This window comes from Adiantum capillus-veneris, chromosome 3 (genome assembly GCF_014529385.1).
Source record: "Adiantum capillus-veneris isolate H3 chromosome 3, ASM1452938v2, whole genome shotgun sequence".
NCBI lineage: Eukaryota > Viridiplantae > Streptophyta > Polypodiopsida > Polypodiales > Pteridaceae > Adiantum > Adiantum capillus-veneris.
The window spans coordinates 6,522,935-6,595,023 of NC_140933.1; the positions used below are offsets into that span (position 1 = coordinate 6,522,935).

Sequence of the window (72,089 nt, forward strand, 5' to 3'; positions counted from 1 at the left end):
TTTCCAGCAAGGAAATGACCTCATAAAAGTAGCTTCTATGGACATGTATAGAATCATTGAGTCTTTCAAGGATGAGGAGTTCTTCAATGTGCAAAAAGATCTAGAAGTGCGAGTGGAAACAAAGTATAAAACTATAGCAAAGAAGGTGAAACCAGCGGCATTGCCTTTGCCTACAGATTGCAAGGAAATGATGGATCGGGCTTCTTTGCAACCTAGTCTCCAAGATCCAAAAAGAATTGGACACAAGTTTACGGAAGAGTCATTGAAGATGTTGAAAGTTGGAGGCAATGACTCCTTGATAGAGATTGAAAGAAAATTCTTTGAACAGACACTCTCCAAACATGGAAAAGCTTTTGCATTTGAGCCGCATGAGATAGGGTGTGTGGATCCATCTATAGTCGAACCAATGGTAATATTCACTGTATCTCATGTGCCTTGGAATCTACGACCAATTACAGTGCCAAAAGCACTCTTGCCAAATCTTAAGATTTACTCAATGAAAAGATAAAGATGGGGATTTTGGAACCTTCATGTGCCCCCTACTCAAGTAGATGATTCACAGTACCAAAGAAAAATGGAGCTCTACGTTTCATTTAAGACATGCAGCCTGTCAACAAAGTCACAATCAGGAATATGGGTACAGGGCCAATTGTAGATGAGTTTGCAGAAGCATTTGCAGGAAGGGCAATATATTCTATGGGGGATTTGTACTCAGGGTATGATCAGTTCCAACTAGCAATGGAAAGCAGGGACTTGACTACCAAGAGAACACCCTTGGGTTTGGTAAGGATATGCACCTTACCGTCAGCAGCAAGGAGCAACCAACTCGGTTGCACACATGATGAACGGTATGAACAAAGTCCTTCGTGACTTCATACCTCAAATTACAATGCCTTTTCCCAGGGCCACGATGTTACCATATACATGTGGTAGTGATGTGTGTGAACACACTAGGACCGCCGAGGCATTTTTTCCCTCTTTAGGAGGTTTTTTCCCCTATGCATTGTATATACGCACATCACTCTAGGGCTATCTATCTTTTTCATTGCACACTAGGTAAAACACTCTCTATTGTGTGCCTTGAGCTTCCTTCGTCTTCTCCAAGATGTGTGTGTTTCTGTGCAACCCTAATTCAAACAATTGATATCAGAGCAGGTCACGTCCTCCCGGGCTTAGTCGCCAGCTGCTCAAGCACACGCCTGCTCACTTTCTCCGATTACAGTGAGCTTTGGCAAGCGTTCACAGGTCGAAAAATATTTTGGGATAGCTCGAATACCTTGGTCTGCTCAGAATTTTGATTTGGGCTCATTTCGGACTCCGTTTCCACTACAGGCAGTACTGCACAGGCTATTTCGTCATTTTGTGTAGAATTTTTGTCAGTGTCGTTTTCTGCATAACGGGTGCCTTATAGTCTTCTACGGTTTGTGCTATATAGCACAGGTTGTTCTCGCTCCGTTTCTCCTATTTTCGGGCAGTTTTCACATCAGGTGTAGCATTTACCATGGCTGACAACAACAACACAGATGTGTTCAAGATGTTTGCTGTTGAGGACAGGTTGGATGGGGACAACTACCCTATGTGGGCTTATATGATGCAACATGTTCTTGTGTCAAAGGGTGTCTGGAACATTGTGCAGGGCATTGATGTACGTCCTGGTTCTGAGGATGTAAGCGATGTTGAGGATGTTGCAGGTCTTGTTGCAAGGATTGCAGCTGGTAGAGTTGTTTTGCCTATGGCAGAACAAGCTCGTTGGGATGTTGAAGATGCGCAGGCTCATGCATTGATTGCGTTGTCTGTGAAGCGCACCATTGTTCCTCACATCCGTTCAGCAAAATCTACAAAACAGGCTTGGGATATTCTAGCAGGTCTTTATGCAAGCCGCAATGAGTCTAAAATTTCTTTGTTGTGTAAAGAGATGGAGTCGAAGATTATGCATGAGGAAGATGATATGGAGACTTTCCTTGCTAGTGTCAAGGATATCAATGAGCAACTTATTTCTGCAGGTGAAGTTATTTCAGACAGTTCCCTTGTGCAGACTGTTCTTGATGCCTTACCAGATTCTTACCAGACTTTTGCTAGTACTTGGAGACTTATGAACCAAGGAAATCCATAAGTTGTCAAGTTTGATGCATTATGCCCATTGCTGTTGCAAGAGTCACTTTCCATAAAAAACATGACTAGACAGCGTGCAGTTGAACAGGTTTTTATTGCTTCTCAAAGAAAGGGTGGTAACAGCAATGCAGCCACTTCTTATGGTTCTGCTGCGAGTGGCAAACATTATGTTCCAAATGCTTCTGCTGGCAGCAATTTATCTGGAAATTTTGGTGATAAAGGCAAAAAGAAGGTGCGTTGCCATTATTGTAAAGCAAATGATCACTTGGTCAAGTCGTGTCCTAAGTTGAAGGCCGAAGAGGCTAAGAAGAAAGAGGGTGGTTCCACTGCAAATGCTAGTTCCACTACAAATGCAGCCATTGTTGAGTCTTCTGTGGAAGGAGACTGTGTTGCTGATGTTGATGCAGAATGGACTTTTAGCGCAGAGTGCACTTACAATCTTGCTGTCCATGATGCATGCTTGTCAGTTGCTGCAGATTCACATGTGTGGTATTTCGACAGTGGTGCTACAAAGCACATTACCTCACATCGTGAATTGTTTCCCTCTCTCAAGTCTGTCCCTCATGGGAATTCAGTCACTTGTGCCAACAATGCCTCTTATCCAGTTCAGCGAGTTGGAAAGATTGTGCTCACTGCTGCTAATGGGTACAGTTCATGATCTCAGTTTTGGTGATGAAATTGTTGCATCTAGGCTTTTGTGCCGTGAGCTGTATAAGCTCACTTTGTATGACAAGTGTGGACAAAATTTTGCAAATGCTGTTGCAGATTCAAGGGCTATTTCAGATGCAAAAGTTTGGCATGCACGTTTTGGTCATCTGAATTTTTCTAGTTTGCTGCGTTTGCAGAAATCTGATATGGTTGCTTCTTTGCCGCCTCTTGAAGCACCTGTCAAACATGTTTGTGAAGGCTGTATTTTGGGTAAGATGCAGCGTTCTAAATTTCCAAAGGATGGTTCAGTTCGGGCCACATGCAGGTTGCAGCTTGTGCATGGTGATGTTTGTGGGCCCATGCAAACTCCGTCCTTGGGCAATTACCTGTAATTCGTGACTTTCATTGATGATTACTCCAGGCATGCATGGGTATTACGCTTAAAGTGAAGTCCGAAGTTTTTATGTGCTTCAAACAATTTCTAGCTATGGCTGAAAATGTCTCTAAATGTACTATGGGCACCCTCCGTTCCAGACCGGGGGGGGAATATATGTCTCATGAATTTAATGCATTTCTTGGTAGTCGTGGGATAAAACACCAATGTACAGTGCCTTATACACCTCAGCAAAATGGTGGTGCTGAGAGGAAAAACAGGTCACTGACAGAAATGGCACGATGTATGGTCAAAAGTCAAGCTTTGCCGCATTCTTTTTGGCTTGAGGCCATCATGTGTGCCACTTATGTACTTAACAGGTGTCCTACAAAAGCTTTGCAATCTATTACTCCATATGAAGCATGGCATTATAGAAAGCCTTCTATTGAGCACATGCATGTTTTTGGCTGTTTGGCATATGCTTTGGTGCCACAAGTGCAGCGCAGAAAATTGGATGATAAGGCTGTCAAATGTATTTTTGTTGATTATAGTGCTAAAAGCAAAGGTTACAGGTTGTATCATCCGCAAACAAAACGTATTTTGGTTTCTCGGGATGTACTATTTGTGGAAGATTCTATTCAGCCCTTGTTGTCATGTACTAGAGACAATAATGTAAGCTCATATGACATTTATGAGACTTTGTTGCCTCTTTTCAGTGGTGGAAATACGAATGTAAGTTCCAATGAGGCAAATGTACAGCCTATGGGGGTTTCTGAAAATGTTTTACATCAGCCTATTACTAATGCAGATGTACATGACGTACTTGATGAGGAAAGGGCTGAAAATGAGCAAGCTAGAGGTATGCCAAAATGGCTGGTGCACACTTTGCGTGAAAGTAAATTGGATGCACCTTTGTCTAGTTGTACTCGTTCAGAGGCTCTCCCCATGCATCTTATGCATCAGATTGTTATGCTTTGGCTGTGTCTAGTTTACATGATGTTGAAGAGCCTCTATCTTTTGATGAAGCACAGAATTCAGAATATAGGATGGCTGCCATGCAATCAGAATATGATGCACTTATAGAAAATGACACATGGACTTTATGTGATTTGCCTCCTGACAAAAAGGCCATTGGTACAAAGTGGGTTTACAAGTTGAAACGCAAGCCGGATGGTGAGATCGATCGCCATAAGGCTCGACTTGTTGCAAAGGGTTATGCACAACAAAAAGGCATAGATTATGAAGAGACTTTTGCTCCCACTTGTCGTATGACTACTGTGCGTTTTCTATGTGCATTGGTAGCTCATTTCGGTTCGGATGTACATCAATCAGACATTGTTACTGCTTTCTTGAATGGTGACATATTTGAGGAAGTTTATGTAACGCAGCCTCGCGGTTTTGTCATAAAAGGACAAGAGGACAAAGTGTGCAAATGTAAGAAGGCTTTGTATGGGTTGAAGCAATCTCCTCGTGCTTGGTATGAGAAAGCTGACACTCATTTGGTTAAACGAGGCTTTCATAACAGTCCAACAGAAAGCACATTGTATGTAAAGCGTGAGGATGATGTATTTCTCATTGTGGTTCTTTATGTCGATGATTTGCTGATCACTGGACAATGAGAGACATATTGCTGAATTTAAGGCTGATTTGAATGCTACTTTCAAGATGAAATATTTGGGACTGTTGCATCATTACTTGGGTATACAATTTAAGCAATGTGATGGTGGTATTGCCTTGTGTCAGAAAAGGTACATAGAGATATTGCTATGTAAGTTTGGACTTGAGGATTGCAAACCTATTGCCACTCCCATGGAAACAGGTTTGAAGTTGAGTCTACATGATGTTGGCGATCCTGCTGATGTCACTCTTTACCAAACTGTTGTTGGCTGCCTCATTTATGTATGAAACATGAGGCCAAATATTCAGTTTGCTGTCTCACAGGTCAACAGATTTATGCATAGCCCAGGGTCTAAGCATTGGTAGGCTGTCAAGAGGATTTTCCACTACCTTAGTGGCACTTTACATCTTGGCTTGTTTTATCCCAAGGGGGGATCATTGTCGCCAGACTTACATGCTTTTTCGGACTCAGATTGGGCTGGTTGTTTTGACACACGAGTGTCCACAAGTGGTTTTTGTTTCATGCTTGGCAGTTCATGTATATCATGGTTGAGCTAGAAGCAACCTACTGTGACTACTTCGAGTTGTGAGGCTGAGTACAGGGCAGTCTTCGCAGCTACGGTTGAGTGTGTATGGCTCAGACGCCTTATGGCTGATTTGGGTGTTGGATAGGACACTGCCAACACTATCTACACTGACAGTCAGAGCGCATTGGCAGTTGCGAGGAATCCAGTTTTTCATGCTCGCACAAAGCACATTGAGGTGCATTACCACTATGTCAGGGAGAGGCTCTCAGCAGGAGAGATCAGCTTGGCTTATGTGCCAACACAGGACAACCTTGCAGATCTTTTCACAAAGGCATTGTCTCGTGAGAAGCTTGAAGCTTTCCGCAAAGCTTTGGGCTTACTCCCCTTTGTCGACTGATCCTGTCCTCAGGGCATGGCACTTCCCTTTACTCATGCGCCAGCTCTCGTTCACCGCATCACTCCAGGGGGGATTTGTTACCATATACATGTGGTAGTGATGTGTGTGAACACACTAGGACCGCCGGGGCATTTTTTCCCTCTTTAGGAGGTTTTTTCCCCCGTGCATTGTATATCCACCCATCACTCTAGGGCTATCTATCTTTTTCATTGCACACTAAGTAAAACACTCTCTATTGTGTGCCTTGAGCTTCCTTCGTCTTCTCCAAGCTGTGTGTGTTTCTCTGCAACCATAATTCCAACACACGACTCCCCGGATAGGTATGTATATGATAGCAACCGCAATAGCCGCTTTAACATATATCACGATATGTACATTATTGCTTTTCTTTTCATGCATCAAGAAGTGTCAAAAGTGAGGTGAATGTTTTTATTTCACACTATGTACATGCCAGGTTACGACACCATGTTGAGACAAATCCATAAGCACGTGTCTATATTGTAACCTTGTTCCCGTTTATTCTCCCACATTAAATGATTAGTTTAATATGAGGAAATCATTTGGGTTGGTTAGATATTAGATTTTATGACAACTCATGCATCAGTTGTTGCCTCTACCTAGTGACCTAGTGATTCCACATTGCTTGCACACCAAGGACTCATGCATCAACAACGTGTGGAACTTCCATTGGCTAAGAGTATATGGGTAGTTATATTTGCATCCTACCAATAGTGCTCGCTCTCATGAAGAGCCTGGTGAGCAACTGCATGTTGTACCTATAACATTGTGGGGAGTTGGTTGCCTCAGGCTAGTGATTCCATGTTGTTGGCACCAGGGACTTTAAATTGTACCATTTTAATGTATTGTTGACCCTCACGAAGAGCTTGGTCAGGAGCTGCATGCTGCACTTGTCTCGTTGTGGGGAGTTGGTTATCTCAGTGCTGCGATTCCATGCTGCAGGCGCTAAGAACTTCAAATTGTACCATTTTACTAATGATGCCCAATGCATCGGCCAAATACAAAGCAGGTTGCAGGGCAAATTCTACACATGGTGGGCAGGTTTACACCCTCAAGTTAGACAATGTCAAATAAAAATCATCACAAAACAGAAAACATGAAGCAAAAAGATCTTTATGTCCTAGTTTGGGAAGCACTCAAAAGAAAACCCATCCCCTTTCTATCACGGTTGCACAAGGCTTTTCTCATTGTATCTATTTCCATTATTGATTCCTACAAGTTGCACTCTTTAGCACTGCAATCAACAAGGCAGTGAAAATTGTCATGGTAGTTCTTATTTGCTCATCGAAAAAGAAATCTACAAACACTTCAATAGGCATAAATAGAGTGAGCCTAACAATCTTTGTAGCAATCGAATACTTGAGGGACTTCTGTATATCTTGAAACAACCTATTCTTGAAGCTTAGTTTTTATTTGTCAATCGATTTAATTTAACTTTTACGAATGTAGGAGGTTCAAGGCGAGAGAGATATCGAGCTTGTTGTGAGAGAGGAAGAGGAGGATAGGAGGATAAACAAGGAGCAGGCACGCACTACCGTGTCTTCACATGTTGGGGAACAGGAGGATCATTCAAACGAGTCCAACACTGATACATAGCCGTATCGGCATTTAGATAGATGATCATGTTTGTGTATTAACATTGTTTATATACATACATTAATGATCTATATATTCAGTCTGCTTCAGTTAGTTTAGAGAGAGAGAGAGAGAGAGAGAGAGAGAGAGAGAGAGAGAGCCTTGGTAATTAAGCCCAAGAGCCCGACAAATAGGTGCTAAAACAATTTGGAATAGCATCGCTTAAGCGACGTATTTAACAGTACGTCGCTTAAACGGCCCCAAAAAACGGTTAGTATTTATGTTACTTATGCAATGACGGGCGTCGCTCATATCGTGTCACTCATACAACACTTTTGCGTCACTATGAGCATCGCTTATACGACAGACCGACGTTTCTATAGTGACGAGTTGTTGTTTTTGTCAATTATGCGACGCAAAAAAGCATCCCTATTGAAAAAGCATCCTACTAGTGTGCAAAGAGTCTCTCTCTCTCTAGTCTATGAAAGTTGAAAAGGCCATTTGAATGATTGCAATCTTCAGCAAGTCCAATTGAGCTTGAACCCGCTGAGCCAGAAGTATGTTGCAATTTCCCAGTGTGTGGCGGTATCTCAGTCGATTGTTCCACCTCCAAAGCATTGTCTGGTATGTCCTTTATTGTCATAGTACTTTTATCGAATTGTTTACCTCCAAATTGCATCTCTCTTCATCGTAAGTCCTAACAGAAAGTTTTTGTTTGTATCCAGAGGAGCCTCGTGAGGAATTATGTGTGGGTGATGTTGCAAATCTAGCTCAAGAGCGAAAAGGCCTTCTTTACATTCTCAGGATTGCACCTCTCCTTATCGTTAGACCTCACAAAAAGTTTTCGCCTGTATCCACAAGAACCTCACGAGAAAATTTGCATGTGTGATGTTGCAAATCTAGCACAAGAGCGAAAAGGTGCTCCCTCCCATTTTTGCTGCCACAATATCGGCCCCTCTACGTGATTCTCAAAATCATGGCACTCAGATTCCTCCATGCTGAATATGACTAATTAAATTAATTAGATTATGAAAATTTACTAGATTATTAGATTATTAAATAGTAACACTAAGCTGCCTGACCATCCGCCAACTCTCGGGAATCCGAAGAAGCAAACCACCATCAATGGAAATTCTCTCTCTCTCTCTCTCTCTCTCTCTACCCTGCACCTTGGTTTCAAAGCGGCTAAATTATTTTCTATTAGTGAGTCTTGGCCATCCAAGTGGTGGGATAATCGCCACTGCAAGTGAAGCCCCAGACATCCAAACTTCTAACACAAACTCACCGAAGAATTTAGCTGCTCAATTGACGTCCTCACTTCAGCGATGCACTGAGAGATTTGTTGCTCCGTATAAGGCCTCAGCTCCCATGCACCTCAAATAAGAAGCCCCCCCCCGACCCTCTCTATCTATCCCTCGCATAACCTTGTACCTCGTCGTGGCGTCGTTTCAATTCGGCCGATCATTTGAGACCTGCACACAGAGGCATAATATATGTTGCAAGGTCTCTCGCTCTCCCTCTCTCTGTCTCTCTCTACCCGTTTTTTCAGCATCACAATTTGATGCCTGATGTTGGTAGAGAGAGAGAGAGAGAGAGAGAGAGAGAGAGAGAGAGAGAGAGAGAGAGAGAGAGAGAGAGAGAGAGAGAGAGAGAGAGAGAGAGAGAGAGAGAGAGAGAGAGAGAGAGAGAGAGAGAGAGAGAGAGAGAGATCATGGGATTGACGAGACGCTAGCTGTGGCCGAGTGTTCTACTTCTTGGCAAAGAAATGATGTGATATATGAGGGTATTCTTTTGATGCCCAGCATGGTCATCACACTGGTGCCGAGTGCAAGGATAGGGCTTCTCCTGAGAAGGTTGTTGTGTACACACTGAACATGCTGAAGAGGAGAGTACCACCTGGAGTGCATGGAATCACGTTCCTTTTTGGTGGCCAATCCGAAGTGGAAGCTACCTTGAACCTTAATGCGATGAACCAATCCCCCAACCCTTGGCATGCGCCCTTCTCATACGCAAAGGCGCTACAAAACACCATGCTTAAGACATGGGGCAACAATCCTAAGAATGTAAAGAAGGCACAGACTTCCCTCCTTGTCAGAGCAAGGGCCAACTGATCTTTGGCTCATCTTGGTAAATACTTAGCAAAGGGAGAGAGTGAAGAGGCCAAGTAGGGCAGATTCGTGCTGGGTGTACATACGAAGAAGATAGTTTCTAGCAGTGCCAGCTGCATATGTTGGCCTGGCCTCTCTGCCTGGCTCCAAACACTGTCCGCTATTGCTGCTAATCCCTATTACAACACCTCCACCACTGCCTGCAGCACCGGCCTCATACAATCGGGATTCTACCCTTGGATCTATATAGTGCCCACTATTGCTCCTACTCCATGTAGCACCTCCACGATTGCCTGCGTAATGCCAACCTCATACGCCTCGACCTCGCTCTTCATGGCTCTACATACTGCCTGCTATTGCTGCACTCCATGCTGCAACACCTCCACAATATTTTGCACTGCGACTCCATGCACCTCCACCACCGCCGACAGTGGCACTCCACGCACCTCCACCACTATCAACAGCGGCATTGACTGCCATACCTCTCAATTTTTCCAACTGCCCCTTAAAGGAAGAAGAAAAATATGATTTTTAACGTCGTGGGAAACTGAGAGAGAGAGAGAGAGAGAGAGAGAGAGAGAGAGAGAGAGAGAGAGAGAGAGAGAGAGAGAGAGAGAGAGAGAGAGAGAGAGAGAGAGAGAGAGAGAGAGAGAGGGTTATCCTCCAGCAATGGCAAGATGCCTATTCGGCTACCTCTGACCATACCTCCACTCCGTGCCTCTTCGGCTACGTGCAAGCCAGCCTGTTCATCTACCTCTCGACTCCGGCCATCCCTACTGATTCGGCACATCGCCTTTGTTGCGCAACACCAAGTGATAGGCCTGAATTTGGCCCTCCATAATATGGTAATGTAGATAGATTAGGAAAAGTTACTTAGTACAAAAATAGATTACAACCAAAGGATCAAATTCTAATGTTGGCAAGCTTATCCAGCCTGGTGTGGATCAGCTCTTAGTTACTGAGTGCATGCATGCATGCTCCTGTTTCGCATGTTTGCAATGAGAGGACCAATATAGTGGGGCCACTCGGAAGCTTTTTCTCCGCCCTAGGTCCCAACAAAAGTACAACAAAAACTCTCTCGCTCATGCCGGCGAGTCGCGACCCAAAGAAAAAGGGCTGGCTACCTATAAAACGGTGGCACCCTTGCAAGTAATTGCCAGTCTCACCAATGCTCTCTACTTTTAACTACCAAGCGGCACCAGCCACACCTCGTGTGTTGTTTGCTGCGCCGGTGCAAGTAGGCAGGGACACAATCCATCCTCTAGCTGCCAAGTGCCGCATGTGCACCCGCTCTAGTTTCACCCTTCTCCAAGTTCGAAAACACCAGTGACCACACACTCACACACACACACACGAGTGGTCTCTCTCTCTCTCTCTCTCTGGACACTCTCTCTCACACACACACACACACACACACTCTGCTTCATGTCACACGGTACACACTCTTGTTGGACGTTGTAGGTACACACTGTGGGACTCTCTCTCTCTCTCTCGCTCTCTCGCGTACTAAAAGAAACCCGGCCATAGTACGCACTCCCCCTCCCTCAACGATGCCCTCACGCGGAGGGCCACATTTGGGTGGCACAATAGTACAGTGGAGCGTGGCGATCGTGGTGTTGGCGAGCTTGAGGGGGCGGCCGTGCCATGGTGCTGATGAGAGGCAAGAGGTGACAAGGCTGCCGGGCCAGCCGCAGGTTGCCTTCAAGCATTACGCTGGCTACATCACGGTGAATGAGTCGCATGGCCGAGCGCTCTTCTATTGGTTCTTTCAATCCTCACACCGCAATGCCTCTCAGCGTCCTCTTGTCCTTTGGCTCAATGGAGGTAAGCGCGGCAGTGCGAGCTCTCTGTTTATCCCCCCCCCCTTCTCTCTCTCTCACACACACACACACACACACACGCACACGCACGCTCGCTGTCACTCACATTGAATATATTTGGTCGGGGCATTTAGGAACAGTTTCTTTCTGTGCTTGGGAGAGATTATGCATATGCCATAGATACGATATTCAGTTCTCTCTCTCTCTCTGATCTCTCTGCAACCCTAAGTTGTAGCTTCCTCTCTTCGTCTTCTGACGAGTTCTTTATGCTACTCTCTCTCTCTCTCTCTCTCTCTCTCTAGCTTTTCTGATTATCTTCTCCCTCTCTGTCTCTGCCCCCCGACGCCGCTCTGTGATTGGCCAGATTTTATTTTGTATTCAATAGGGTGGTAGGCTAGCGTTAAATTGATTTGATGGGCGGCTGGCAGCTCCGGCAGCCCCGCAGCTGCACATGGCAAGTTGGCAAAGCACGCTGTCCTCGTGTGTCAGTCGCAATAAAGAACTTATTTGATTGATTTGGAAAATGCATTGTGCAATGGTTGAATGGTGGTGGCGGCCTTAGCGCAGGCCCGGGCTGCTCGTCTGTTGGCAACGGAGCCCTCAGCGAATTGGGTCCCTTCTTCACCAATAACTCCGGAACGGGCCTTGTCCTCAACAAAAATGCTTGGACCAAAGGTTAGGCTACCTTGATATTAACCGGTTATAAAATTATTATTAATTATTAATTAACCTGTAACATAAGAGAGATGACTCCATCTTTGTTTTTAATTTATTACCTCCAGCTGCAAACATCATCTTCCTGGAGTCGCCCTATGGCACCGGCTTTTCTTACACCAAGACTTATTCAGATTATCGTCATTTGGCCGACCAGCCCATTGGTAGGTGTACAGCGTTACGCATGCCTACATATCAGGTTTCAGTATTTTGAACCTTTGAACTAATCGATTATAGCCCTTGCATTCCTCTAAAAACATTTTGCAGCCGAGGATGCGTATGTATTTCTTGTGGGTTGGTTCAAGAAATTCCCAGAGTATGCAAAGAACGAATTCTACTTAGTGGGCGAGAGTTACGCAGGTGATTTTTTTTGTGTCAGCAGTAAGTCCAGTAAACTTTAAATTACCCAGCAAGTAAATTACTCAACCTTGGATTTATTGATAAATTAATCAGGGCATTACATACCCACACTGGCGAAAGTGATCGTTAGAGAGAATAAAAAATCAGCGCATGGCTTTCATATCAACTTCATGGGCTTTGCTGTAAGTGCCGTCTTTTTCCTTTTTTGCTGTTTTGAAATCTGCGTAGGACCCGATCCACTTTTTTGGTATTATCGCGTATACGTAACGGTCCCAATAATATCGCCCGCCAGCTTTTACATGTCTTGGGTTTGGGAAAAAGTCACCTCAACTTCCGGCACAGGTCCCCACGCCTATCATGCACTTCTGGCGGAGTTGGCAAACTTAAAACAATGGGCCTTTCACACACACATCATCCGGCACAAATTTGTATTGTAGGCCGCATTTGCCAAGTGATAGGCTGAACTACAAGAAATGGAGACTTAAGTGTCCATGAGACTGCGCTGACTAGGTAGAAACCTATACACTATAGCCATGGGCCTAAGCATCCATTACTACTTGCATGACTCCCTGAAGACCCGGAACGGGAATGGCGACAGGATCCCTGTGGAACGGGGGAACGGCGTTGGGTCCGAAACGGGAATGGCACGGAATGGGAGGCATTCCAAACATCCAAATAATGTAATTTTTAGCTCTTTGTGATCAAATACAAGTAGTATATTAGTCCTTTGACTTTAATACTCACAGAAATCTCGGCTTGAATACCATTCGACCTTACTATGGCAAATGTGTGTCTTGTACACTTGAGAGCTTGAGAAGGAGAGAGAGAGAAGGAGCGGGAGAGGGAGAGAGCTTGAAAGTTGAGAGAGAGAGAGAGAGAGAGAGAGAGAGAGAGAGAGAGAGAGAGAGGGGGGGGTAGAGCTTGAGCCTTGGCCTTTGAAAGGTTATCTGTGTTGTGAAGGTAAGGGGTGGTAGGAGGGGTATTTTATAAGGGGGAGGCTCACAAGATAGACATCTGAAAATCTTGCCATTCTAGGCTGTTTGGAACCGTTTCGAACCAACCGTTACGGTATCACCTGCTTGTTTAGAACGGTTGGCCGTTTCGAGATGTTCCAGAGATTGCCACATGCATGAAACGCCGCTCCGACGTTTATCCCCCTAAATAGGTGTTACCCGGCAACAATGCCAGTTGTTGGTTTCATGAAACTAGGAGGTGCTCCATCAATGTATATTTTTAAAATTTTTGCTGCCTCCTTGCAGCCAAAGCCCAGTTAAAAATTTTCTGCCTTCTCTAATATACATTTCCCACGTCACTTGTAAAACAAAAAAAACCGAAATGGAGACCTAGTGGTTGCCCAAAGAGTGCCAAGACTTGAAAGCAGATATGCTAACTGGGGTGTGATCCTTGTCATCAAGGAGATGGAAGTGATGGTTGCCCAAAGAGTACCAAGACTTAAAAGCAGATATGCTAACTGGGGTGTGATCCTTGTCATCATACTCTGCTCAAATCTTGGTACTCATGCTCAAAATCTTCATGTTTCCGATGCATCTCTACAAAGTTGTGACTACGAATAACGATATAAGGGCCAAGGTCTCACTACATTGATGTGTTCGAGCCTTCAAACCAAGGCAACTACCCTCTTATAGGGGGACCACAATTGCTATCCCCATTATACAATGTTTGCATTTCCTGTGTAAGCTGAAGGTGCAAGGTTATGCACAATGGCAAGTCCTACAATACTCTGAGTGAGAGAAGCTACTCTAGAGATAACGCTTGAATATACGATTAGATAGAATGGATCAATTACGAAATCTCAATCCTTTTTGTTAACCTTGTATTAGCGACTCCAACAGCCAAGGTTGATGGCTGAATGCAGTGGGCATTTGTTGCACAAAATGTCAGCAAGTGAGCAGAGCTACTTAGGGATGAAAACTGCGGAAGAAAGGATTGTTCTTGTTTGCTAGAAAATGCTTGTGATTGCCAGATGTAAGGGAAAATGGATGCTTTGTAAGCGAAAAAGCTGGCCTAGAGGTTTGTAAATGTTACCTCAAATTTAGAGGTAGCTAACTTCCCTCACAAGTGCACATCTGCACACATAGCTTGAGAGTACTTACTACTATGAGGGTCGTATCTCCCAACCTAGTATACCACTTGACTTGCTTAACCATCGTTGATAGTTTTGCTCATTCCTTGCAAGGCCACAATAACAGTACAAGATGTTGCACGTTTGTTTCATTAAGCATTTACATCCCCTTTATGATTTGCTAGATTTCATTGTTTCAGATAGTGATGTTAAGTTTTTTTGCAAGCACTCTTGAAAATTTTGGCAGTAAGTTAAAGTTTTCATTCACATATCATCCACCAAAATTGGTCAAAATGAGATTTACAATTAGTTAGTCTTTGATGAATTGAAGTCAATATATGCATGATTAACAATCACATTGGAATAGTATCTCCCATTAGTACAAGCAATTTTGCATGACTCCTATTCTAGTGCCATTGGTAGAACTCGTATGAGGGAGCACTTTGTTGACTAGATTGATCAGTCAATTGCCTTATCTCAATGTTGAGAGCCAGTCCTTGGAAAACTGAAGTTTCGGCTAAGCAAGGCTCATGAATCGTATTCAAGCTAACAAGCATTGTCAAGATGTTACTATCAAGGAAGGGGATTGGGTGTATCTTAGAATCATGAAGCAAAGGCTTAAGCAAGTAGGAAAGAAGTGTCCAAAATTGTCTTTTAGGATGTATTGTCCATTGCTAGTCATTAAAAAGATAAATGATGTATCTACGAAATTGTAGCTAGCTAATTTATGGTCAATGCACATCGTTTTCCATGTTTCTTGGTTGAAGTTGTTTCACGGAAATACCCAAAGGAGATTCTTGAAGAGGATGAACCCGAGATTGTAACAAAGTTGAAGTGAGCCATGGGAGATTTCTTTGTATGGCTTTATGCATAATTCTAAGAAACAATCATGGCAACACTTTTTGAAGTTCTAAGGATTGTGGAATTCACGAGACAGTGTGGGTCGATGAAGATTTCTTCTCAGATTTCTCGCATATGAAGCAACTCTTATTAATGATATTATTATCATTAATAAGTGACATTTGTATTAAAAATCGTGGGGTTTCTTTCTCTGGCATCGCTCGACCTACCCTTACAAAGCTATTTAGGTTGCATCAATACGTACGTAATGATCCCCTCGGTACAGTACATCCATACAATATGGAACAGTACGTACGGATGAGGCACGGATTTGCATAATATACAAATTATTTTTTGGGTTTTGGGTCGGTAGTTTGTGTGACTAGAAAAATCTTGACACGAGAAAGTAGGTACCTCATTTAGGTCAAGCATAGCCACAAAATAGCCCACCCGCTATCGCTTCTCCTTAAGAGATTTTGAGATGGAGATGATAAATTCAGAGACATGCCCATACTCTAATGAGTGTTCCCCACACATGGATTTACAAGTTACAATAGTTATATAGTTGTCTAGGTAATAGAGTCATTGCAGACATTATGTAACGGATACATGTCTGAATATGTATGTAAAAATGTAGAATTTATGACGTATTGTTACAATAGTCCTCTCTCTCTCTCTCTATTGCACATCTCTCTCATTTAAAGTAAAAGGAACCTTGTGTATATGTCACGTGACACATCCAACCCTATGTGTCCGTGGACAAGCTACAACATGATCAGGGTTCAGTCAGTCCAGTCAGTCTAGATTTAGAAGTGATCTGGCACTTTTGTGAGTTTGTTCGCAGACCGTGCATGTCCAGACACTTAGTGTATATGCATATCCTCCGGTTGCACACAGCATGATCGTAAGCATTCCCATCAGAATCCTTCAGGGGAATTTTCCAGTGCATTTAACCTATTTTTCCTATTTTTGACATTTTTTACTTATTATTTTTAAGTGACTTTTGTTGGAAAGTAGGTAGGGCGAATTGAGTAAGTTTGTATATAAGCAAACCTACGCTAGCACTAATTGGTAGCAGAGGCAACAGGAGCACCTTGCTCAACAGGCAACTTCTCAGCAAGACCCCCCCCTCGGTAGGAGACTTAGAGTTTTCAGCCATGTACAGTCAGCGTTTTTCTCCATTGCAGATCAGCCCCAGCGTTTTGCATTGCAGACCAACCCGGCGACAGCAAGACACAGCAGAAGCCTAGCGTTTTTACAGAAGCACAGAATTCAGCCCTAGCGTTTTTGATTTGCAGACCAGCCTCAGCGTTTTGCATTTTGCAGATTCGCCGCGACGGAACATCAAGAACCACCAGCGTTTTCAGTTTTCAGCCCTTAGACACCGCAGATCAAGTCCTGAACCTCGCAGTTCTCACCTTCCCGCAACAGTTCCTTGCCGCACGGTCAGTTTCCGCAAGGTTTACAGTTTCAGCCTGGAAAACGCAGATTCCAACATCTGCGTTTTCAGCACGTCGTCGTCGCATTGTCGTCATCGCCGTCGTCATCGACATAGAGTTAGAATTCAGCAAATAGAAGATTTGCAGATTTCAGCCCTTAGCATTTTCAGATTTCAGCCCGTCTCGTCGTTGTCCTCGTCCTCGTCGACATCGTCGGCAAGTCCAAGCATTGTAGAGATTTGTGCAATCATAAGTAGACCTCTCTTGCCATAGAGAGTGGGGCCTTCGGAGGAGGGTTTTACGTCTCTGGTGTCGTATCTCTCTTCTCTCTCTATCTCTCAGTCTCATACACTTGCACGCACAGTGTCCATTCACTTTGTTTGTGATCATAGCATTCTCTCATTAAGAACGAAAGGCTCTCCCTTCCGTAAGAACAAAAGGAACCCTTGAGCACAGTTCGGAGCACTCATCTTTAGCAAAGTGCAAACATTCATTCCGCTACACCTTACATTGGTATCAGAGCTTTGGTAGTGTTCTGTATCACTCAAGGAAAGAACCAGAAGAATCACAACAAATTTTTTTGCTTGTTGAGGTCGCACGAACCCAAGTTCGCTTGGGCGTGTCGATTCCTAATCGTGTTTTTGAAGAGTGACAGGAATCCCAAGAAAGAAGGGCTTGTCCAGCCTCCCCTTGTGTCTCTTTTCACTCATTGAGAGCGGACCGTGCACTTAGCAGCCGGCCAATCGACTTGAGGTAGGAAAAAGCAACCTTGGTGTGAGCGTAAGGCCGCCAAGGGGTGCGCCCGAGAAAGGAGTAGAACTCGGGTGAAGAGAAGATCCTTCTCAAACACGGTTTGCAAGCGAAAGAAAACCTCAAGACCCTCAAGAACCTCAAGACCCACAAGAACCCAAGTTCCTCGTAAACTTAAGAACCCAAGAACCCCAAGAACCAAGATTCCCAAGTTCCTCGTGAACTTCAGAACCCAAGACCACAAGAACCCCAAGAACCAAGAGCCCCAAGAACCCACGACTTCAGAATGGTCATCACTCGAAGCGGAATGGATACTTCGCTTGGAGGTGATGAATATGAGAGAGGCGAAGAAGAATTTTCCCCACCAGGAGGTTTTTCCGACCCTCCCCCTTCCCCATCTACGCCAAGGATTGCACTAACTCCTATGAAGGAGTTGATGCAGTTGTTTATGGACAACAATTTCGAATGCGAAGCAAGAGAAGCGGAAAGAAAGGCCTACGACGAAGAAATGGCAGCCATAGATAGAGCGTAAGTACGCCTTGGAAGCCAAAGAAAGTCAAGCCAAATTGGATGGCGAGAACAAAGAAAGAGAAGCACAATTTGATCGCGAGAACAACGAAAGACAAGCAGAATATGACCGCGAGAACAAAGCAAGTCAAGAGAAGAGCAACAAACACATGAAAGAGTTCTTGCGACTCTTTTCTCAAGTGCAGGCACAGATGCAAGAGATTTGGGAAAGGAAGACTCTCTCCGTCTCTTCTTCTCCAAAGCATGATACACAGGATTTGCATGATGATAAGCATGATGATTTGAATGACAATGATTTGCATGATGATTTGGTTGACAATGACAAGCATAATGATTTGCATGATCAAGATGTGATTTCTCACAAGCATGATGAGTTGCATGAAGATGATGTGATTGTTCACAAGGATGATGAGTTAGTTGATGCTTTTTTTAGCGAAGCTAACCTCGTTGTAGATTCAATCAGTCACGAAGAACCGATCCTGGCTCTCGAGCCTAGGTCCAAAGACCCCACAGGAAGTACTATGTGTTTGTATGATTAGTATGCATGCATTGTTCGAGTGTTTCATTCGTGATCGTTTCCTGTATTTTAGTCAGCTTCTTTATGTGATCCCTTTTCTTAGGCATGACATATTGTACGTTGAGCACGTTTCACTTATGAATGAGCACGGATATGTGCGGATTTCTCATGAAAAGCTAAAAAGTATGCACTCAAGGAAGTCATATTCCATGTCTCTTCCTTGGCATGACACATTCGTAGAAAGAGCACATGAAAGTATGAGCACCAAGCATGGGCATTTCCGTTGTGAATTGCCACAGTTGATTGCTTTAGATCAAAAGAGAAAGATTCGATCTCATTGTTTGCGTGTGTGTGGTGAACGGTTTGGCACTCCGTCTCTTTGTTCATCTACATTGCATGCACAGTCTTTGAGGAAGACAAGATTGTTTCTACTCACTTTACATGGAATGGATATGTTCATGGTTTTGTGTTGGAAATGGTTTCAGGAATTTGAAGCCATGGAGATTCTTGAAGAAGAAAGAAGCATGACTTTTGACGCAGTTGAAGCATTGAAGGAGCCACAGAAGACTTTGTGTCGCTTTCGGCGCGGCCCAAAGAAGCAAGCGTTGCAGACCTTTATGAAGTTCAAGTACCGCACGACCCACACATTAGAGTGGACCGGCGAAGAGTCCCTTCCAGGCCTTCCAGGATTCCGGATGATATTGGCGATCTCCCTCGACGCCATACAGCTCGGTACCAGTACCTCACTTTGAAAAGGAGGGATGTCACGTGACACATCCAACCCTGTGTGTCCGTGGACAAGCTACAACATGATCAGGGTTCAGTCAGTCCAGTCAGTCTAGATTTAGAAGTGATCTGGCACTTTTGTGAGTCTGTTCGCAGACCGTGCATGTCCAAACACTTAGTGTAGATGCATATCCTCCGGTTGCACACAACATGATCATAAGCATTCCCATCAGAATCCTTCAGGGGAATTCTCCAGTGCTTTTAGTCTATTTTTCCTATTTTTGATATTTTTCACTTATTATTTTTAAGTGACTTTTGTTGGAAAGTAGATAGGGCAAATTGAGTAAGTTTGTATATAAGCAAACCTAGGCTAGCATTAATTGGCAGAAGAGGCAGCAAGAGCACCTTGCTCAACAGGCAACTTCTCAGCAAGACTTCCCCGGGCAGGAGACTTAGCGTTTTCAGCCAAGGACAGCCAACGTTTTTCTCCATTGCAGATCAGCCCCAACGTTTTGCATTGTAGAGAAACCTGGCGACAGCAAGACACAACAGAAGCCTAGCGTTTTTGCACAAGCACAGAATTCAGCCCTAGTGTTTTTTATTTGCAGGCCAACCTCAGCGTTTTGCAGATTCACCGCGACGGAACATCAAGAACCACCAGCGTTTTCAGTTTTCATCCCTTAGACACCGCAGATCAAGTCCCGAACCTCGCTGATCTCACCTTCCCTCAGCAATTCCTCACCGCACGGTCAGTTTCCGCAAGGTTTACAGTTTCAGCCCGGAACCCTTAGCATTTTCAGATTTCAGCCCGTCTTGTCGTTGTCCTCATCGTCGTCGACATCATCGGCAAGTCCAAGCATTGTAGAGATTTGTGCAATCATAAGTAGACCACTCTCGCCATAGAGAGTGTGGCCTTCGGAGGAGGGTTTTACGTCTCTGATGTCGTATCTCTCTTCTCTCTCTATCTCTCAGTCTCTTACACTCGCACGCACAATGTCCATTCACTTTGTTTGTGATCATAGCATTCTCTCATTAAGAACGGAAGGCTCTCCCTTCCATAAGAACAAAAGGAACCCTTGAGCACAGTTCGGAGCACTCATCTTAACATTCATTTCGCTACACCTTACAGTATGTACGGAGCACTCATCTTGAGCTATCACCATGAACTCTTCCCCTGAACCTAACATTACCCATCTCATATGCTTCTCTAAAAGCTTATTCTAGGAGAAGAAATATGTCGCAGAGTCGAAGCATCAATGATTGCTAAGAGCTCTTTTTCATAAATGTGTGCAACTCTCTCGGGCTTTAAAACATCCGATTCTCGTAAGCTATGACATGGCTCTCTAGCATTGAGATTGTCACAAATTTGATGACACGGCATACTGGTGTAAGGTGCAGTGGAAGTGATTGATGGTGTATGCTCAAATGAGTGCTCAATGCTTACTCAAGGTTCCTTTTATTGAATGAGAGAGTTCCTTTTACTTCATGAGAGATGTGCAAAGACTAGAGACAGGAATGAGAGTGATACTGTAAATGAAGATTCTGTGCGTGCCTGCGTGTGTGTGTGTGTGTGTGTGTGTGAGAGAGAGAGAGAGAGAGAGAGAGAGAGAGAGAGAGAGAGAGAGAGAGAGAGAGAGAGAGAGAGAGAGAGAGAGAGAGAGAGAGAGAGAGAGAGAGAGCACTAACACCAGATGGGGTCTCAAGACTCAAACCCCTCTCCAAGGGCCCCCCTCTCTATCGCTAGAGAGGTATTTGATTTAGATTGCACAAAGTGTTGTTACAATGGTACTAATGCGAGATGCTTGACGGGTACTTGCGGTAAATGCTTGGTCATGTGAGGCTAAGAATTGAATTCTGCTGTAGTTGAAAACGCTAGGGTTGGTCTTGATCTGCGATGTTGGTACTGTTAGAAGACGTTGGTTCTGATGTGGCTGAAACACTGGTGACATGGGCTGAAAAACACTGATGAAGATGACTGAAAAACGTTGGCTATGCAGGGCTGAACACGCCAGATGGAGGTACTGAGGGTACTTTTTCTTGCCCAAAGAAGTGACCCCCAAGATCACTTATATATGAACTTCATGCTGGGCCTAGCAGTGTCATGATGAGCTCCTCGACCTTGCAAAAATAATGCTTGAATGTCACTTATTAATAAGTTGATGACCCACTAATAAGAGGTGCTTCGTATGCAATTATTACCTAGGCTTGGCACTAATGGGGCTATAAGGGAACACTCACCAATGCCTACACCTAGTAGACACGGATTGTGCTCTTGTGCAATCAGAGGGTATGCAACTACTCTAGGGTGCCTAGACATGCATGTCCTGCGTACAGGCTCACAAGGGTGCTAGAACACTTCCTAGGCTGTCCTAAACCCTAGAAATAGGAGTTAATTTGTCAACATGCAAATAGGGTTAGATGTGCACGTGACAACTGGCTAGTGCATAATTGAGAGGAGCATCCAATGTATGAAAGGCGGCATCTTTTCTTAAGGGTAATGCTCAGACATGTTGGTTGATCTTGCTCTTGCGCAAGAAAGCTCCGTAAACATAGTTCAAAAGATTGTTCACCTCGGCATGGTTAATTGAGGAGTGCAATCAAGATGTCATTACAACTTGGAATCATTTGAGGATGGAAAAGGAAGATACCTTGGTAATTTATTATCAAGGGCTTTGGGATACCTTTTTGCCAATAACTTCTTTTCGAAAGATTCCTTTTCTAGAGTAGAGGAAGCGGTTTTGTTGCGGTTTACTAAAAGAGATCGGACGTTAATGTTTGAAGTAATAGTCCTAGAGCATTCACAGGCTCATGGAACATACCAATGATAGTTTTCGTATTCATTCTCGCTTCTAGACTTATCCCTCGAATAAGTGAGTGTTCATTTGAGTGGGGAAAGAGTCTTCCGATGAGAAAACGAAGGGCAAGAAACAAGAGAAGAAATCCGTTGGTCCGAACTGCACAGTATAGCAGCGTCCAGAATTCTTCAAAGCGGACAAGTGTTATGGATGCGAGGAACATGGCACATTCTTGCCAAGTGTTGTAAGAAAGAACCAAAAAAGCAAGTTGAGGACAAGCCAGAGATGTCGAAATCGACAGGGGAGTGGGCAAAGAAAAGAAAGACCAAGGCAAGACTGGTTCTATATTTTATGGGGGCGACCTTAGAGTAGAAGGATGAGAGTATTGAGCTTTACAAAGCGTGGAGCAAAGTACGAGATTAGGAAGTCTTGATTTTCTTTGATGGAGGAGTCAAGGCCAACTTCGATAGAGACCGAGATTCACGAGTTTGTTTTGGAGAGCAATTTGTGAGAATATAGACACTCATCTTAAATTCTCATCGTCGTTGCATCATAGACAAATGGGAATTCGGAGATAGCAAATTCAGTGGTTTTGGACTTGTTGAAGTCTTTGACAACAAGAATCGGTGACAAGAGTATTTGCTTCTATTGGAGTTTGTGTCACAAGATGGGCACCACGTGCCAATAGAAAAGAACAGATTGAACAGACTTTTAGCAATTCAATAACAACTAAATAGACGACACACGACACGGAGTGGTGGAATTCCACCCAAAAGAGTATTGGCCCCAAATCTTGAAGCCCCTTTCGGTATTTCTTTATATTGCATCAACTCAGTACAAGCCGGTACTCTAGACTCTGCACCTTCTCCAGGAAGCATGTTAGAGAATGAGTCCATGGCCTCATATTCAAAGGACCTAGGTCCCAAAAGCAATTTACAGTGAAAAGCCTTCAAATTCAAAAGCATCTGGTCCAAAAGCAATGCCCAAAAGCTGCCAATGTAAACCACGAAAATCTGTACAACTGCCACGTCAGCAATCAGCGCAAAACGCCAAAATTCGTACAGTTTGCCACGTCAGCAATCCAGCGTGAAATCCGGGCTTTCCATACATTTGCCATGTCATCAGCTGCTACACAATTCCTTCCTTGTGTGTGTGTGGTCTCGCTTTATTTATATTTCCTTTATGTCACTTGGGCCCCATCGAACGGGGTTCCATAGGTTGGTAGGGCTTCTTCTTCTGCTGTTACTTGTTCTTCTTACGGTTTAGGTCCCTCGGCCGTTGTCGGAGCGCGCGGTTCTCGAGGGTTGATCAGGAAAGCACCGGGCTTCTGGCTGTAGACAGGAGCTTAGCAGACGTTCAAATTAAGATAATAGAGTGCAGATAGATGTAATTAATAGTTTAATACACATAATACTGAAGATTCAAGAGAGTTTAGGAGAGTAGACTGCAAATAACAACAATATTTATTGATACAATAAAGAAACAAAGCTTCCAAACTCAAGAGTGGTGGTACAGCAGATACACTGTAAGATTTCTAACTGCTCTTTACAATCCAGTTGCATACGCCCGCTTGGTATGCATTTCGAATTGCAACCCTCGCCTCAGAATTCTTCCCCGAGCTGTCTCACCATCCCGCTTCCTTGTGCTCTGGCTTCTCCAATTGCTCTTAAGCAGAACAACTCCTTACTGCTCCAACAGGTTCCCCCAAAAGCTCTCCCAAGAATGCTTGAAAACCGACCCTTCCCAAAAGAACCAACCAAACCCTTGTTTAGTGCAAAATATCCCTTTTATAGAGGTCTAAGTCTCCCAAAAAGGGAAAAAATGGAGCTCTCACTTGCTCGTGCACTTCACTTGCAGCTTCATTTGGAATTTCCTTGCATTGCCACCACTTGGCACACTTGGTTTTTTTGGTAACTGCATGGTACCTTTCCTTGCCCAATTTGGCCGCTCGGCTCTCCATTTGAATTCACCCCTTTGGCCTGCCTTTGGGTTCTCTCTCTTGCTCTTTTCCGACTCTCTTGCTGTATGTGGCGGGATTGCCCCCTTTGCCTTGCCGCTTGAAGCCTTCGAACTCTCTCTCTATCTCTCTGTCCCCTACCGCAGGACCTCTCCCCATGGGAGCAATAGCGACATCGCTATTGTGGGGGGGTCTTTTTTGCCTTCTCTAAAACTGGGGCCGTGGGAATGAGCCCTTGGCGGGCGCCACGTCACCATTGCAACACCAACCGCCACAGGCTAGCCACGCCAGCGCGCCACCGATGTGGGGCCGCTACAGGCCAAAACCACCGGGCTTTCGCCCCTGAGTGCAGCCAACACAGAGTCAACACATGTCTCGCCATAGCCGGCTCCTCACCCCTCCACACTTCACCATTCCCCTCATCGTTTGGGTTATATATCTCGGCATCCGGCCACCCTCCAATGCATATGGGACTGTTCCCGCCACGTGCACTCTTTGGTGAGTCGCCTCCAATAGCTTGAAACTTCAAAAAAAAAAATTTCCTCAAAAAAAATCCCCAACCTCTTTTTTTTTCCCCACTGCTTGCCCTGCTTTGCCAATTGTTCCCTGGTGATCCGATCACCGACCCGTAAAGCTCCACTATGAGCTACCTTCTGGAACTTCGATGCCCACTATCCTTGTCGCTTTTGAACCCCATCGAGCCCACCAACCAAAGCTAGGAAAAGTGAAAAAAAAAACACCTGGGATTGCTTTGTAGCCAACTGCCACCACTCTCTAAACTGGTAAATCTTGACCACCGAGACTCTGATCGATGCACCGTAACTTTTAGCTAGTCCCAGTCGGTGTCCACTACCCCTGTAAATCTCATCGAGCTCCGAAAACATATGATGGCACGCTTTCTAGAGTGATCAAACCGGCTCAAAACCGGCCCCTGTCAAAACTTCATAGCTGTGTAACTTGGCCTCTGAGACTCCGATTGTTGATCTGAAAGGACCGATAAGCTTCATAATTTAAGCCCTGTGCATCTGTCACTTCAAACCGCCCTTGACCACTTGTGCCCCTTTGCCCTGCCAGTCCCAGATTTGCAACCACTTTTGCTTAAAATTGCAATAACTTTCTCGCCAGGGCTCCGTTTGATGAGCAGTCTGGCCCAATTTACCCAACACTTCAAGCTCTACATTTTTAAGTAGAAAAACATCCCTTCTTCCTTTCTTCACCTGTCAGCCCAATTGGTTCACTTTGCAGCACTTTTGGTCTATAAAAACCACATAATGCATACATTCCAATCATCTCCCGATATTATGGCAGAATCTGGCCCAAATCAGCAGTTTGGCAAAACCTTGAAACTGCAGGCAGATCCTCGTCTTTCACCCCGTGCCCGCAAAGCAGCATGACACCGTGATCTGAAGAAGGTTGGCTCTGTTCTTCAATGACTTGACACATCAGCAGTTTGTGACAGTTTGCTTACAAAAACACTATTCACAAATCTACGAGGAAGGCACCATTGGAGACTGTTGAAAGGTTCCATTGATTTTGAGCACAAAGACAATATTTTTGAAGCAGATTAGTACACAGAATCTGGAGACTCCTTGTGCCAATGTAAAGGAGGCTTTGCGGAAGTCTCAAGCATGGCATAAGAAGGCAGTAGACAAGCATTGACGCGACTCGCAATTGAAGGAGAATGATTGGGTGCTTCTTCGATTTTGAGAAAGGACGTCTCTACAGAAGAGGGAGAATTTCCCAAAGCTTAGTATCCTTTCGACTGAAGTTGCCAGATACTTGGAAGATTCACAATGCTTTTTATATGAGGCTCTTGAGAGAGGATGTTGGACGGGAGCGACTCACACACCCATGAAGTGCATGCAAACACTACCTAGATCAACATAATGTCAATCGAGGACACAGATGACACGATAGGCACACGGAGGAAATCTCTTTAGCTTGTCAGGCTGAGACCATCCTACACATACAACACTCTGGAAGGCCAACTAAACCACAATCAAGAACCTCACTGCTCTCAACTACACCACCTAGCCACATACACACATACGGAAGGTAACTCACCTAATCATGCTAGAATCATACGAAACTTAAGGAACACCATCCCCTCACTAGGATACACCTGTCCCTAAGCTTCTACACTCAAAATCCTCACTCTAAACCCATCTGCGGAAAACGCTAAGGATGACAGAGCTGAATTTTGAAAGTGCCCAAAACTGATATTTATGAGTACCTATGCGTAGCTTATGTCGCCACGATTCTATAGACTACTAGCACGCAGAAAACAGACATCGTTTGATACACTTACGGCCACAAATAGCTCGTAGATGCGTCGGCGTGTGCGCTTCGTCTCGTGTGGAATGCTTGGCGTCGTTGCGTAGCTCTCCTCGAGCCTACATCAATGGTGCAGTCGGATCTCTAATGTGTTGAGCGAGCCGGGCGTAGCGAGAGGATGAAGCTCACGCTCACTCTCTTTCTCTCTCACACACAGTAGACGGCAGTGCTAAGTTTTGATTATGATAAAAGTCTTCTTACAAAATGACCTAGGTACCTTATATACTAAGGCTACCTTAGGTTTAACCAAAAATGGGGTTGAAAGGGTCAAATGGCTTTGTATTTACAATTTGGAAGTGCCATTGCACCCCGGCTTCTGAAACTAGAATAACTACTCATTACAAATGATGTTTATAGCCATAATCCGTAGCATTTCATAACTCGCAAAAGATAAGACTTTGGTACGAAACTTGAGTTATGTTGTGTTGTTGACCCAGCGGTCAACATTCCCCTCTTCCGCGCTCATGTCGTCCCCGACATGACCTGATTGTCGATGGCGATGTGGTCTTTGCTGTCGTTTTGTTGTTGGAAAGAAAGTAGAGACTATAGCCTTTGCAGTAGCTTATCTTGTTCGTCCAATTCGATGTACATAGTCTTCACATGATTCAGGAAAATCATAATTGATGACGAACTTGATGTCTTTCACATCCACGCTCCGAGCTGCAACATCTGTTTCTGTCATGATAGGTCTACTGCCAGATCTAATTCAAAAAGAACCCAATGTCGTTTAACTTGACTCTTATCATCATGGATAGAGAAAGCTCCATCCATCATTTGCTCCAGCAAATCTGTCAATTGGGAGTAGTTGTGATTCTCAGAAACAACTTCTACAATCTGTAGAATTGAGTGATTGGCTTTCTGATCTTGTGAGCCAATGACAACTTTGTAAGGATTTTGTAGAAATTGTATGGCTAAATCCTTAACTTCTTTAGGGCCTAGGCTAAGTTGCACTCCAATGCAAAGTCTGTCTGTCAGGCCGAATCCAGGACTTATTTATTCTAATTTGAGGTTCAAAACCTTGCCGAGCATTCGATGCGCATTATCAAGGACAAGCTTTTCAGATCCTCTGATTACCCTTATGTCTGCTCTTTGTCATTGAGGACTTCTTTGTTCTTGAGTTATGTTGTGTTGTTGACCCAACGGTCAACACTTTGCTGTTGTTTTGGCTTCATCTGTTGCACTGCTTGTATCTTTGTCGAACCACAACAAGAACTATGATCCATTAGAGCGGACGTCTATCATTGTAACCATTCATCTTTTAAGATCCTCTGATTACTTTTATGCCTGCTCTTCTTCATTGGGGACTTCTTTGATCCTGTGCAATCATGTTGTTAGTGTTGTCTGCAGCTTTGTCATTGTAGGCCATTCTTCGACTCACCATTGAGGAGAAGTATGCTATGATCTGAAATTGGTGCTCCAATTCATTTGTCAATTGATTTGAGTAGCATTTCCTTATTGTTGATGTAGAAGGAATATGTAGAAGAGGATGGTGATAGGTGTCTTTAGATTAGGGTCTAAAACCTGGATGACCAAAGGGAAAAAACCCGGTGGGAAAAAAATGCCTTTGGTATACGCTCTTATTGGAGTCGAGCAGTTGAACGTGAAGTACATGTTCATGAAAGGTGAGTGCTTGGGTGAAACACGGAAAGAGTGCCTGATGCAAGTCATATGAGAAATTTGTCAACAAAAGCATGCAATGTGAAAGAAGGAGATGATGGGTGTTTCGAGGAATAAATGTAGCACATGTGACATCAAAAGATGTCTCAATAGCTTCCACCTTTCCAAGAAGGGTTTTCGATGTAGAAGTTTCTCCACTCGTATCTCACTGTGCCCAGTACGTGAGTGTCTTTTGGACCTTCTCCTTCACTTCACCAGACTTAAGTACTTAGACTTCGACTCTTTTGCTCACCTATACCAGCATGAGAGACACAACGTAAATATGCTCAACTCTTCCAGCTTGAGCAGTACCTAGAATAGCTAAGACGCTAAAACCACAAAGAATATTACTTGAAGCTTTGGGACTAACACCTCACTCATTTTGTGGCTTCGCTACTCTACTCTGACTTGTATGACTTGCCGGTTGCATGTTGACACTGCTTTGTGACAAGTTCTTCGGCTGTTGTAGTGGCTGCTGAGACATACTTTGTGAAGTTTCATCGTTTTCCTGTACCTTCTTCTCTTTGTAGTGCTCAGGCCTCTCGTCAGTCTTTGCTTCATGTGGATTATGGATTTTTTATATTTTTTTCTTAATAATAAACAAAGAAAATTTAAAACAACTCAACAAAAGAAAAATCATTCAAATAGAAATCTAAATGCTATGTACACTATACACATGTCCCTAGGGGCTCATATATGGATTTTGTCCCCATACTCCTCTGCAACACTACTATGAGGGCATATACTCTAAATTTCGTCAAAAATTTATCACAATAAAACGCAAAAATTCAATGCATCTCACAAAACTGCCCTCTAATAGTCATAATGTTAGGTCCGCATTCAGAATGCCTCCCCCCTTCCTATTTGGAGTCATCCTTTACGACAGGGTATCGCAAAGGGTATATGTTGTGCTTGGGCAATTAAAAGTTATGTCTATGCAGGCCTTGTAATGTAGCCCTATTATGCATACACAGTCAATGCATGGAAAAGATTTATGTTGTACAAGATGTGGGTATAAGCAATTTGCTTATTGGCATTTGTTGGCGAGGCTTCCTATTCTAAGCAATGTAATGGTCTTTGAAGCTCCTGTATCTTTGCTTGATTGAAGCGACTTGCTCTCTTCTAACTGTACTGTAATCGTAGGAAGAATTGTAAGAATTCAAGTGGCGATGCACTGACAGCAGTTTTGTTGTTCTTCTTTGGGACCCATTTCTTTGCGATTATTGGCTGTTTTGTTGCTGACGCTCGTTTGGGAATCCATACCCCGTGCTTCGTTTGTGTTTGAAGAGACTTCTTTGGGATCCACCTTTTTGTTGTGTGAGTTGACTGTGGTCTTTGCTTCAGCCCATGTACGCTTGGTTGGGGACGGGATTCAGGCTTTGAAAATTGATACTGTGGTTGTTTTGGAATCCAAATGAATTCCTGACTTTTTTGTGCTTGAATCAACTTCTTTGGAGCCCAAACCTGAGTTGCGAAAGCTTGCGACTTTGTGATATTCTTACTCGTTCGTGCACGCTTTCCTTGTTTTTGTTTTGGTGTTGGATCTTGTGATTTGTCATTAGAGATCTTTGTCTTCTTGATCCATATCCGATCTGGCTTTTTGGTATCCAGATTTGTCGAGCTTTTTAGCTTTGACTTGTTGTACCGTTCTTTTGACCTGTCATGGTTGTTGTTGAAGGGGTTGGGTGATAGTGATGGCCTGAGTTGATGCTAGGGGATGTCGTAAGATTCATCACTATCGCTACTATCCTCAGCAATGTTGACTTCTTGTACTTCCCCTTGATTTTTTGGCCGGTAGTGGAAAGTTACTGTCTGTTTGCTCGTGGGTGGTAGTTTCTTGGAGGACTTTTCTAGCCCATTGATTAGAGCATTGTTAGCTCTTTGCTTTGGTTGTATTCCTCCTAGCTGAGTCTTTGCATCCTTATTAGGAGCCCTGTATGAGGATGCTTGTGGTGGCTGTGTCTTCACCGAGGACTTTGGAATCCACTTTTGATGCACTTTATTCGTGTAGCGATGACATTGATTCCCGGGTCGTTGATCTTCTGGAAGCTCGAAGTGTTCTACAGAGTCATAGAACTCGTCGTCTTCTTCATCTTTTGATTCTCCACATTTCTTTGTTTGCTCCTTATTACGAGAGCCTGTTGATGTCTGGATCTCTTCGTTTTCCTGGATTACACTCACTGCAAAATAAGGAACGATATCATAGCCATTTTCATCACAAAACTTTGTTGTGGGAGTATCCTCCACGGCGCACACGTCCAGAGTAGCCAAGATGTGTTCCCATCCAAAAGGCTCTAACTCTTCTTCAAGAAATGGTTCTGGGATATAGTCCATATCCTCTATAATCCGCTCCAGGATACATTCCTCACGTTTCAAGCTACCACATTGTGAAGCTCCACACATCCACAGTTCTTTAGGCTTACCTAACCAAGCTGGAAGTTCTGATCCTGCTACTGTGGCGGAATCAAACTCCTCCACCGGTGTTCTCGTCACATCCCTATAGCTATGGTCCCTCAAGTTTATCTTTGTTATGGTTTCCATATGTCTCAGGTATATATGGTCATAACCCCAATCTTGGACCATTTTCAATTGTCGCATGAATGGTCTTCCCAGAATGATTTCATAGTTGTTCTTCTTGCCAAAGTCGACAACAGCAAAAGTGTGTTCATATTCAATGCCACAAGAAGTAACAAGTACTTTTTCTAGCAGTCCTAGGGGCTTTTCCTTGTGTCCGTCTGCAAGCTGCAGGGTCATTCGTGTGGATATCAAGGCAGGTAAGCTTCTCAGCTAGGGATTTTTGCTCTCGTTCCCTACGTGCTTTCATCCTAGTCTTTCTAGCTTTCCAACTATTTCGTTTGCTCTTGGTTTTCTGACTAGGTGCATTTGTCTTTGGTCCATCATTTGTCTTTGGACTCGTGTCACTTTCCGTGTTCTTTGTCTCTGGATTCGTATCAGCTTTCTTTTGAGCTTGTGCTCTCGTAACCACTTGAACTGGTACGACATTTTCATTTTCTGAGCTACTAGGTAGCTGAACAATCCCTGATACATTTGTCGTGATTTTCCTGATTTTGTTTGGTTTTTTCGAGTAATCGGGGATCAAGTGAGTGATGCCACACTCAAGACAATAGGCATTTACTTCAATGATCTTCGTATGAGGACATTGTTTGACCAAGTGGTTGTCACGACTTTTGTGACAATCTGTCTCTGGTTGAGGAGATCCTTTTAGCATTTCCTCTTGGCTATAAGCAAGCTTTGACTTAGATAAGCCGCTATTTGCAATGAATCGCAATGTCCTTTGGTCCATTTCATACCTTCTTTCTTTCGACTAAAACCCAGGAGGTGGAGGTTGTACCGGCCTCACCACTCCATGTGTTTCTCTCACATTTTGTTGCTTCGAAGGGTAGTACTTACTTTGGTTGCTATACCACATTGTAGCGGGTACTGGTGTTGGTTTATTTGTTGCTTCCATCATTGGCATGTATCTCATGTCTACCTGCATTCTAGCACTTGGCAGCGGAGGTTGTTGTCCTAAGACAAGCTGTGGCCTTAAAACTCCTACTGGTCTTGGCGCATTCCCCGTAATGTATCTAGGTGGAGTAGGTGCTTCTGGAACAGGTTGTACATACCTCTCCCTAGCATTTTCCATGCTATAATAGCACTCTTCCCCCATATGGTTCGTCCATTTTCTCTCAATTTCACACCACTTCGGCTCTCCCGAATCAGACCTTACAAGAGGAATCAACCTCTTGACCAAGTCGTCAATAAGCTTTTCTTGATCAATAGGTGCCGTTGGCTTGGCAATGGATTCACTTATCTGTGAAACACTGTGTTGAGAGGATGTGTCATCTCCTTGACTTTTTAAGTCCGTTTCTTTGTATGCCTCACAATTATCCACTAGATAAAGAGCTTCTTTGATCAAATCGTTTAGCGTCATCCTCCTTATCATATGCAGATCCTTCTGAAGGTCCGCATGTCTCATTCCCTGGATAAAGATCAGCATCAGTCGTGCTTGCGTAGGTAATTCCGCTCTCGGACAGAGCGTAAGATATCTCTTGAGCCGTAATGATGCTTTGCGTACTGATTCATCCTCTTTCTGTTTGAATCTATGGATTTGCGAGACCGTGTTGTGAGCAATGCCTTTTGGCGAGAATTCTTTAATAAACTCCTCAAACAACTCATCTAGGGTCTCAAAATCCCATTTTTCCACCGAGTCGAACCATGTAGCTGCATCATCTTCTAGAGTCAATCCAAATCCCGCAAACTGTGTCGCAAAATTTGAAACTTCCTCTGCTCTAATCACTCTTCTAAAAGCCGTTACGTGATCTCTCGGATCTTTATCTCCGGAGTATTTTTTGTTTACCCATTTCTAGACTTGGGATGCTCTAACTCGTCGATTGTCTACAAGTCTAACCAGAGACTCTCCCAATCCTTCTCTCGTTATCGCTCTTGAAGGGAATCCTAGTGGCTCTCTTCTTGGAATTCCTATAGGAATTCTCGTGTTTGGTGGAGGCATTTGTGGTCCTTCATTGACCAAATATCCACCTCTTTCTAGTACATTCTGTGGATTTGTGCTTTCTACAACTCTGTATTTTTGTCCATACTTGTCGACAACTATAGATCTCCATTGACAGTCAACTCTGTATGTGTAGACATATAAGAGCTTGTAATCCGTTATCTCTTCTAGGTATGGATCTGAGCACCTATAAAGATTGACCTCATTGTCGTCAATGTATCTATATAGTCCTTCACTCTCATGACCAATCATCCAAACTCTCTCAACAAGATGGGTCTTTATCAATTGTAAGTTTGGAAGATCCATTGTGGGAGGATATTCCTTTATCGTCCGGATCTCCAAGCTTGTGCAAGCTGCGTTTGAATCTAGGGTAGACATGGTTTCTGGGCTTAAGAGCTTTTGCTTGGTTCAAGTAGACTTAGTCCACTGTGTTCAAGTACTTTGGTTAGGGAAAAGTCGAAACTATGTCCAAAACCGCATCTGTTTGGTCACAATTCTCGTAAATTGTCGCTTTTAGACACCCCTGACTTCCGGATGAATTTTGAGGCCTCAAACGATGTTTTTTTCAAAATTGAACTAAATGGTTGCCGTAGGCATACATTTAGTTCATGTTTTGCTCTAAGATCTGTAGAGCTGCTCTCAGGCTACGTTTTGATATAAAAACTTTTCCGATCCGATACCGTTTGTGAAAGTTATGGCCAAAACAGTGAAATGCAGTTTAGAGTGGTCAAAATGAGTCCAAATTCAAATTTAAAAGAAGATTTGGGATCTATGTGACACTGTGAACACTTCTGTATGGTCAAAGGTACAGTTGGACCCTAACACTGGCCTAGAGACATCCTACGCATAGGATGTCTATATGCTCAGAATTTAACAAAATTTGGTCCAGAGACTCCCCTTAATTCCAGCAACACAATGGTATGCTCAGAATTTCCTTTGGACCTAAAAATGGCCTTGAGACATCCTACGCGTAGGATGTCTTTTTGCTCAGAATGACTTGTAATTTTCACCCCAGCTTCTCCTTTATGTGCTGATCACAGTGGTGTGCTCATAGGTTGGTTTGGAGTCCTAAATCAAGCTGGAGACATCCTACGCGTAGGATGTCTAACTGCTCAGATTTTGTCCAAACTTGCACTGTAGCTTCCCCTTGATGTGCTAAACTCACAGCTATTTTACTTTTTTGATTCTGACACCTATGGGTTGGTCAAATGATCAAGAATCTGTTCCAAAAGCCTGATGTCTGGCCTGATGAATTCCTAAGTCAAATCAACTCCAAATTGGACCAAAATTGACTAGGAGTCTTGCCTAAGGCTAAACAACACCCTGCTATGTCCACAGTTTCAATTTGGCCTCTAAATCATGCCTTAGACATCCTACGCGTAGGATGTCTAACTGCTTAGAATTGCTTCAAATTTGAACCACAGACTCTCCTTAAGATGCTGATCACAGTGGTATGCTCAGAATTTTGTTTAGAGTCCAAAATCACATAGAAGACATCCTACGCGTAGGATGTCTTTTTGGCCTGTTTGACCCTAGACTTGTCCCACAGCTTCCCCTTGATGTCAGCAACCCAATGCTATGCTTAGATTTGAGTTTGGATGTCAAAAGACCCCAAAACTAGCTATCCTTGCCTTTTTCAGTTAAAAATGCTAAAGGCTGTTCAATCTTCCCTTTCACTGACCTAAATGAGATGAAATTTATCACATGCATTCAAAACATCATGTATAACATGCACATGAAGTCACCCTATGGTTTGGTCTCCAAAATTATGCCTTGGACACAATTTGGGTAGGATGTCTGGCAATTTTCGTCTTTTGGCTTTGATCTGTCAAAATTTGGTCAAATTTCCACTTTCCAGGTGAAAATAGGGTGAAACCTACCTTCTAAACACACTGGTAACCTCAGATTTTCAAAATTTCCACCAGATCACCCTGTAGACATCCTACGCGTAGGATGTCTACTGCTGATTTTTTGAGACTGAAGTGTCCTTGATGCTTCCTTATGCTCTCAGCAAGTGCAAGTATGCTTCACAATTGCAAAAACATGCATAAATCACTCAATTAAGCCTTTGCTGAAATTTTACGTTTTCTGACTCCGCCTTTTGGCTTTTGGTCAACAAAAATAGGAAAAAACACCCAAGTCAATATGAAAATAGGGTAAAACCTACCCTCTGAACCCACTGGTGCAGTCAGAATTTTCAAATTTGGTCTCCAGAACCCCCTTGAGACATCCTACGCGTAGGATGTCTATGTTTACAGAATTGCAGGTTTTCTTCACAGAACCCTTGTAAATGCTGTTTTATATACACAACATCAGTCAGTCATACAAAAATATCCACAAAAGCTTGTTTAATGCATTTTTACCCTCAAAAGCACACTTTTCTGTGATTTCAAATGCAATCAAGCACTTTAGCAAATAATTCAATGCTGAATAGCTCTAGATCAGAATCGGATCACTTACCTAAAGCTACTCCTACAAATCATATGGGGTTTTGCATCTATGAGTAGAAAAACGCTTCACTGCCACACACGGACTAGTAAACGCTTTTATTACCTCACAAATCACTCAACCACCAACAACTACTCTAATCCACAGATCCTAACTAAACCTATCTAGTCGCAGACCCTCGACAAGACACGCTTCCTGGCTATCCACTTGATCGCGGAATATCCTCTTCCGGATCCTCTTAAGAAAAACGCTTTCTTTAGCCGAAACTAAATCAAGCAACCATCACATGAGTGTTAGTAGGAAACCTACTTAGGTCCTTGTGTCCCCGGCAACGGCGCCAATGTTGGACGGGAGCAACTATCTTGTCTCCATCGCCGATTATGTAGCAATAGCTACAGGGAGAAGAGAGTGTGCTGAACCATTGTTGGGCTCTGCTTGTCTGCAAACCAGGCACCAAGGGGGTAGCCAAACCATGTTGTGGGCTAAGGGTGGTAATCGCCCAAATCAGGGGTATGATGGGGGTTCGAAACTGGAATCCCACACTGCCCATGATTTTTGGCTACCCACGATTTCCCTTTTTGTAAAACTGGGTTGGTAAATACGCTAGAGGCCCCAAAATTTGTGTTCGCCAGCTGTTATGTGCTGGGCAGTTGGCTTGATTTAAAAAATCGCCATGTCATCAAGTGGCCCAAGTGGGGAAAAAGGCCGGCTGCCAATGTGAAGTGTGCAATAGGCACATGCGAAAGAATGTCACCAGCGAAAAGGCCCAGCAAAATTAATCAAACCAGCGTACGAATTCCAGAGGGGTGCAAACGGACACATGGAGAGGTGCGAAGCTTGAAGGGGGGTGCGCCCCTTCACCAAGGGGTGCCAATAGAGATGCAGAAAAGGAGGCAGAGCGTGAGGAAGCAACTTGGAGTACCTGTCCACACCTGCGTAAAACCTCCAGCAGCCATGCCTATGCGATTCCCCAATAAGAGGTACGCACCATCTCTGTGTGAGTTTTTGTTTCGGGAGCGGGTGAGGTTTACATGCACTTGTTAGATATTGTCTTGAGACGCCTTTTTTCTTCCTCCATTAAACTCCAAGAAGGGGAGAGGATGAAGAGGGTAACAGCGAGGGTGAAAGGCTCAAAACCCTAAGTCCCGGGAAAAAAATTGCTTTGATATCATTGTAAGGATTCTAGGTGCTAATCCTTAATTAAGTACTTAAACTCATGATTAAGACTTAAGAAACTTGAACTGAACTCAGAAACAAGACTCGGAAGACTCTGTGTTTGATTGATTGAATGATTGACTGCTTGAAACTGAGTACAATAGGCTCCTTATATAGGAGACGAAGAAACACAAATGAAAAGACATGTCTCCTGGTGAAGAGACATGACTTTAGACGTAAAGACACATCCTTTCGGCGAAGAGTCGCACCGTAGAGCGAAGGGGTGTGACCAGTCGTCGAAGGAGTGTGGCTTTTGGCGAAGAGGCACGTCTCTTGAGCGAAGGGTCTTGACCATCCAAGCGCAGGGGTTCTCCTTGGCATGGCACTTCGCGTATCTGCAATTAGGAGTAGATGTATCGCTGTTAACATAGTCACAATCGTGACAGGAAAGAGAAGAGCTCGGGTGAAGAGAAGATCCTTCTCTAACACAGATTGCAAGCTAAAGAAGACCCTCGAGAACTCCAGAACCTCAAGAACCTCAAGACTCAAGAACCCAAGAACCCCAAGACCCACAAGAACCCAAGTTCTTCGTGAACTTAAGAACCCAAGACTTCAATGTATGGTCATTACCCGAAGCGGAATGGATACTTCGCATGGAGGTAATGGGCATGAAAGTATTGAAGAAGAATTTCCCCACCAAGGAGGTTTTTCTGACCCTCCCCCTTTCCCATCTACGCCACGGATTGCACCAAGTCCTATGGAGGCTTTGGTCAAATCGATGATGGACAGGATGTTACACCAGACGTGCAACGTGCTATCGAGGAGCGTGAGCGTGAACAAGCGCGCTTGGAGGTGGAGGACAGAAAAGCAGTAAAAAGGCCAACTTGGAGTGTGTGCGCGAGCAAGTGCTCTTGGCGGCAGAAAAGTAAAAGGACGACTTGGATCGTGAAAACAAAGAAAGAATGGCAGCCTTGGAGCACGAGCGTGAGTAAGCGCGCGCAACGGCCGAAGAAAGGAGGGCAGTTTTTGAGTGTGAGCAAGCGTGCGAAGCGGCCGAAGAAAGACGAGCAGCCTTGGAGATCGAGCGTGAGATACAGAGAGACCTACGCATGTAAGAGTTGGTCTGACAAGTTCTCACCTCGAAGTCCGAGTCGGCCAAAGATGTTGGTGGTTCATCAAGTGGTGCAAGCCGAGATTCAGACTCCAACAACCCCGTCACAGAGAATATCTAGTTCAGTAAGTATGATGGTAAGATGGATGCTACGATTATTCATTCTGCATCAATTTAATGCTTATTTTGCGACAACTAAGAAGACAGGAAATAACAAGGTTTTGACGACAGCTATGTACCTTGCCGGTGTTGCCATTAATTGGTACCACGCATGGCAAGAAGCACAGTTGACCGCGCACTTAGAGGAAGCTGAGGATGGCACGTCCCTTTCTTTCAATTGGGCCGACTTCCAAGACAAGCTCAAGGCGCGGTTTATGCCCCCACAATACCTAGCACGGTTGAAAGACGATTGGCATAGTTTCAAGCAAAATGGTATGCCAGTTATGTTTTTCTCTAATCGTGTTTTGCAGCTCGGCACCCAATTATGCAAATCAGATGATGAGCGCAAAGAGGCTTTCATTTTCGGTTGGACGACAATATCAAGTTTGATGTCGAAGTCCTCGACCCAATCGATCTCAACAAGGCGGTAGCGATTTGCTCTCACACAGGAGATGAAACACAACAAGAGAAAGCCCAAGGAAAACAAGACTTCCACAAGTACCTCTCAGAACTCTTCTAACCAATCTTCCAATAGTCTCTCAAAAAAGAACTCTCCAAATGAACCTAAGGGTAAAGCTAACACATTTGCTAAACCTAAGCTCACTCCAGATGAAAAAGCAGAACAAGAAATTTTAGAGGATACATCACTTCAGAAGAACAAAGCATTTATTCTAAGGAAGGTCGTTGTTTTCATTGTCACATCAAGGGTCACATAAAAAGAACATATCCTAAATCTGATGACTCTAAAGAACCCACAGAACCCACTTCCTCTGTCAATGCAATAAATGAGAATACGAGTGTGACCCAAGTCTCTCATGATCCTCCCATTGATGAGTCTCTCATTAAGTGTTATGGTCATGTGAAGGGTCAGGGTTTTGTCATATTGTTTGACCCAAGCAGTATGCATGATTTGATTAGTGACTCTCTTGTCGAAAGAGCCCGCTTAGAGGTTCGTAAGACATCTCCTTTCGAGGTGTCAGGCTTCTCTCCCGGTATGGACTCTCTCATCACGCAAGAGTGCCTTGATGTTTTGCTTACTGTTCAACAAGTGTCCTTCCGCATAAAATTTGTAGTCTCTCCTCTTTCAGGATGAGATATGCTTTTGGGCATTCGATGGTTTTGTGAGCATAACCCTCTCATTGATTGGGCGGAAAATACGTTCATTTTCCACGCCAAAAGTGACTCTCCGCTTGTCATTCGTGGACAGCAAGTTGTTCATTCTTCATCTCTCATTTCTAATGTGCAGGCGAAGATGGCAAAGAATCCGGAAAAGGAGACTCTCTCAGTCTCTTCTTTTCCAAAGCATGACACACATGATTTGCATGAATGATGGATGATACGCATGATGATTTGCATGATCAAAGTGTGATTTCTCACAAGCATGATGATTTGCTAGAACTAGCAAAAGATGTGATTGTTCACATGGATGATGGTTTAGTTGATGCTTTTTCTAGCGAAGCTAACTTGGTTGCAGATTCGATCAATCACGAAGAACCGATCTTGGCTTTCGAGTCGAGGTCCATAGCATCCCCACAGGAAGATTCGATAGATCACGAAGAACCGATCTTGGCTCTTGAGTCGACTTCCAAAGAACCCCCATAGGAAATATTATGTGTTCGAATGATTAGTCAGCAGGCATTGTTCTAGTGTTCCATTCGTGACGCTTTCTTGTATTTTAGTCACCGTCCTTATGTGTTCCCTTTTCACAGGAATGACATATTGTACGATGAACACGATTCACTCATGAATGAGCATGGATGTATGCGGATTACTCATGAAAAGCTGAAATATTTGCATTCAAGGAATTCACATTCCATGTCTCTTCCTTGGCATGATAGAGTATCAGAAAGAGCACAAGAAGGATTGAGCATCAAGCATCAGCGTTTCCATTGTGTTTTGGCACAGTTGATTGATTTAGATCAGAAAGTCAAGACTCGATCCCGTTGTGTGCATGTGTTTGATGAACGGTTTGACACTCCGTCACTTTGTTCATCTGCATTGCATGCACAGTTTCTCCGAAGGGATAGTATTTTTCCAGTCACTTTAGGAAGTGATCTGGCACCTTTGTGAGTCTGTTCGTAGACCGTGCATGTCCAGACACTTAGAGTAGATGCATATCCTTTGGTTGCGCACAGCATGATCATCAGATTTCCATCAGAACCCATCGGGAGCATTTTTACTGTTCATAGACCTATTTTCCCTATTTTAGACATTTTCCACTTATTATTTTTAAGTGACTTTTGTGGGGAACTAGGTAGGGCAAATTAGCAAAGCAAGTACAGAAAGAAACCTAGCACTAGCATTTTTTGGCAGAAGAGGCAGTAGGAACTTCGGTTCAACAGGCAACTTCTCAACAGGAGTCCCCCTAGCAGACCTAGCGTTTTTGCAACAGCTGCAAGTCTAGCGTTTTTGCACCAAGACCAAGATCAGCCCAGCGGTTTTGCATTGCAGCAGCATGGCGACAACAAGACACAGCAGATCAGCCCTAGCGTTAGCAGATTTCCCCGCAGCAGAACAGTTTTCAGCCCTAGCGTTTTTGCATCAGCATAACGTTTTGCAGATTCACCGCGACGGAATACCAAGAAGCATCAGCGTTTTCAGTTTTCAGCAGTCACACATCGCCGTAGAAGTCCCATACCTTGCAAATCTCACCTTCCGGCAACAGATTCTCGCCGCACGGTCAGATCCAACGTAGTTCGCAGTTTCAGCCCTGAAAACACAGATTTCAGCATCTGCGTTTTCAGCGTGTTGTCGTTGCAACGTCGTCATCTCCGTCGTCACCGACATAGAGTCAATATTCAGTAGATAAAGATTTGCAGATTTCCGCCATTAGCGTTTTCAGATTTCAGCCCGTCTCGTCGTTGTCCTCATCGTAGTTGATATCGTCGGCAAGTCCAAAGCATTGTAGAGATTTTTGCAATCAATAGTAGACCACTATCGCCATAGAGAGTGGGGCCTTCGGAGGAGGGTTTGACAGCATTCTGGTGTCGTATTCTTCTCTCTCTTAACTCTCAGTCTCAACACCTTCATTCACAGTGTTCACCACTTTGTTTGTGTCCATTGCACTCTCTCACTAAAGGAACGGAAGGCTCTCCCTTCCGTAAGTAAAAGGAGCCTTGAGGACAATTTGGAGCACTTATCTTGAGCAAAGTTCAACATTCACTTCCGCTGCACCTTACAATGCACTGTAAAAATGCTCCTGATGGGTTCTGATGGTAATCTGATGATCATGTTGTGTGCAACCAGAGAATACGCATCAACTCTTGAGTGTCTGGACATGCACGGTCTGCGAACAGACTCATAAGAGTGCCAGATCACTTCCTAAGCTAGCCTAACTGAATTGAACTAAACTGAACCCTTGCCATGAAGTAGCTTGTTCATGTACACATAGGGTTAGATGTGCACGTGACATCCCCTCCTTGTCAAAGTGAGGTACTGGTACCGAACTGTATGGCGTCGAGGGAGATCGCCAACAACGTCTAGAATCCTGGGGAGGACTCTTCGTCGGCCCACTCTGATGCGTGGGTCCTGCGATATTTGAACTTTAGAAAGGTCTGCAATGCTTGCTTCTTTGGGCCGTGCCGAAAGCGACACAAAGTCATGTGTGGCTCCTTCAATGCTTCAACTTCGTCGATAGTCATGCGTCTACCTTCTTCAAGAATCTCCGAGAATGAAAATTCTTGAAACCACTTTCAACACAAAAACATGAACATACCCATTCTATGTAAAGGGATTGGAAAAATTCGAATCTTCTTGAAAGACCGTGCATGCGATGTAGATGAACATATAGATGGAGTGCCAAAGCGTTCATCAAACATACCCAAACAATGGGGTCGAATCTTGACTTTCTGATCTAAATCAATCAATTATGGCAAATCACAATGGAAATGCCGATGCGTGATGCTCAATCCGTCTTGTGCTCTTTCGGATATTGTGTCATGCCAAGGAAGAGACATGGAATGTGAATTCCTTGAATGCAAACATTTCATCTTTCCATGAGTAATCTGCATACATCCATGCTCATTCATGAGTTGAATCGTGCTCATCGTGCAATATGGCATGCCTGTGAAAAGGGATCACATAAGCACGGTGACTAAAATTACAGGAAAAGCATCACGAATGAAACACTCGAACAATGCGTGCTGACTAATCAGTCGAACACCTAATACTTCCTGTGGGAGTTCTTTGGACCTCGACTCGAGAGCCAAGATCGGTTCTTCGTGATTGATGGAATCTGCAATGAGGTTAGCTTCACTAGAAAAAGCATCAACTAACCCATCATCCTCGTAAACAATCACATCTTTTTCTTGTAAATCATCATGCTCGTGAATAATCACATTTTGATCATGCAAATCATCATGCTCGTGAATAATCACGTCTTGATCATGCAAATCATCATGCTCGTGAATAATCACATCTTGATCATGCAAATCATCATGCATTATCATGCAAATCATGTTTGTCGTGCTTTGGAGAAGAAAAGACAGAGAGAGTCTCCTCCTCTTGATCCTTTGCAATCTGTGCCTGCACATTAGAAAAGAGTCAGAACAACTCTTGCATGTATTGGGCTCTTTGTTCGGCTGCCAAGCGTGCTTGCTCGTGCACACACTCTCTATGGCTTCCATTCTTTCTTTGTACTCGCGATTCCGTTCTGCTTTTCTTTCTTCTCGTTCACGAGCCAATTCTGCCATTCTTGCTTCGCGTTCTAACTTCCTGTCCATCATCATCTTGTCGAAAGCCTCCATAGGATTTGGTGCAATCCTTGGCGTAGATGGGGAAGGGGGAGGGTCGGAAAAACCTCCTGCTTCGGTTGATGACCATACACTGAAGTCTTGGGTTCTTAAGTTCACGAGGAACTTGGGCTCTTGGGTTCTTGTGGGTCTTAGGTTCTTGAGGTCGTGCGGTGCTTGAGGTTCTTCTTTAGCTTGCAGGTTAGAGAAGGATCTTCTCTTACCCGAACTCTACTCTTTTCTGCGGGCGCACCCCTTGGCGGCCTTGCGCTCATACCAAGGTTGCTTTTTCCCACCTCACGTCGATTGGCCGCCGCTAAGTGCACGGTCCGCTCTCAATGAGTGAAAAGAGAAACAAGGGGAGGCTGGACAAGCCCTTCTTTCTTGTGTTTCCTGTCACTCTTCAAAAACACGATTAGGAATCGACACGCCTAAGTGGACTTGGGTTACATGCGACCGTAACAAGCAAAAAAAATTCTTGTGGTTCTTTCCTTGAGTGATACAGAACACTGCCAAAGCTCTGATAACAATGTAAGGTGCAGCGGAAGTGAATGTTGAACTTTGCTCAAGATGAGTGCTCCAAACTGTGCTCAAGGTTCCTTTTACTTATGGAAGAGAGAGCCTTCTTCCTTTAGTGAGAGAGTGCAATGGACACAAACAAAGTGGTAAACACTGTGAATGAAGGTGCTGAGACTGAGAGATAGAGAGAGAAGAATACGACACCAGAATGTTGTCAAACCCTCCTCCGAAGGCACCACTCTCTGTGTCGAGAGCTGTCTACTATTGATTGCACAATCTCTACAATGCTTTGGACTTGCCAATGATGTCGACGACGATGAGGATGACGACGAGACTGGTTGAAATCTGAAAACGCTAAGGGCTGAAATCTGCAAATCTTTATCTGCTGAATTCTGATTCTATGTCGGTGAGGACGGCGATGATGACGATGCAGTGACGATGCGCTGAAAACGCAGATGCTGAAATCTGCGTTTTCCGGGCTGAAACTGCAAACTTTGGTGGATCTGATCGTGCGGTGAGGATCTGTTGCGGGAAGGTGAGATCTGCGAGGTTCGGGACTTCTATGGCGGTGTCTTGATGCTGAAAACTGAAAACGCTGATGCTAATGATGGTCTTGTCGCGAAGAATTTGCAAAACGCTGTGAGGCTTTGCTGATCCAAAAACGCTAAGGCTGTCTTGGAGTCCTGTTGCAAAAAGGCTAGGCTTCTACTGGTCTTGCTCTCGCTGGGGCTGATCTGCAATGCAAAATGCCGGGGCTTGCTTTTGATGAAAAACGCTAGGCTTATGTTGTTGGCAAAAACGCTAGGTGTGCTGTTGGGGAAGGTCTTGCTGAGAAGGTGCCTGTTTGATCTCTGGTCCCTGCTGCCTCTTCTGCCAAAAAGTGCTAGCGCTAGGGTTTCTTATATGTTTGGCTTGCTAAATTGCCCTACCCAGTTTTTCAACAAAAGTCACTTAAAAATAATAAGTGACAATTGGCTAAAATAGGGAAAATAGGTCTATGCACTGTAAAAATTCTCCTGATGGGTTCTGATGGTAAACTGATGATCGTGCTGTGTGCAACCAGAGGATATGCATCTACTCTAAGTGTCTGGACATGCACTGTCTGCGAACAGACTCACAAAAGTGTCAGATCACTTCCTAAGCTAGGCTAACTGAACTGAATTGAACTGAACTGAACCCTTGCCATGAAGTAGCTTGTCCACGTACACATAGGTTAGATGTGTACGTGACAAAAAAATAAAAATAAAAATAAAAATAAAAATCCCATCAGCTTGTTCATCGCTTTTGCATTGTGGTCTATCCTGGTGCATTTGGAGTGCTTAAATCAAATCCCACTTGAATAGACTCGGGCAATGTCTTTGGGGTATAAGCCTCTACGTTGAACTTACGGAGTGGTCTAACCCAAAGAGAAACGCATCTAGTTACTCCTTAATAGTCTCTCCAATTACACACCTAGGTTTGGCTCTCGGTAGCTCTAAGACATGATAGGTTTGCAATTTTGCATATGAGAATGAAAATCCTCTTTCAATCTAAGGAAGTATTGTGGATGTGAGAAGTGGGCCTTTACATCCTTTTGAAGCTCATCTCACTCATAGATGAGAGCATAGTCTGTTACAAACTTGGGCAACCCAAGTCGTTAATCTGATACGACACGAGAGAATCACTTAAAATACTTCACAACTTTATCACACTTTAAAGAAAATAGAGTCGACACGGCCCGGCGTAGTTCCGTGCCCAGAGGTATTGTGTCACAAGACGGGCACCACGTGCCAATAGAAAAGAACAGACTGAACAACTTTAAGCACTTCAAATAACAATTGAACTGAAATAGAGAGAGACGACACGCGACACGGAGTGGCAGAATTCCACCCTAGAGAGTATTGGCCCCAAACCTTGGCGCCCCTTTCGGTAATTCTTTATATTGTATCAACACAGTACAAGCCCGTACTCCAGACTCTGCACCTTCTCCAGGAAGCATGCCAGAGAATGAGCCCTAGCCTCATATTTAAAGGCCCTTGGCCTGGAAAGCAGTTACAATAAAAAGCCTTTAAAACTCAAAAGCTTTTGGTCCAAAAGCAAAGCCAAAAAGCTACCGCGTAAATCACGGAAATCCGTACAGCCTACCACGTTATCAGTCAGCGCAATTTTCGGAAATCTCTCTTCTACCCTTAGGGTTAGGGTTAGGGTTTCTGCAGTTTTAGGGTTAAGGTTTTCAAAATTAGGGTTTGTAGGTTTTAGGGTTAGAGTTTCCAGAATTAGGGTTTCAACATTTAGGGTTTTTGGCAAAAATTAGGGTTAGGGTTTCTGCTCTCGGGCAACCCGTGACACTTCTTCTGTTACTTGTTCTTTTTAGGGTTTAGGCCCCTCGGCCACATCTGTAAGTTGGCTCCATTCTTTAGGCTTTGACACATCAGCAGTTTGTTACATCTCCCCTGCGTGAAAGAGAGTAATCGTCCTTGATTACAGCATATCTGCAAAACAACTCAAGTTAGCTCAAAAATTTCCGAAGGACATTCCGAGGGACAATCAGTTTGCTCTTTTTATTAAGGAGTTAGCTTCTCCTTTTTGCTCTTTTGATCAAGGAGTTAGCTTCTCCTTTCGGCTGTTTTGATAAGGAGTTAGCTTCTCCTTTCGTCCAGATCGGAACTCTTGATATTCTGGCGTAGTAAAATTAGCCATCACACCGAGATCGTACTGATCTTCCACGGGTGTCTTGATGCACTAAAATTACATACCGAGGCAATCTCATCCAATCAGGAATATTCAGTAATTGACACATCACAATGCAACACAAATGCTCACATATGCATGTTACAAGACACAACAAACAACGCCGTTGAGCACTCCCCCGAGACAAACGGTCTGCGGTATGAAGCTACTCAACGACTACCTCGTCACTCCCCCTGCAAATAACCTAAAAAGGTCGGGGCCATGAGCTCAGAGGACTGTACAACCAAACGCTCCCCAGACTGCAGTCTGCGTCGCTTGGAGGTTCAAGCATACAACCAAACGCTCTCCAGGCATCGGCTTGCGTCGCTCGGAGGTTTCCTAGCATACAACGAAACGCTCCCCAGGCATCGGCCTGCGTCGTTTCGAGGTTTTCAAACATACAACGAAACGCTCCCCAGGCATCGGCTTGCGTCGTTCCGAGGTTCAAACAATACCAAAACAGTATTTCTCACTTCTCCACCCGGGAGTAAAATCACCAATCATTGAAACCAGTATCAAACCAGAGTCAAACAATTCAAATTGGCACCAAAACAGGTCCAAAACAGATACCATCCATTTCAAACAAATTCCAAATAGGATCATCAAACAAGATCAAATAGAACTCAAACTTAAAAAGCAATCTCGACATCAGTCGAGCTTGAAAAGTCGATTGACTTTCCATCTTGAAACCTGCACCAAAAATTAGGGTTAGGTTTCTTCCATGAGGACGTAGCCGAGCACAACATGGTCCATCAGCTCTTGGATAGACAGTGTGTCTTTGGCAATTTAAGTTATAATCTGCTAGGGTTTCGATGGCAAGCATTTCAGGATACCCCACTCTGCCAGAAGTTGCACTCCGAAGGAAGATGTCAGAAACCATATAACTTCGGACAAAATTTTTCTTGAAAGCTTGCCAAGTACTTTGAGTATGCTGCTTGGTAGCTATCTACATGTGCTTGGCACTGCCTGTGAGAAAAACAGTGACTCGAAACAAATTTTGGATCCTTCTTTTGCAAGTGATCTTAATGGCTTATGCCCTGCAAGACATGAGCGGTGAAGACAGGAGTGCGCCTGATGCACGACGAAGTAAGGGTGGGAGTGGCTAACAAGATCCCTCAAATAAAATTCCAATGATTCCTCAAATAAAATTCCAATAGCTCTGTCTGTTCTTTTGTAGGACCGGTATGCTTTCAGAAAAGCACACGCGTGATGCTCTGATTCCATTGTCACAAGGCGGGCACCACGTGCCAATAGATAAGAACAGATTGAACAACTTTAAGCACTTCAAATAACAATTGAATTGAAATAGAGAGACGACACGCGACATGTAGTGGCGGAATTCCACCCCAGAGAGTATTGGCCCCAAGCCTTGGCGCCCCTTTCGGTATTTCTTTATATTGCATCAACACAGTACAAGCCGGTACTCCAGACTTTGCACCTTCTCCGGGAAGCATGCCAGAGAATGAGCCCTAGCCTCATATTTATAGGCCCTTGGCCTGGAAAGCAGTGACAATAAAAAGCCTTTAAAACTCAAAAGCTTTTCAAAGCCAAAAAGCTGCCAGCGTAAATCATGGAAATCCGTACAGCCTGCCACGTTATCAACCAACGAAATTTTCGGAAATCTCCATGCTGCCCTTAGGATTAGGGTTAGGGTTTTTGCAGTTTTAGGGTTAGGGTTTGTAGATTTTAGGAATAGGGTTTTTAGAATTAGGGTTTGCAGATTTTAGGATTAGGGTTTCAGCAGTTAGGGTTTTTGGCAAAAATTAGGGTTATGGTTTTTGCTCTCAGGCAACCACGTCATCACTTTGTGACACTTCTTCTGTTACTTGTTCTTTTTAGGGTTTAGGCCCCTCGGCCACATCTGTAAGTTGGCTCCATTCTTTAGGCTTTGACATGTCAGCAGTTTGTTACATATTGGCCCCAAAATCTGCCCCTCCGGGCCCCCTTTTGGTATTTGTTGTTATATTAATGCTTGAGCAAAGTTACAACTCCCGCGGGCTCTCTCTGCTCAATTAACTGAGGGAAAGAGTGGCGTAGGGTTCATATTTAAAGTCCCTTGGGCTCAAAATCAAAAGCAATTACATAAAAAGCTGCCAACTCAAAAGCTACTGGCCCAAAAAGTAGCCAACGGAAATCCGCAAAGCGTGCCACGTGGCATGTCAATGCAAAATGTGGAGGTCCGTATTGCTATCACACCAGCATGTCAATGCAATCTGTGGAAATCCGTACTGTTGTCCACATAAGCGTTCTCTTTCTCGGGTGGCCATGCCACGTCATCACTTTGTGACATACCCCCCCTCTTAAAAGAGTTGTAATCGAGGGGTCGCCCTCGATTACGCGTCGCCCTCGATTACGCGTACAAAATCAGACACTAAGCCATAAACCGGTTCAATAGACAATGACTCTTAAGTATCAACGCACTATACAACACAAATCTAGCACTTGCACAAAGACGACAATCACTTCACATTCACATCACATTCGAATCATATCACATAAAATCCATCCAGACCTAGGACCGTGATTCATGGCAACGTATTTAGCAATCGCATCTAGATCCACACGAGACGTTACTGATGTCGGATTAACTAATTTTTATTGCGATCATGTCCATAGATTTCTCAAGATTGAAATGCTACAATCATTTCATCAATCATTCCATCTTTCAATCTTGCACTCAACACAACACAATCACATGTATGAGTAATCAAAAATCAGATTCATTTACGGGAATTTCAGTTCATCAAACACACACTAAGTTCATACTGAAGAGTGTTTCAATCATTTAGTCTAGTCATCTTGTCGTTGTGTAGCCATCTCATCCCTGCGGAACTCTTGATGTGCTTAGCACAATATAGAGTCATATCATTCACCATTAGTCATCATCATTGCTTTTGTGAGTCTGTTCGCAGACCATGCATGTCCAGGCACTTAGAGTAGATGCATATCCTTTGGTTGCACACAACATGATCATCAGATTACCATCAGAACCCATCAAGAGTATTTTTACAGTGCACATACCTATTTTCCTTATTTTAGCCATTTTTCACTTATTATTAATAAGTGACTTTGTTGGGAAACTGGTTAGGGCAATTTTGACAAGCAAGTATATAAGAAAACCTAGCACTACCGTTATCTGGCAGAAGAGGTAGCAGGGACCAGGCGTCCGATTGTGCACCTTCTTAGCAAGACCCCTCGGCAGGCAACCTAGCGTTTTCAGCCAACAAGGACCATCGTTTTTCAGCATTGCAGATCAGCCCAGCGTTTGCATTTGCAGATCAGCCTGGCGATAGCAAGACACGGAAGAATCCATAGCGTTTTGCATCAGACATTAGACCAGCCCTAGCGTTTTTGGGACAGCAGAGCACCTAGTGTTTTGCAGATTCCCGGGGACAGAAGTACCCTTTGCATCAGTGTTTTGCATTTTCAGCATTACGACTCCGTACTGCAGCCCCCAAACCTCGCAGATCTCACCTTCCTGCAGCACATCCTCGCCGCACAGTCAGATCAGCCAGCGTTTGCAGATTCAGCCCGCTATTCGCAGATTTCAGCATCTGCGTTTTCAGCGCATCGTCGTCATCGCCGTCATCACTGACATAGAGTCAGAATTCAGCAGATACAAGAGTTGCAGATTTCAGCCCTTAGCGTTTTCAGATTTCAGCCCGTCTCATCGTCGTCCTCACCGTCGTCGACATCGTCAGCAAGTCCATAGCATTGTAGAGATTTGTGCTATCAATAGTAGACCCCTCGCGCCATAGAGAGTGGGGCCTTCGAAGTTCGGAGGAGGGTTTGACAACTTTTCTGGTGTCGTATTCTTCTCTCTCTATCTCTGAGTCTCAACACCTTCATTCACAATGTTCACCACTTTGTTTTTGTTCATTGCACTCTCTCACTAAAGGAATGGAAGGCTCTCCCTTCCATAAGTAAAAGGAACCCTTGAGCACAGTTCGGAGCACTCATTTTGAGCAAACTTCAAGATTCACATCCGTTGCACCTTACACTAACTGAGGGAAAGAGTGGCCTAGGGTTCATATCTAAAGTCCCTTGGCCTCAAAATCAAAAGCAATTACAAGAAAAGCTGCCAACTCAAAAGCTACTGGCCCAAAAAGCAGCTCTCGGAAATCTGTACAACCTACCATGTGGCATGCCAATGCAAAATGCGGAGGTCCATACTGCTGTCACGTCAACATGTCAATGCAATCTGCAGAAATCTGTACTGCTGTCCACGTTAGCATCTTTTGTTCCGGGTGGTCATGCCACGCCATCACTTTGTGACATAGTCAGAAAAAGACCTTTCATCTGCTGCCTTTTGTGCAACAGTCTTCTTCTCCATTGGCTCTTCTTTCCTTATAAGGGCAGGCATCACCCGTATGACATATAAGAGCCGACGAAAAGCTTCTTAATTTCTAGGACTTAGACACACTTTCAAACTTAGCATTGAGCTGATATATAACCTAGGATAATTGACAATTGTCTCCATATTATCATCATACTTACTACACTAGGTCCTCTTTAGAATAGGTGCCAATGAACGTGGAGATCAAGGTTGATGAATGTACGATCACCTCTTTCTTTTAACATGAGACTTATATTCAATCATCGTAGTCTTTTCAATTTCAATGGAAAAATTAATTTAAGGCTATGTTTGAAATAATGAGCTAGGAATTGCCATGCTTTGACAAAAGAAGTTTTGATGATCCTTTAGCTTTGGTTTTTGGTTTATGAAGGTTGGGAATCCATGGACAGATCCATATAGTGACAACTTGGGCACCACGGAGTTCTACTTTAGTCATTCTCTCATCTCTGATGAGACCTTTGATACCATAAAAAACAATTGCGCTTTTCAAAATGACTTACCGGTGGTAGCAGAGGATTCAAATACCACATGTAATAAAGCAGTTCGGGACGCTGATGTGGACATGACGAAAATTGATATCTATAATGTGTACGGGCTTTCATGCAACAAGAAAAACTCTTCCTCACAGGTAAATTTCCATGTTTTTGTCTATGATAAGTGGTTCAAAGAAATTTTCTATGTGAGTATCTTCAAAGGATTATATGTTGGGATTAGCTAAGTATAGACCTTTGAGGTGCCATTTCCTATATTTTGAACTGGATGTGGTGATGAAGAAAGATGTATCCTTCAATTTTGTAAATTTTTCTCTATCTATGTGCTGTTGCCTAAACATACCGTATCCAATAAATTAAATGCTCTCTCTCTTTGCTAGATTGGTGAGAGGAAAGCCCCAAAGTACCCATGCATCCACTTGCCAGGCTGTTTGTACGGCCTAGTGGGTCTTTCTCTAAGGCTTCTTGGGCCGGTGATGAGGAAGATTTGGCGAGAGTGCTTAGTTTGAGGAACCTTTATAAGGGCCTCTCCTCCCCTCTCCTCCAAATAGGGTGAAAGGAGGTATTAAGGGTTAAATCGGTGAAAATTTAGTAAACAAGTGTAGAAGACCAATCTTTTGCTTTCGTGTTCCTACTTATGCTTAATCTAAGTTTAGTACTATCTAATGCTGCTCATCAGCCCTCTAGCCACAGTCGAGTGCTCCTTGAGAGGATTGTAGGATAAGTCTTAGTGCTTGGGTTATAAGCAAGAAAAGTTATTTTAGGACCTTACTCAAAAATTATGAGATAGGTGTAAGTACTGTTTTGGACCTGTGCTACCTTGCACTTTCCTTTCAAGGTGAGAGATGCAAAATGAGATATGATTAATGCCAACTTTTTGTAGTTTTCTTATCTTATTTAATCCTTTTTAGAGTCTTTAGCCTCCAACCATTTCCAAATTAAAGTAGTCACATCTTTAAAAGTAGTTGTACTCTTAATACCCACTTTCTTCTGTAGTATTTTGAAGATTGAGATGCACTTTTTAGTTGCATCCCAGCGTTGGCTTTTCATGTAATTTACAGTCCATTTTCATTGTTTGAGTGGGGCTACAATTTGTCACCTGAAATCCTTAGAGCTACTAATTTCAAAAATACGATGGGGGATTTTGCTCCAAGTCATAGTATGGAAAACCCCCTGTTTGCGGTTTTGAGGTCAAGAGTCGCCTGCTAGATTTATGAGGTCTCTTGGGATTGTTCCTACGATGTTAAATTTTATTCTTTTTCTTCTTCTCTTTGATAAGGTAGATTCACTTTCTTTCTGCACTTGGCAATGTCTTTGCTCCACATGCATGCAAATTATGGTGCTCTTTGAAAGCACAAGAACTCATGGCAAGCCTCTGTCTTTTGTTTGAGTACCATCTCTTGGAATGGATTTATTGTAGGATATGCTTGACAATGCCAGGAGGCTCTCTTGATTTCAGTGATTGATTGCAGAGAGAGGGCTTTCTCTCCAAATACAATGACCTATGCTTGCTTTTTGAAGGCATGTGTGGCATATTATGCAAGACATTGATGTCATTGGATATATCGTTGAGATGGCCGTCTTCCTTAGCGACACAAAGGCTCTTATCCCATTTCCTTCTTAAAGCGTCTTCTTCTCTCAAGTGTGATAGATTGCTTGAATATTCCATTTCCTTCTTAAATATGTACTCTCTCTCTCTCTCTCTCTCTCTCTCTCTCTCTCTCTCTCTCTTCATATAATCCTTGAAGTACCTTCATTGTAGAGGAGGCTGTATGAACCGAGATTGCTGTTGGGGGCGTATGATCCTTGCCTGGACTCGGTAACCCCCTACCTCAACCTTCCTGCTGTTCAGTCCGCTCTGCACATCACCTCTCCTATTGTCTGGGCCGGCTGCAGGTATTGACTGCCCCCCCCCCCCCCCTCTCTCTCTCTCTCTCTCTCACACACACACACGCGCTCGAGCTAATTTCCCCCCTTGCAGTGGAGTTGTGTTCAACAATTACACAAAAGCAGATATTTTGCGGTCTATGTTACCCGTATATCAAGAGCTCCTCAAAGAAGATCTTAGGATTTGGATCTATAGGTAATGCTCGTGCCTCAGCTTGTGTCTCTATCAGGCACCTTTATAGTAGTTTGTTTTACTAATGAAATCTCTGTTTTTTCTCAAGCAGTGGTGATGCCGATGGTGTGGTGTCCACTTTGGGCACCCGAAGATGGCTCAAAAAATTAAACCTTCCTATAGAGATACCATGGTATGCATGGAACTACAAGAACCAGGTAATGCCTTTTGCATGTTACTGTTGAGTTCATGATGCTTACATGACATTTGTGGGTGCATGCAAGCAAGCTTTAGGTCCACCCATTGCTTTCACATTTTTGCAAGCTCTTTTAGCCATAATGAGATGTAAGGTTAGCAATTGCACTCTTGACTCGGATCCCTAGTCAAATATGTCGTTTGTGTTCGCTCACCCTAAACCCTTGTTTTATTTAGTCACAGTTTTTGCCCTCAAAATCTCAAGCAAACACAAACGATCGCGCCTTGAGCATAACGAGCCCACATAGAAACCCACAAACCTAAACCCTAAACCTTTGTTTTGGTTTTGCTTACATATAAACCCTAAACCCTTGTTTTGGTTAGTAGTTGGCAAATGTATGCGCGCAAGTGGTCATTCATATCGATCAAGTAGAGCAAAAAAAATGATGAACTTTCCTTTTTTTGCCTCTGTGGTTAGGTTGGAGGATGGACAGAGAAATATAAGGGCTTAACTTTTGCTAGTGTTAGGGGGGCTGGACACCTTGTGCCCGCTGTCAAACCTGGCCCTTCCCTCGCTCTTTTCAGAAGTTTTCTTGCGGGGGAATCCCTTCCTCAGTTCTAAAGGATCTTCCTACACAGCGGAGCCGAAATTGACCGACAAAGGCTTTCCTTCTCTGCAGTTCTTGCCATGGCAATTCCGAAAGCCAGTACTGCATTCAACAATGCAATGTACACTAAGCTGTACTTTCTTATATATTGTTGTGAATGCACATAGACATTAATTTATACAGAGTACTGTAGAGATAGTTGGATAGTGTTATGTAATTGGTCTGGATTGCCTTCAGGAAGAGTATCACTCATCTTATTTTATTCACCATTTGAATTACAATGTTAATATAGAGTAAGAGAGAGAGAGAGAGAGAGAGAGAGAGAGAGAGAGAGAGAGAGAGAGAGAGATTTCCTTTTTGTCATTGGAGGTTAAATATGGCCCATGGCACCAAAGATACATGTGATGTACTATGTGTGGGGCTGGTAAGTGATTCTCAATGCTCAAGGTCGTGGTGATGAGAATCGCAATGGAGAGCCCACACTGTGGCTGAGAGAGGAAAGTGTGTAGGCCTAAGTCATGGCTGAGAATGTGAGGGAAGCAAGTTCGGATGTGAGTAGAGTTCGGTACTCAACTCTCGAACTTGTAGTGAGCATAATGAGAGAGAGAGAGAGAGAGAGAGAGAGAGAGAGAGAGAGAGAGAGAGAGAGAGAGAGAGAGAGAGAGAGACTATGTTGTATAAGACTATAATGTTTAGCAATATCTATACCCTTCTCATGGATACCACATACCACTTAGTACATCAGCTACATTCTAATGCACTCCTGGTAACAATGGTGATAGCACCCACTATGCTTATGCCACGATGGACATTATATACTAACGACACGTGCTGTACATTATATAGGCAAGGTTGCTCGACTATGTGCGGCTGAAGTCCCGGGTTTGTGCCCAAGGTGGTGAATAGATATGCATAACTTGTACTGGTCGTGTTAAAGTGTTCTAATTCTAATGGAGATTGTCTTGCATTGTGCTCACTCCCACTAGTAACATGTCTCCCAAAAATACTTTGGTTTTTTAGGTTTGAGTTAGAATCCTATGATTATCAGGTTCATAACCATGCATTCGAACTTCACCCATGGTTGTGAGGCAGTGCAGAGGTTCTCAGCCGTCCATCTACACACCTTTCCTCTCTGGAATCAGACATTACAATGCACGGATCGCCGCCAGCTCGGCATGCAGAATGCACCGGCCGCCTCAACCCTTAGGTCCCATCAACTTGTGCCTCCTCAGCAGCGGGAATGAGCAGTCGCTCTCACAAAGCGGAATCTGCCTAGTGTCGCTTTGCAGCCAAACTGCCGTAACTCTGCACAATGCAGCCTTAGCCTGGCCCCCCTCGCCCTGGAAGTTTGATGGCCAGGAATGGTCGTTTAGTGACCATTCCCTGTTTAAATCGGGGTTCTCGGCCTCTGCCGGTCGCCCATTTTAAAACAGGGAATGGTCACTAAACAACCATTCCCTACACCATCAAAGTCGGGGGGTTGGGGAGTAGAGTATCTCCCACCACCCATTTGGGGGCCATTCTATCCCGAAATCTTGCCTGCAACTGTCAGATTCATGCCAAGTCAGCCACCAGAATAGTGACCAATAGATGCCAACGAGATCATGCCATCTCAGCCTCCGTCAGGAATCTGGTGCAGCATCTGATTTGTGCCACATCAGCATACAGAATTTTGAGGTTACCCGATCTCAACCACCTCAGGAAACATAATTTTGTGCAATGCTGAGTGTCAGTGTCGTCTGTCTTTTCTGCACAGTAACGGCATGTACTGACCCCCCTCCCCCCAACTTTGACGGCCAGGAATGGTCAGTTGGTGACCAGTCCCCTGTAATGCATGCGACTGCATGGCGACCGGAATATAGGCTGCAGCACTCCGACTTTTGCTGACATTTGGAGTACATGGTTGGTAGCGTGTATCTATATCTATCTATATCTATATTGTAAAAAGGGGAGAGATTCCGACCCCCCATCCCTGACACATGGCGGCAGCTCCCTCAACCGGCGCGTGCCTTGCAGCCCCCCAGCCACACGAACACAGCACGAAAGAGAGAGCTGGCAGTACTAGTGAGGCACGACTAATGAGACACAGGAGCAAGTAGGGAAATATACACATCCTCAATTCTTTTTGGGAAGATTACCAGAATGCCCCTTAAATTTGTGGAAATTCCATAAATACCTCTGTAATGTGAAAAATTCCTAGATCATCCCTCAAATTTGGGCTAAAATTCCTAATATGCCTATGCCCTTGAAATTTAACAAAATTCCCAATGTATCACTAGCAATAATAGTAGGCATGGCAAAAACAACAATCTTTTGTACAAAGCACTCTTATTCTATGAAATGAGCATGTAAGAATCCTGTTGCTTGGTGGTATTATGCACTCAATGTGAAATGGCTTGACAGTAACACATGCAGATGCTACCATTTTAGGGGTATGTGGGTGGTTATCTCTGGCTAACAACTTTAGAAATATGTGTTTATACTTTTGTATATTATGTGTTTATACTTTTGTATATTATCTTCAGGAAAAGTGGAGCAATTCCTTAGAAAAAGGAGCACAAGGGTAGTATGGGAATTTTGAAAACTACAGGGGTATTGTTGGGAATATCCACAAATTTGATGGGTATTTTCTACGTATTTTTCCATCACTTTGATCTTACTTATGTGTCTTTTTGTGATTGGCTACAACTATTACTTTGCTTGGACTATGTCAAATGCCTTAAAGCATGACTTGAAACGTCATGGTAGAGCCTGAAAAATATCCATATTCCTCTTATTTAATTGTCTATTATTGGGGAAATATCCAATGCAGTCCATAGAGACTGGTCTTGAGCATATTTGCAAGATCCTTCTTGGTAAAACTATCTTCCTAGGCAGGTGTTTTATCAATGGGCTCCTCTTCCCTACACTAATGGCCTATTCTACATGCTCATGAGCTGGGAACCAATCGTGTTGGGCAAACAACTTGAGTGCACTTGTGTACTTGCAGGTATCTTTCCTTGGCATCATCATCGATGTCTATTTCTTTGGCGTTACCAGGTTCTGGCTTGTTTTCATCATTGTCATTGTCTCTTGATGATTTGGAAGATCGGATAGTCTTAACTTTGAAGTTCAAATCCAAGGACCATGATGTCTAACTACAACCACCATGCTTTATTTGCATTTTATTGCAAGAAAACATTGGAAAGTTGCAAATAAATCAATATTTTTCCTCCTAAAATAGAGTATGTCTAGACGATTCTTTGGCTCCTCAAAATTTATCAATCCCTTTTCAAAATTTTGTGTGTTCATACAAAGGTTTGTTATTTTTGCTCCTCCTCTTTGTCTAAAAATGTGTTACTTGTCATTGTGTTATTTTTAATGTTCAACATGGAGATTTTTTCAAAGAGCATATGCAGGTTGATGGTTAAATGTTTTTATGTAATTATAATGTTTTTTTTAGTTCTTTTTTTTAAGCACATGCCGCATACACTCAAAAAATTTTAACATCTTCGAAAGGTCACACCGTTAACAAGTCCATGTCCATGTCCATGTGGTATCTATCATGCATGAGCTAAGCTAGTGAATGACAACATTGAAAAAAGTTGGACAAATGGGCATATACAACGTTGGTGGACTTCTTGAAATTGTATATAGGGCCCCTCAAAATGCATCCTAACCTTGGCGTGCTGTAGTTTGTAGGTGCTCTCTATCTTACCTAGAGGGTGACTAGAAAACGGATCTAATGATGCCACTCCTCTTGATGTGTTATGTAACTGGTATAAACCTTTGATGAGTCCAATGTCAATGCCGTGGGTCATGCGCGCGTAGTCTCCATCGGGCAATAGCCTCCAATGCTCCTCTAAAGGTCGAACCTCGCGTAGTAATCACCATGGCTCCACAAATCAGCAATCCTCATTGTTTGTTGTCTCTATTTGACGTGTCTACTTGGATGGTCCTCCATGCTAGGTAGAAGTCAAGCCCAATGCATGCGCATCTCTAGTAGGAAGAGATAGAGGTGCATTGCTGATCCTTAAATTTCACGATACGAGAGATTGGTCCAAAGCCTTCCTTGAAGAGGCAATGATATCTCCCTTGGATCTTATAACATACCGGGCAACTACATATGATACGCTGTAGCTTGCACAATTTGTAGCTCATATCCTCTCTAGGAATACCAACTACCCACCGAATCTCTACCTTGGTCTATGTAAAGATTCTCTAAGATGGCCAATATTGCTCCTCACAGCATGTGCCATGTATATCTCCATGTACCTTGGTCACTACATGAGTCCCTGTAATCTGTAAAAAATGTGCTCTATAGAACTATAGTCAATGGGTTTACCCCATCTTTGTATCACACAATCCGACATCAAGTCACTTCTAGTAACTTGATTCCTCTTCGAATTAGACAAATGTATATGCAATGCGTGTAAATCATACTGAAATGGTGTTAGCCTCTCCATGTCTAGCAAACCACCTCTAAATTGTAGCATACTATGTGTGTCTCCTCCCTTGGACATGCAGTGCCTGAGAAGCCTCCCGAGCCCTCACAATGATCGTTTTTTTTTGTCTTTGCTCATCCTTCTTATTGTATGAATGAACCCTATTTTTTGTAAAAGTGCCTTAATCTCCAAGGGTGAGCATCACACTCAGATCATACTATGATCACAAGAAGTATGTATACACAATGGACGGGTGGCCAGACACCGGACATCCGACCCCGGGTAAAGGCGTAGCGCCTTTACCCCAATAGGGAGAGTCAAGGTGCAAGGAGGGGGCTACTATAGCACTCGGGCAATGGTGGCAAATACAATAGGGAGCATCAATTCAATTGGTGCTGATATAGATCCAATTGGGTAGAGCTGGCTAGGTAACCAAGGGCAGCCACAAGAGGGTGCAAAGTACAAGCCCTTAGGTGAACTAGGTAGGGGCAACACAATGCCTAGATTCCACAACGACTGGACACCCGGATATAGCCAAGCAGAGGTGGTGGATATTCCTTAAGGAGCAGTGAGAAGGGCCGCACACAGAGCCTAATCAAGCGGCATAGAGCCGCACCACACACACATGCACGGGATCTGACGTCATCTTTGACGGCATGATAGCACAATATTATTTTTTACTTTATCATTTTTTTTAACTTCAAAAATTTAAATGGCCTAATTTTATCCTTGGAGGATGTATAAGCGAAGAATATTTGATGATGATGTACACACTATGCATGAGGTATTGTGTTTGACAAAAACCCCACATGATTATATGAAATTGTTGTAAACATATTAGACATTGCCTCGGCAAGTAAGATGACACCAGTGGTAAGACCTTCCTTTACGAATTATAAAAAGACCCACCTTATTTTGTAACCCACTCTCGTGAGGTTAACGAGTAAACTAGTACACCCGAGGATTGGGCGTAAACCCAACTTGTGTGGACATATAGTATATGAACATGTTGTGAAGATTTTAAAGTCTTAAAACCTAATTAAGAGTTTCTCTTGTCATAATAACTAATATCTAATTCTCCTAAATGATTTTCTCATGTTAAACTCATCATTTAATATGGGGAAGTCCTAGGGGAGAAAAAGCTAGAATATTGGTTAAGCTGGCAGACCAGTCCACAGTAGGGATCCAAAGGAGGGAAAATAGGGATTCAAATGGGGGGCCATCTGCAAAAGAGAAATGTGCAACAATGGGCTTCAAAGACCCTAAGGTTCAGCCCATTAAGACCTTCAAGATGCTAAGGTTCCAAAATTCAAAGGTTATGTCCAATGGTCAAACTCTAGGTAAAAATTGAATGCTTATGTGAAGACCATAAAGTCTTCACATATCCCTAGATAGGAGGGGGCGACCCAAATTGCAGGGGAGGAGAGAGAAACACACACACACATTCTAGTAGGCTCCCTTTACACAAAGGGAATAGGGGACACATGTCATCTCCCTAGCTCAGTTGCCCCCAAGGCGCATTCAAATCCTATTGGATGGCCATAGAGGTGGACCAATGAGAATTAGGCTAGAGTACATTTAGTTGAATTCATTTTAAAACACTTGATAAAAGAACCAATAAAAATTAAGCTCTCTACAAGACTATTGGACAGTCTCCCAAGGGGTCCAATGGGCATTCAAAAGCCCAATGGCTTGCCTGATTCCTATTGGCCAGAAGATTAAGGGGTCCAATGAGAGTTTAATTGCATTATTTAATTACCTAAAGCTCTCACAAAAGGGAAAAGGGGGACACATGTCACAAGGCTATCACTTATCTAATGGGATGCAAGCATGAGTAAAAATCAAGAGTGGTCGACCAAGAGAGAAAGGGGGCTGATTTTGGCAAGGCATTATCACACACACACTCACACAATCTCATGTGTGAAGCAAAGAAGACTCTCTCTTCTTCTCAGATTTAATGGAAAGCTCATCATCTACTCCAAGCTTGTGAGAAGGGAGGCCTACACCAACAACTCTTGGCTTTGTGATGCAAATCCAACCAAGAGCCAAGCTACAGTGCATGCTCATCTCCTCTATCATGCCAATTACTAATCTATGCTAAGCTTTTATGAGTGATTATGTGAGGAGTTTATACTTATTTCTCATAAGAATACTTCTTCTTCCTCTCAATCTACTCTCATACCCCACTAGCTCTCACCATCTTCAAAGGTGTGTGAGGTCTTGGGTCTGAGACCGTGAGGGAATTGATGTTGTGTTTTATAAGTGTGAGCTAGGTGTTTGAAGCTTCCATCTTCATTGCACCAGCAAGTTATTGAAGGAACACAAAGTATTGTATTGTAAAATGTCTCCCTTGATGGGGGAAACCTATAATACAAAGCATTTTGGAGGGGGACTGGCTCCATGTAAATCCGGTCCTTAACTGTTGTCAATAACTTAATTTCTCTCTCTTTTGAAGTATTGTTCATGCCTATCTAACTAGGTGTTATGTTTTTTGTTGCTCTCTCCATCCAAGCACTCTTGCTATTCTCATTAGGAATCTATTATAATGAAATGCTCACTATGTTTATGCTTTTTTTCGCTACACACAAGTTACTAGGCCATTAAACCTTATATTGGTATCAAAGCACAAGGTTTGTCTTTTCTTGCTCAAGAAGGGAGGTCCTCAAGCTAACTATAAATGGTTGGTATTATTAATTTCAATTGAGTAAGTAGAATATGGATTTTTCAGCCTTGTAGTGCGCCTACTTCGTGCAGATAACGGGGCATCACCGTCGAGAGCTATGGTCTAAATAGTGAAGTCCTATGGGGCTTGCCTACGGCTTACCACTATTGAGCTATTAGAAGCTTGGTATTGTTTTGGTGTTGAAAGAATCTTTCTTCTATTCTTTGCAATTAATGATATTCGAGCCACAGGTACAGGAGCTTGAGTGCTTTCTAAAGGGGTTAAGAGGAGTAGCAACTAGGGGTTGAAGTGCCAAAGTACACCTTTTAAAAAAAATTACACCTAAAAGTTGTTAGAATGACTGACAATAGTAAAGAGAGTGAAATTAATGTTGATAGCTTTGATTTTGCTAATTGAGCAAGCTACTAATGATGCCCCTATGCTTGTTAACTACCTTGTTTCTAGGCTTCAACAAGCCATGGGAAATCCATCGCTCCAAAGTGAAGTGCAACGGCAGCTACATGCTCATGGGATTCTCCAAATTGCCCACCAAGAAGAGAGAGTACCTAGGAAGCCTCCTTGTGAGACTTCCAAAAGAGGCCTCTCTCCGATTCGGAAAGAAGAAGAGGATCCGTACGAAGGGCTCAAAAATCTACTACTTGATGACGCATCTCCTTCCCAAAGGAGAACTCAAGAGCCCCCACCAAAAGAACGAGAAAGAAGTGAGTCTCCTACCACCTCGACGGAGATGGCTCCACGAAGATGGAAGGCAAAACGCTCTCCAACACCCCCTAAACGGAGAAGACCATCGCACACTTCTCCACACCATAATTCAAAGAGGGATGATAGAAAACAAGAGAAGAAAAAGGCGAGAAAGAGGTCACGCTCTTCTCCATCCTACTCAAATTCTTTCTCCTCTGAAGAAAGTGATGGTGCAAATTTCAAACCACCAAGAAAAAGAGGCCATAGGAAATCCTATGTCACGTGGAAAAGGTCGTCCAAGCTCAAGAAGTTCAAAGAGGGAGGAAAGAACATCTCTTTCCTTACCTACGATGGCACCTTTGGTGCTACGGACAAAGTCTTGGGCTTTATCCAACAATTCGATGCGGTGTTTGGAGATGAGGGCTTTACAGAGTCCTCTAAGCTATGCCATGTAGCTATGCATTTTCAAAAGTCCGCCAGGCAATGATGGTCTAGCCTACGGGCAAACGGTAAAGCTTCACAAACATGGAAAGCTTTAAGAGCCTCCATCATGAAGCAGTTTTTGGCTACTAATGCCAAAAACAAAGTAGTCACCGAATGGCGAAGCTTGAAGCTTTCTCCCTACAAATCTATTCACAAATATGTAGACGAGTTTTGGGACTTACATCTCAAAGCCACTGTCTTCAAAAAGATGGATTTTGGAGAGCAAAAAAAACAATTTAATGCGGGTCTAACTGAAGATATGGCGGAGTATGTCAACTCCCAAAGGCCACGCACCATATCTGTGGTCATACACCATACCATGGTGGCTTCACGAATCAATTTCCAACAAGGGGTTAAGAGAAATCTTAAGGCCACAGAGAACAAGGACTGTAACAATGAGTCTAAGGGGAAGGACAATGTCCAAAAGTCTCCTAAAGGAAATGCCAACAATGACAAAGCTAAGGAGAAGGGAGTTTATAAAGGCAAAAATAAACTCTCTTTTGAAGAGCTTGAGCGTTATCGTAAAGATAATCGTTGTTTCAAGTGCGGGGAGCAAGGGCATGCTCACCGTGCTTGCCCCCACAAGAATACACAAAATGAGCCTCCTAGAGCTACCTTGATCGAAATCCAAGAAGAGGAAGCTCACCACAAAGGATCTCCTGTATGCCATGCTTGGGGAAATGTAAGATAACATGATGCTTTTATTCTCTCTGACCTTGGTTCTACTCATAATTTCATATCCACAGAGTTGGTCACCAAGCTAGGCATCCAAGCCTATGAGATGGGAGATGTCCTATCCGCCGATGGTGCTTTCCCTTAATTGGGAAATTGAGGCTCCATGTCCAAAGCTATGTGAAGAAATAGGACTTCTCTTTCTCTTCTCTCAAGCATGAGGATGTAATCCTAGGGGCACCATGGTTTGATTGCATGGCTGCCAATGTTATATTCCTTGAAAGGCAAATCTACTTTAGCTTTAGGAAAAAAGATATGTACATAGATGCTAACGATTTGGGTAACACCATACCCATTGTACATACGCAAGCTTTCAATAAGTCAATAAAGAGCTCTATTTTCAGGTGTACATGATTTTTGTTAAAGATTCTCAAAATGAACCTAATGCTTTAGCAAAAGAAAATATAACAATCATAAGGAATGAGAGTTATCCAATTTTCTCAAGGGATTTCAAGATGTTTTTGTTGACGACATCCCTTGTGAACTACCTCCGAAAAGAGGCAATGATGACCATGCAATTGAACTTCTTCTAGGAAGTTCACCGCCTAATAAACCTCCTTATAGAGTTTCTCAAGCTCAACAAGAGGAGATTATGCGGCAAGTGCATGAGTTAGTTGAGAAGGGCATGGTTAGGCCTAGCTCATCTCCATTTTGCTCACCCATGTTATTAGTGCAAATGAAAGACGGCACATATCATATGTGTGTCGACTATAGAGCACTAAATAGGATCACTATCAAGAATAGGTTTTCTGTTCCACGGGTAGAAGAACTATTTGATAAGCTACAAGGGTCGACCTACTTCAGTAGAATTGACCTAAAAAGTGGCTACCATCAAATAAGGATAGTTGATCAAGACATTGTAAAGACCGCATTTTGCACTACGTTTGGTCACGAATACATTGTCATGCCTTTTGGCTTGACCAATGCACCAACCACATTTAACCGCTTGATGGAGAAGCTATTTAGGCCTCATCGAACCTTTATAGGAGTGTTCTTTGATGATATAATCATCTACTCTAATTCACTACACGAACACAAGCAACATCTCCAGGTAATATTTCAAGTCTTACGAGACAATAAACTTTGTATTAATCGAAAGAAAAGTGAGTTTTCTTACAAAAGATTCAGTATTTAGGTCACATTATCTCTCAAGGTGGCATCCAAATGGATCCATCAAAGCTAGAGGTAATAAAAGGATGGCCTAATCCAAGGAATCTACATGAACTAAGAAGTTTTATAGGTATGTGTGCATACTATAAATGCTTCATAGAAAAGTTCTCACAAATCGTGGGACCATTACATGACCTAACAAAGAAAAATGTTAGGTATATATGGTCTGCCAAGGAAAACAATGCTTTTGAAAATCTTAAAGAAAAGCTTATCTCTCAACCTGTGCTTACACTGCCGGATCTCTCAAAGCCATTTGAGGTCCAATGTGACGCTTGTGGTGATTGCCTTGGAGTTGTTTTGCCCCAAGAAGGGCACGCCATAGGCTATGCAAGTCAAAGGCTCGACCCTGTTGAGAAATCTCTAGGCATATATTAAAAGAAACTCCTCGTAGTTCTACATGCCTTAGACTTGTGGAAGCACTATTTATTGGGGACTCCTTTCATTCTGCGGACGGATCACCAAAGCCTTAAGTACTTCATGACGCAGACCAAGCTCTCCAAAAAACAATGAGGTGGAAAAATTTCCTTTCGCAATTTCATTTTCATATTGCTCACATTGTTGGCAAGCATAATCAAGGTAGCCGATGCATGCTCAAGACGGCTGAGAATGAATGCGGTTTTCATAACAACTCACAATGATCTATCTTCTATGATAGATGAGTACGCTATTGATCCCAATTTTAGAGATGTGATTTCAGTCCTTGCACTAGGGAAGAAAGAGGAACCATTTACTTTACAAGATGGTTATCTTATTTATGGCAATAGATTATGCGTTTCTAACTCATTACGTGAGAAAGTAATGTATGAATCCCATGCTCCTCCTTATGTGGGGCATAGAGGGATTCAGTCTACCCTAAAAGGGATTGAAACATATTTCTATTGGCCTACCATGAAATCAAACATACAAGAGTATGTTTCTAAATGTGTGGTATGCCAAAATACGAAGTTTGACAGAGGGAAGCAACCTGGATTGCTTCAACCTTTGCCAATCCCTAATTCACCATGGGAGAGCATATCCATGGATTTTATCTTTGGATTGCCAAAGTCTATCCATGGGAATACGGGAATATGGATGATAGTAGACAGGTTCAACAAACAAGCTCATTTTATACTTGTCAAAAAGACTATCAAAGCCCATCAAATGGCAACCCTCTTCATATCACAAATTTTCAAGTACCATGGCTTGCCAATGTCCATAGTGTCGGATAGGGATCCTAGAATGACCAGTAATTTTTGGAAGGGTCTCTTTGAGAATTTAGGAACAAGGCTAAACTTCTCTTCGGCTGATCACCCGCAAACGGATGACCAAAGTGAAATAGCTAACCTAACAATTCTTGATCTACTACAAGCCTACGTAACGGAAGTAGATCAAGGTCCCAATGGGAGAAGTACTTACCCTTAGTGGAGTATGCCTACAATACTGTACATACCTCCACGGGAAAAGCACCTTCAAGGTAATTGAGGGAAGATCCAAAAGTCCCCTGCTACTTAAGGTACATGGGAAGATCGTCACTCTGCATATGAGTATAGCCGAGACCTACAAGAATCTTCCCAAAAGATTAAGGATGCTATCTCTATCTCACAGCAAAGATAAAAGGCTGCTGTTGATAAGCACAGAAGAGCCCAAGCCTTTAAAGAAAATGATTGGGTCTTGCTTAAATTTCCCAAGGCTCGATTAAGACGACGACGGGCAAGAATCCTACGCGACACCAAAAGTACTATGCTAAGGTAGCAAAAAGGTACTATGGTCCCTTCCAAATTATTAGACCAATCAATGACATGGCCTATCAACTCAAGTTTCCCAGTCATTGGCTCATACACAATGCTTTCCATTTCAGCCTATTAAAGCCTTACAAAGGAGAGACACCTCAAGAACCAACTATTGAAGACCCACTGTAGATCGAGGACCAAGAAGAGGTGTTGCAGCCCGAGTCCATTCTCTGACATGAAGACAAGGTATTGAGAGGTGGTAATATTTCTGACGATATCTTATTAAGTGTAAGAATCCTTTTGAAGATGCTAGATGGATGCAAGGCATACAATTAAAGGATAACCTAAATCTCGTCAATGCTTACATTGCTTCCCTAGAGTAAGAAAATGTAAAAATATTTAAACTGAATAGAGTTTTTGTCTTATAAGACTCTCTTTTTCTTTATTGTGCACAAACGTTAAGTAGTATGCATGCTTAGGATCAAGTTTGGAAAACGACGTTTTCCAAACACTAAGTAGAGCTTGTCATTCTACTATGGAAGATTGATAGGACTAATGTGAAGACATGCTTGCGGCAGCTTAGGCTCTCAAGCGCCAAATAGATTAGTCACCCATTGTGGAATGATGTCATAGGGTAAGATAGGGATCCTCTACCCGCTAGAAAAAGGACTAATGAATAGGCTTTATCTTCTCTACCATCATGAGTAAAAATCAAGAGGGGTCGACCAAGAGAGAAAGGGGGCTGATTTTGGCAAGGCATTATCACACACACACTCACACAATCTTATGTGTAAAGCAAAGAATAATCTCTCTCCTTCTCAAGCTTTAATGGAAAGCTCGTAATCTACTCCAATCTTGTGAGAAGGGAGGCCTACACCAACAACTTTTGGCTTTGTGATGCAAATCCAACCAAGAGCCAAGCTACAATGCATGCTCATCTCCTCTATCATGCTAATTACTAAGCTATGCTAAGCTTTTATGAGTGATTATGTGAGGAGATATACTTCTTTCTCGCAAGAATACTCCTTCTTCCTCTCATACCCCACTAGCTCTCACCATCTTCAAGGTGTGTGAGGTCTTGGGTGTGAGACCATGAGGGAATTGATGTTTTGTTTTATAAGTGTGAGTTAGGTGCTTGAAGCTTCCATCTTCATTGCACCATCAAGTTATTGAAGGAACACAAAGTATTGTATTGTAAAATGTCTCCCTTGATGGGGGAAACCTATAATACAAAGCCTTTTGGAGGGGGGACCGGGTCCATGTATATATGGTCCTCAACTTTTGTCAATAGCTTAATTTCTCTCTCTTTTGAAGTATTGTCCATGCCTATCTAACTAGGTCTTATGCTTTTTATTGCTCTCTCCATCCAAGCACTCTTGCTATGCTCATTAGGAATCTATTCTAATGAAATGCTCACTATGTTTATGCTATTTTTGGCTACACACAAGTTACTAGGCCATTAAATGTTACATCTCTCTTTCAGTTTCTTCAGTCATGCACAACCTTAACTATTCTCTCTCTCTCTCTCTCTCTCTCTCTCTCTCTCTCTCTCCCCCACTCTCTCTCTCTCTCTCTCTCTCTCTCTCTCTCTCTCTCTCTCTCTCTCTCTCCATGCCATGTATGTTTGTGACTTCATCCACTTCACGTGCACACTAGTACTCAACAAAATTTTCAACGAGTTGCACTCATATTGTAATAAAAAATTTCACTTTGTCATATGGTCTTATCAAGTAGCCTTCAAAAATTCCATAGTAATGACACCATTTAACATGGTCTTTGGACTTCATACCATTTTACCTCTATAATTTTTGATTCGCAAGACAAATTGAATGGAAAGGGGGCATGAATTCTTAAAACAACTTGATCAACTTGAAAGCCTTGGTGAGATAGATTACAAACAGTTGCAAATATCTATGCTAAAAAAAGTCGTACGAAAGAATTTCATGACCCAAATATCAAAAGCAAAGATTTTTCAGTGTGTGTTCTTTTGATGTAGAATTGCATTAAACTTTGCTAGTATGCTTAGAATAGTCACTAGAATCAAATGTAGAAGTCTGAGTGCCAGATGTGAACAATGATGGATCATGATCCATGTTCTAGCCCTTTGAAAAACCTAACCTCACAACCTTGATTTAGAGCATCAAGACAAAGCCAACCCTATGATATTTTCATGTTTGGAAGCCAAAGCTCTTTTCTTCACTGAAGGCCTTGCATTTACAAGATCCAATCCTGTGATCCAAATTCAAAGAGATCTAGCAATCGTGCTAATTCAAACCTAAAGTTCAAGCATTGATTTGGCCAAAAATGATGGATCGCTCCATGGTCCCCTATCTCATTTTCAGATGCTAGTCTGTAGATTTTTTCATTGGATTACTCTAAATCTACTGGCAAATTTTCTCAAGTTCTAGGTTTGCACGACCATTGTTGTAGTGGAAGTACACTTAGGTTGGCTCAACAAGTTACTTGGAGGTGGTAAGGGATGCTCAAAATGGCAATGATTTTTGGATAATGTATATAAAACTCTATCTTGATTGTGCAAGTAGAGTCTCTAAGAAAAGTTTATTCCAAGTGTCTTGGAGAAATTTGATCTAACTCCTTTTTAAAAAAAAGAAAATTTTCAATACTGTGGGAAAGTCTGCTTGAATGAACATGTGGTATAATCTAATAAAGAACTTGAATTTTTTACACAATGTGGTGATAACTAGAAAAACAAACAGAAAAGTGATGTGAATATGCTGTGGAAAGTGGGAGAATGAAGGCATGACAAGCCAAAGATCTTCTTTTTCTTTTTGTCATCCTAGCCGATGTTATGCATTAGGGACTAGTAAAACTTGACAATTGTGCCTCTGAAAGCTATGGGGTAAATGGATTAAGGTTATTACCTTGGAGTATACACTTTTGAAGTTGATTTCTATTTTGATGTGTAATGTTGTAGAGAATAGTGAAGCTTAATGTTCAATGCCTCCTATTCGTACCAAAAGAACTAATGCAACTATCACAGTTGAAGGCAAAGAATTCTCTTAAACTAATGAGTTTATTTTTAGATCATGATTCATTCTTGGGTGTAGAATTAGACCTATGTGTGTATCTCCCAATTTTTGTGGATTTCTAGATGCTATATTTCTCGATCCTAGGCTCAAATTATAGGGATCATGGGATATGTTACTTGTGTATATGAAATCACCTTCATGGCAACTAAAGTAAAAATTTTATATATGAATATAAATCAATTTGTTTTTTTTTAAAATTTTGTCTCAAGTATGTTGTAAAACTAGCTAAGTTATCTAGGCTAAGTTAGCCCGTGTTATATAGGATGTGATTGATGCATCTCTTTAAGAGAATAAACTTTTGATTAAACAAGTTCAATTTTTCAAAAGGAAAGCCTAATCAAATTGAACGTAATGTCAAAGTATGTCTTGAAGAGATGAATGATTGCTTTACTGCTATTTGAACTTCACTTAGAAGAAAGCTATGTTAGACATGTTTCGTCTTACCGGTGATGGTAAGCTTTGGTATAAGTAGCATTGCAAGGAAAGTGGTGTGGCACAATGCAACCAAACCTGAAAATACATTAAGATTGTTGTAAAGGAACGATGTCTCCCACCTATTCACAAGTCCCTTAATACGAATGAGTTCTTCAATCTACACCAATATCACTTCACTTTATAGGATTACTACTCAAAATATGTAACTCTTAGGCACTATGCTCTTCAAATGTCTACAGAGAACAAGTATCCAGAACAAGTATCCAGTTTTCCTCAAGCTTGGTTAAATGCTCCTATGAACACTCACCTTGAAGCAATGAGCCAACTAACCTACATGATTCTCTCCTAAGATCCAAACCATTATCCAAAGAAGTGGCTAATTCTCAAAGAAATAACAATGGGCATCCTAGATATGGTGCTAGGAGATGAAGACCCTTGAAATGAAATCAAAGGCTGACAATCTCCAATGAATGCAATGTGCTAGAACATTCTAAAAACATTTTTTCTAGGTAGGCTTTCGATACAAATACACAAGTTCAAGGACAAGGACAATCGGTCAACTATGGGGGAAGAGACCGTGGACGAGGATGAGGACATAGAAGATATTCTATAAGAGTTCATGCTACCATAGGTGAACCAACCTTAGGAGAAGAGAAAGTTGAAAGAACAACTTTACATGCTACTATTGACAATCTTGGGGCATATCAACAATATGCTATCATTCAAGTACCTAAAAATGACCAAGGTGAATGATTTGAGACTCTCATTCATTGTGATAGTACTCATTCATTTTTGTCACCAAGATGTTTAAGGAGATTAAGGCCCGATAAGAAAAACGAGCATAGAACTTGCAAGTAGAAAGGAATTGAAGAATCAATATCCTATTCTCCATATAGGTGAGATACTTGATTGTCTACATGAAGAAAATATATTCACAAAGATTGATCTTCACTTAAGCTATCATCAATTTTGTATTCAAGAGATTGACATCCGTAAAAACACCTTTAACAATCGTTAAGGCCACTATTATTCACAGTCATGGCTTTTGGTCTGACAAATGCTCCTGCAACTTTTAATCACTTGATGCAAGAGGCTTTTTGAGAATTTTGAGATGATTTTATCTTAATATTAAAGATTCTACTTGGGAAGAGGAAGCAATATTCTTCAAGGACTATCCCAACCTAATATTGAGATAAGGACACCTCAATCTCTAAGTTGGAGAGGTTGTAAGGTTTCCACTTTCTTTTCCAATAAGTTAGCATTCCTTTATTACAAATGGCTAAAGGAAACTTATAAATAAAAGAAGCGTAATATTTTATGAAACATAAGTTGAGCATTAATTCACATAGAAATTTTCTACTCTGAAAATGGATAAATCTAGATCTTGGAAACCCAGTTGAAACTTTAATGGAACCTTAGACTTTGCAAATATTTTGGAAATTATAAGGGATAAATATTATGCAATCATATTGGTTGGAATGGATAAGGAATCACATGGTTGGCACATGGAGTCACCTAGGGGTAGTGTGGTACTCAGATCAACTGTAGGGTCTAAAATCTCTATAACTTGACCTGTACAATCTATAGGTGGCATGGAGAACCTCACTAGGAATATTTACTAGCATGGAGTGAGTTTTACAAGCTAGGGGCTAGCTCTTCAACACGGGTGTAGCTTCTAGCAAGATCTTGATTGGCTGAAGTTGGATTTACGAGGTAATTGAGCATTATTATGCTAAATTCTCCTTAAAAACTCTATGCAATTATGCTAAGTACCTCTCTCTATGCTAGAATCTCTAACTAGTTACTCACTTTGGTGTTTAATTCATAAACATCTATAAATGAGGTATTTATGCTAAAGCTAACCTTAAAATAAAGAAAATAAATAGAGGAAATTACCTAAAATTATGAGAGTGCATTTGATAGCCTTAGTGCCATCCCGATCATACCTATCGTGGATGTTACATAGGTTAGAAATGTCATTCATGTTTTGCATGCATTGCATACGGGACCCTAGAGAGTCAATAAGAAACCCATCTCAAGAAAAGCACAGACCAAAACATAGGGTTTATCCTCGAAAATACGATGGAGAGGGGAAATGGAGAGAACGCACCCAAAATACACACAAATTTCCCCATATATCTTAGGGTATTCATGACAACACTACCCTCTCAAAAACACCTTTAAAAAAATACCATTTTCTAGAAAACTTTCACCTCGGTACACCACAGTCTGTACACGTTCTGCAATAAACACAACCAAACACAAACAACCACTCCCTCAGTTTTTCACCACCATGCAAAAAAGACCTATCTCACACTCTCTCTTTACACACCTACAATCTAGGAGGCACACATACGCACTTGACCGGTACACAAGCACAAGAACTCACAAAAAAGAAGAGGAGAACATGGAATCTAAAGTGAAATGCACTAGAAAATGGTTTGTTTGCACTTCCAATACATGTACAAAGCTTCTCCTTACAAAAATATGGCTTTCAACTTCCTCTTCCTCTTCACTTAGTGCAAAATCAACTTTTTCTCGCTTCCCAAGTTGTGTACAAAAAGGAGGTTTTTCATTATTTAAGGATTTTAGCTTTTGAGCACACACGTGTCCCACTTTTGCATGTGCACCACCACTTTGTTAGAACCAGCCATGAGTTCGCCTTGCCCACAACATCGGGTGTGAAAGAACCCCATGACCCCCATCTAAAGAGGGTGCCAAATGACCCTTGGTGAGAAACAGCCCCCGCAAGCCCTCACAACAACAACCAACATGCTTTGCCTATAGCCCACGACCACCAACGACTACCACCACCACACCACAGAGCATCACCCATGCAAGGAAGGAGGATCACCCATAGCCTCTAAGCTCCCACTCCATCTTGTGATGCTAATGGGAAGTCCCTACTTTATATATATACCCCAAGCCCATGACCCTCACATTGCATATGGGATAATCATGTTTCCATGTGGCAACTCTAGAATAGAGAACCCTTTGGGGTTTGGAAAATCCACCAACTTCTTTTTTTTAAACAAAAAAACCCTCTTGGTTACAAATTTTAACTTCTTGCTCACTTTCCTATTTGGCACCCTATAAAAATCCATCCTAAGTCTACTTTATTGACCGCAAACCCTAGCTTTATCTTTGCATCTTGATATTCTTGAGGCCTCAAACCAATGCTCCAAAAACCGGCAAAAGTCATATGTCGATCGATTGTGACCATAAACTTCCAACTTTGACTAGTCATAAATCACTACCCAGAGCTCTGATTGGGAATCTATAACTTCTAGAGTGCTCCATACATACCACCTTGGAAAACCCTAGCAAGCTTCTAAAAACCCCCAGCGGCATGCTTTCCAAAGTGGTCAAACCCTTGCAAAACTACCCCTCGTTAAATTTTATTTTGCTCATAACTTGATCATCTCGAATATGACTACAGATTTGAAAATATCAGCATGCACCATAAACACTTTAAAGCTATCATCTCAGTTTCACCCCAAGTCTGATTGCAGGTTTGAAAATATCGGCACGCACCATAAATTGCTCATAACTCGATCATCTCGAGTTTGATTGTAGATTTGAAAATACTGGCACACACCATAAATTGAGCACTTCAAAGCTACTTTCACCCCAATCCATTGATGCACCTATCCACCCCATCAAGAATCTGCAAGCCACTTCTCTTTTTTGTTTTTCAATATCTTGGCCATCATAGCTCTGACTCACTTGTCGTCTAGATCGGCTTGGAGAGCACTTTAAAAGACACCATTTGCA

At 42.9% G+C, this 72,089-nt stretch overlaps 1 protein-coding gene across 1 annotated transcript; it reads left to right on the plus strand.

The window, feature by feature from the left end:
• The first annotated feature begins 10,825 nt into the window (after positions 1 to 10,825).
• Positions 10,826 to 53,235, plus strand: LOC147460460 (putative serine carboxypeptidase-like 23). Its single transcript, XM_086507729.1, has 10 exons — positions 10,826 to 11,199; positions 11,763 to 11,870; positions 11,978 to 12,073; positions 12,177 to 12,269; positions 12,363 to 12,451; positions 49,966 to 50,223; positions 51,849 to 51,982; positions 52,068 to 52,169; positions 52,258 to 52,363; positions 52,819 to 53,235. The coding sequence occupies exons 1-10, from the start codon at positions 10,926 to 10,928 to the stop codon at positions 52,960 to 52,962; spliced, it is 1,404 nt and encodes a 467-aa protein (XP_086363855.1). The 5' UTR covers positions 10,826 to 10,925; the 3' UTR covers positions 52,963 to 53,235.
• The last annotated feature ends 18,854 nt before the right edge of the window (positions 53,236 to 72,089 follow it).

Coding starts and splice junctions, on each gene's coding strand:
- LOC147460460 (XM_086507729.1), top strand. CDS start 10,926: ATGCCCTCACGCGGAGGGCCACATTTGGGTGGCACAATAGTACAGTGG. Junction 51,983..52,067: donor ATTGTCTGGGCCGGCTGCAG/GTATTGACTGCC, acceptor CCCCCCTTGCAG/TGGAGTTGTGTTCAACAATT. Junction 52,364..52,818: donor CATGGAACTACAAGAACCAG/GTAATGCCTTTT, acceptor CTCTGTGGTTAG/GTTGGAGGATGGACAGAGAA.